At 49.2% G+C, this 67,382-nt stretch overlaps 2 protein-coding genes across 3 annotated transcripts; both read left to right on the top strand.

Annotated features, from left to right (window-relative positions):
- Positions 1-27,488: 27,488 nt before the first annotated feature.
- Chrnb4 (cholinergic receptor nicotinic beta 4 subunit) lies at positions 27,489-47,999 on the top strand. Its single transcript, XM_036191866.1, has 6 exons — positions 27,489-27,608; positions 32,403-32,551; positions 40,266-40,310; positions 40,413-40,522; positions 41,342-42,332; positions 46,813-47,999. The coding sequence occupies exons 1-6, from the start codon at positions 27,554-27,556 to the stop codon at positions 46,951-46,953; spliced, it is 1,491 nt and encodes a 496-aa protein (XP_036047759.1). The 5' UTR covers positions 27,489-27,553; the 3' UTR covers positions 46,954-47,999.
- Positions 48,000-49,685: 1,686 nt separating this feature from the next.
- Positions 49,686-62,632, top strand: Chrna3 (cholinergic receptor nicotinic alpha 3 subunit). 2 transcript variants are annotated; one of them, XM_036191864.1, is made up of 6 exons: positions 49,686-49,972; positions 52,233-52,372; positions 52,477-52,521; positions 54,604-54,713; positions 58,460-59,471; positions 61,903-62,632. In XM_036191864.1, exons 1-6 carry the CDS (start codon positions 49,915-49,917, stop codon positions 62,029-62,031), a joined length of 1,494 nt encoding a protein of 497 aa, XP_036047757.1. In that variant the 5' UTR covers positions 49,686-49,914; the 3' UTR covers positions 62,032-62,632. The 2 variants fall into 2 exon arrangements, with proteins under 2 accessions (XP_036047757.1, XP_036047758.1); XM_036191865.1 differs by lacking the exon at positions 49,686-49,972 and adding an exon at positions 50,397-50,757.
- The last annotated feature ends 4,750 nt before the right edge of the window (positions 62,633-67,382 follow it).

Raw genomic sequence — 67,382 nt, 5'->3', positions numbered from 1 at the left:
GGGCTAATTGAACAGTGACAAAACCCACCGAAAATGTTTCTCTGTAATTCAGGTGGAGCCACGCCAATACAGTACCAGAAAAAAACAGCCAACCCAAGAGCAAAAGTTCTGAACTGGAACAGAATTTCCCAGTGCTGGTTTCCTGGGGATCCACAGAGGAGGGGCTCATGTCACACACCATGCAATCCAATATCCCTCCCATCTCTTCTAAGCACTGCTGTCCCCAAGCCCAGTCCTTCCAGAAGTGTCCAGATCTTACTCTCTCTCCATTATTTTCACGGAAACTCAACACCCTGCCCATTGCTGTCTTCCTGTGCTTGCTCACCCCTCTGGGCACACCAGGAGAAAACATTCTCTCAGGCCAACCCCGGTCTTCCCAGCCATCCTTTACATCCCCTCAAATGGACGCCTTGGCCTCTCTCAGCTTCTGCTCTGCCCCCTTTCACCGGTGACACAACAATATTCAGGAGGCCAAGAACCACAACAAGGGGCCCTCCTTTTGCTGAAGGTGAGGAGGGACAATGACAGATGTTTGTGATCTGCTTTTTCCCCCACCTGTTTACACAGGCAGGACAGAGCCTCCTTCCTGGAAAGATCACAGAACCCAGTGCCATGAGCCTGGGCAAGTGGAGGCCCAGAGACTCTACAATTGATCTCAGACAAAGGCTAAGCCCCTGGTGAATTCCTCTGTCCACCCCTCAGGCACCCCTGCCCTGCCCTGCTCTCTGCACCCCTCTACCCCACAGACCACCCTGCTCTCAGCTGCCTAGGGAAGTCAGGACTTGAGGCCTTCAGGAGGCTCTCCGTGCGCAGGTCTGCTCCATGCAATTTAGAGAGACAAACCAGGAAGCTAATTGGACAGGGCGGGTCTGACCCTCACTCCAGGCACCTAATCCCGGGCCAGCCCACTCACTTCTACCATACAGGGGTCAGGAGGAGGGTTGAGGGCCACCACTGCAGCCCACATCTCCTGTTTTAAGATGGCGGTGTTGAAGACCCAAGAGAATCAGACAACTTCATGACTCTCACAGCTTCTGACAGGAGCTCCTGGAAGCCAGGCCTCCTAAGGTCTAGACAAGTGTCTCCTACATGACACAGGGATGAAATCAAACTGGAGGAGGGCAGATGGTCTGTGTTGTGGAAATGAATGAAATTGAAAATGCAGATTCTGGATCCTCTTGGTTATTTGCATTTTAAATGGAATACAAACATCAAAACACGTTTCTGACTCAGGCAAAGCCACAGAGACACAGCCTGGGGGAGGGGACTGGGGAGTGATACTTCATGGGTTGAGATTTCTGATGAAATGGTGAGAAGGTTCTGGAGCTATGGGTTGATGGTTGCTCAGCATGGAGCGTCAATGTTGTCTACACTTACAGGATTAAGATAGTAAGTTTTATGTGTATTTTACCACAACTAAAAAAAACTTTCTGGTGCCAAGCATAGTGGTGCACACCTGTAATCCTGCACTTGAGAGGCTGAGGCAGGAGGCTCGTGAGTTTGAGGTCAGTCTTGGCTATACATAAGTCCTCAGATGTTCCAGGTTAATGAAATCCCATGAGATCCTGTTTCAAACACCAACCAGCCGATCAACAAACAAACGCTGCCTGACTAAAACACGTCATCCCTCCAAACCCAAGTGAGGGGAAAGGCCAACTTGTTTTATCTTGTCCTTCCTCTCCTTCCTGCCCTCACCAGATCTACCCTGGAGCTCCAAGGAAGAAACCCCACCAGTATATAGCACAAGCACTAAACCATCCACTCAGGGGTAATGTGCTCAGAAACAACAAAGCAAAATGCCTCCAGGTTCCTGAGGGAGCCCAGGCCAAACTGCTGTCCTATGGCAATAGTTTATAAGCTGGGTGCTACCAAGTGCAAAGTCACTGTCAGTTCCTGGGAGAGGGAGTCCAGGCCTCTGAAGCTCACCTGCACTCCTCAACTACACCCCTGTCTTTCCCTGCTTCTCTGTGAAAGCACTCCGCCAACCTGCCCCCCCTCCCCCCCAAGCCTCGCTCTTCTTAGCCCTCCTTAACCTGCCTTCTCTAAAGGTTTTAACACAGGCAATTTCCCACCTGTTTAGTCTTAAAATGGTTATTATTATTATTATTATTATTATTATTATTTGCTTTAAGAAGCAGAGATGGAGTACTGGGGGCAAGCGGGTGTTTACTGGGAACAGGAGAGGACTTGGGGTGGGCAGAAGCTACCTCCCAGTTCTCTTGCAGATGTTAGCTACGTGATGTGAGGCATCGCTAGAACATGGAGCAATGTCAAGAGCTGGGTAGGAAAGTCACCATAACCAGACAGAGCTTGTCCACCCAGGGAGGACTCTTCCTGATATCTTCCTGTGCCTTCCTCCTTCTCCTCCCTCCTCCCGCAAAGCTCTGGTATTTGAACCTCTAGGGTAGTCCAGAGCTCTCAAGGAAGGCATGGGGTCTAACTTCTCTTGGCTTCTCCACATAGCATGGACCACACTGGCACACTGAGCTGTCTGGGCCTCCTCCCACAGAACACAGCCGCATCTCTTGGCAGCTTGCTGGCCACTGGTTGGTGGTCATAACTTGTCTCCCCTCTCTGAACCTGTTTTCCTGGCTGTGTGGTGGGGCTCGTGGACGAAGTGAACTCTGATTCTGTTTACAGTTTGCTGCCACTCAAGCGGCCATTCCCGTCTGTGGTCACACGAGGAGATCCGGGTGAGTGGCCTTCAGAGACTGACCACTCCCTGTTTCTCAGCGGACTCTACTGTACCACTGCTCTGCCACTGACCCTACTCATGCCCCTGGATACAAAATCCTCCAGGGACTCCAGAGGCTGCCAGGAACCAGAACCAGTGACCTGCTTGCTAATGGCACCCTCAGCGGACTACAGGGAAGCTTTTACAAGAATCCGTAGGAAGGACTTCATTGGAACTCATTCTCTGCGAGTCCATCTGGGGAGAGGCCTGACCTTTTTAGTTACATTAGCCATTAGCTCTGGAGGTCTGGACCTTGCAGGCCTGGGCAAGGCTGGGAGGGTGAAGCTGGGTAACCAACTCCCCTCTAGAGGCTCTCATTAGCTCTGTGGAGGCCTTGCTTCTGGGAACTGACTGCATTGGGTATTTCTCTCTGAAAGTGAGAGATCTACAAATGTGGGAAGTGAGGAAGGCTCAGAGACAAGGAGGAACTTTCCGAGGCCTTTGTTGTGTCAGGGATGCCAACCTCAGTACTAGCAGGTACTCAGGCCTGAGCCCTTCTAGCATTAACTTGGGGCAGTTCAGGGCAGAAGCAACCCCTCTGCCTCCCTGGGGGTGGATGGGTGTGTCAACAGGAGCATAGTGGGCATCCTGAAGGTCCTCTCTGAGGGACAGAGCAGTCACCCTGGGGCTAGAGAGGGCAAAGAACGTGGAGTTGGGGAGGGATTCTAGCCAGCTCCACTCTGCCCTCTTGTCTCACTCCTGCTGAAGCTATCACTCAGGGCCTCTGTCAATCAGCATCCCATGATCCCTCCCTGGCTCAGGAAGCCACAGCTCAAGAATACCAGCCAGTTCTTTGTTAAATTTATGCATTCCTTCATAATGTCGCACGTAAACACTTTGCTCACATTCCCCCTCAGGATGCCCTGCCCCTTCCCATCAGATCACCTCTTCCCAGGAAGTCCTCCACCTACTTTCATGGTTTTTCTCTTTTCTCTTATAAAATAATGTTTTAGGTTTATTTTATTTCACGTGTATGTTTTGTTACGTACATATGTGCAACATGCCACTGTTGCTTTTAAATAACGCGGCGCTGTTACTGTGCGAGAAAGGTCACGCGGCATGACAAAACCCAGCATCAGAGCTGTATTGGGGGGAGGGGGGACAGAAGAGGCTGACCAGGCCTGTGGAAGAGACTTGTGAGGAGCAGGGAAGGAGTGGGGAGGAGTCTGTGTCCGGCTTTTTAAGGATTTCCCTGCAAGCGTAGGTTTACGGAGCTAAGCCACACATGCGCAGATTGAGAGACCGGGTGCACATTAGTAACCATGCAGCGCACGGATGACGTAAGACCTCTTGCTTAGCTACTGAACTGCACATGTGTGGTCATGCAGCTGGAGCAGCGGCAGAACCCTAACAGCCATGCCCGCAGAAGTCAGGAGAGGGTGTCAGATTCCTGGATTTGGAGTCATGGATGGTTGTGAGCCACCATGCGGGCGCTGGGAACCAAACCTGGGTTCTCTACAAGAGCAGCAAGTGCTCTTAACCACTAAGCCACCCCTCCAGCCCTCTCCTTGTCATTTCTTTACTACCCCACCGAGCGGCCCACTGCGTTTAATTCGGGTAGCTGGCGTGCACACGGATGTGGCATTAGTTAACTTACCAGTGGGTACACCCCTGAAGAAAAATGACTTCCTCTTCCTCAGCAGCCATTATCTGCCTATGTCTCCTCAGAGAGGAGCGAGGCATGATGAAGTTCTTTCCTTCTATGATGGAAAGTTGATGGGCCCAGTCCTGTTGGTCTTGTTGTTATGAGTCCATGGGTAAGAGCCATGTCATGTCCAGGAAACAGTGCTTTCCAGCTCTCTCCCATCCTACAGCTCATACATCCTTTCTGCCCTCTCTTCTACAATGTTCTCTATTCCTCGAAGGGGTGATATAGATGCCAGAATAGGGCCACGTCCTCAACAGTGGCTTATTCTCAGCACTGACCAGTTATGAGGCTCTGCATTAACCCTGGCCCACTGCAAACAGAAGTTTCTCCAACCAAGACCAACAGCAGCACTAATATATTGTCTAAGCATAAATGTTTATAGAGAAGGCAGTTGACACCAGGTCCATGTAATAAAGCAACAGTTTTCCCTTGGTAGCTAGGACTCTTCCCGGTCATGGGGAAGACCACAGCACCAGGGAAGACGTTCCTCTGTGCAGTGGCCTCCAATTTAACCAGAAAGCAGTTGTTTATCCCCATAACGGGCACACCACTGTTGCATCAGTGGGCACATCTTGCTGCAAAGGTTAGTGTTGTTGCGCCCAGGGGCCACAGTTTGGAAAGGTCATTGATGACTTCTAAGCAGGCTGCATGGCATTTTATGACAGTATGAAAGATTGCAGGAAGCTTCCAGTTCAGCTCTGCCTCTATTTCTCTATGTCACACAATCAAAGTGTCACATTGGTTTTTAATCCTGACTGTACATTAGGATCCTCTGGGAGCTTTAAAAAATGTTTAAATTCTAGTCCACATCTCAGATCAACTATAGCAGAGTATCTGGGGATGGGATCCTGGTGCAGGCAGTCTTTAAAACTCCCCAGAAGTGTCTGCGGTGATAGTTCAGCAGGTAAAAAAAGCACTGGCTATACAAGCAATAGTGTTATATTCTAATCCACCCCTTGAAATCCCACGCCTTGGCTCTGCCCTGTGGCCTGATGGAAAGGCCTCATTCTAAGAAAAAAATCTTTCCTCTTCCTCTCTCTCTGATCCACTTTTCCTCCCTCAAGGTGTGCACCCGCACTCTCTCTCTCTCTCTCTCTCTCTCTCTCTCTCTCTCTCTCTCTCCTCTCTCTGTTCCTCTCTTTCCTGTCTTCTCTTCATCTCTATATCATAATAAACCATTTCAGAGAGGATGTAGCATTTGGGTCGTGTGAATGACTATCTGCTGCCAACCTGCATGGAGTGGGTCACTTGCCGGCCCGCCGCTGTATCTGCCCAGCATGTTTCCCTGCACACATGGGATACCCTCGCTCCCACCTCCTCCACCACCCCCACACAATAATTCATAACAAATAGAAACTGAGTTCAAATCCCTAGAGCCCACATAAAAACCGGACATGTAATGTGAGTGTCTATAATCCTGGTATTCCTGTGGGATTGAGAGGGCAATCCCCCAGGAGCTTGTGAACCAGCCAGAGTGATAAACATAGAAAAACAACAAAGCCTCTGTCTCAAACAAGGTGGGAAGCAAGGGCTGGCTGATGCCCAAGGCTGTCCTCTGAGACAGACAGACAGACAGCCACACACACACACACACACACACACACACACACACACACACACACGCTTATATACACTTTCACATACTCTCACAGACACATTCAAATCTTTAAAAGCAACGAGAATTTAAAAAGCTTTCTAGAGGATGCCAGTGTGGTCCAGGCAGAGGTCCACTAACTGGTCCATTGAGCAGTGGGTCAGGAGGAAGTTTAGGCCTGTGACACTCCTGTCCGCAAGAGCTCCTACACACCTGGGAGGATTGGTTGCTATGGTTCAGAAGGTCACCTGGGGTAGCATATGGATTGGGGTAGGGTGGGAAACTGCATGTCAGAGACCCCTGAGGTGTGTTCAGTCCCTCGAGGCTCTGTGGACCTGCTCCCAAGGAAGGAGGACCTGAAGGAATCGTGAGAGATGTTTTGGGTGACAGAGTAGGACACAGCAAAACCAAGAGACTCCCTGTACGTAATTCCTGAATGGAAAGAGGAGGAGGAGGAGGAGGAGGAGGAGAAGGAGAAGAAGAAGAAGAAGAAGAAATAAAAAAGGAAGGACCTGACTGCTCCTAGGTATGGTGGAGGAGAAGGTTTATTATAGATAAAAGGGAGAGCACATCCAGAGGCAGGGACATCTGGAAGAGTCCAGAGCAGACATGACCTTGAGCCATGTGAGGAGAGGGGGGTGGGGCAAGGAGAGAGCCAGGAGACCAGGAGGGTTGGTTAAGGTAGACAAAAGACCGGGTAACCAAATGGCCGGATTATATAGGGAAGGGCAGCCCAGTCCCTGCAACTGAAGTTTAGGGTAGGGATATGCCAGCCATATCCTGTAAGAACTGAGGGATGCTGGGAGAACCTGGCAGCCAGGTCTGCTTTGATATGTTAAATAGGTACCTCAGTTAGCTATAGGTTTGAGACCTAACAATTTCCCCACTTCCTCTGGGAGGAAGAACTAGCTGAAAGTGATGGAGGCCCAATCAGGACTAACTTTGGCTTGACATGTCAATTAGTACTGTGGGGCTAATATGCAGGCTTGGAGGCACATGTTCATCACAGTTCTGATAGGCCCAGAACGGGGCTGGCTTAGGGAGTCTTTGCCAGATGTGTCACACACGTCAAAATCTGAGACTCTGTGCCCAGGAAATAAAGTAGGAGAGGCAGGAAGACAGATTAGGAATAAGAATCCAAGAGCAAGGAAATGCAGCCGTTTCAAACCTTTATGACTCTTGATTGAGGCAGGAAGAGTCTTAAAGAACACTCCAGTCAGGAAGAGAATCTGCCTACTATGCATGAAGCTGTGGGTTCCATGCTCAGGACCCCAGGGGCAGAGGGAGGAGGCTCCAGTCACAGAGCACTCATAAAATTCCCATTTTAAAGTAATGGCTGTGCCATCCTCCTGTGCTGGGGCCTTTCCCACAGTCACCCCAACAGACCCTTCTGCTCCAGCTGTCTCCCACCATCCAGGACCTAACCTGCCTCTCCTCCGGAAGTCCCACCCACCAGTTCAAGCCCTTTCCCAGGCTCTCTTGTTTCTCTGCCTTCCTGCCTGCCTCCCTCACTTTGGACTCTCTCTTCCTCCTCTGTCTTCTCTTTCTAAGCTGCCTACAGCCTTCTTTCTGTCTTGCTGTTTAGATGTCCCCCTATGGCCCTCTCTGCTGTTTCTTCTCTGCCTGTTCCTCTGTCACCACCCTGAGGGTCTTTTTTGTACTCTGTTGAACACTGCCCATCCTTTGTCAGCCTCTCTCACCCCATTTCCTGACTATTTTTTTTATTTTCCTAATAGATTATGACAGGCCTCAGAAACATGAATGCCTGTGCTGAATGAATGCCTGTCACCCACAGCCACTCCTACAGCAAGCTATCACCCACATGGAGACTGAGGTCTTCCTAGCCCTAACGGCTCCTCACCATTGGTTGTTAGGTTGTCAATGCTCTGCTGACAGAGGCCAGGCACAGACTCCTTGAGCTGGGCCACAAGGAGGGCCCAGAGCAAGGGCCATACCCTAGGAGCCGGAGTCTCAGCTCCTCAGGCTCAGGCTCCAACCTTCCAAGTCTTGTTTCTGGGAAGCCAGATTGAATTAGCCGCTGAACCCATCTGGCCAGCTCTTGGCTTAATACCTTTTGGCAGCTCATGCCTCAATGCCAACCCCAGCCCCCTGGCCCCAGGGCCAGAAATCCAATTTTCCAGAGCTTAATTGAGCCCTGGACTCCCCAGGGCATTGGCCCTCAGGCCCTCTTCTTCAGCCAGCAGCAGATTTCCTGGTGATTAGGAGAGGAGGGGAAAGCGGCAGGAGCCAAGTTAATTTCAATTACCCTCATTTTCTCCCTGGAGCAGCGCAGCTAAGTGCATCTTTGTGTCAGCTCTTCGGACACTGATAAGTATTAAGCATTTGGAACTCTGGGTGCCCCAGACACCTTCATTTATCTGCTGGTTCCGGAGAGCAGGCTGTACCTCCCTACCACCTGTTGGCCCGCCACGGTTAGTCTTATTTTACAAAACCCACAGAAGCAGGCTGGGACGCAATGGTGCCCACAAGGGCAAAAAAAAAAAAAGAGTCATGCATTCCTTGTCCTTTCAGTGGATTGTTTTAAATCGACACCAAAACCCCCAACAAGTGGTGTGTACTTCTTCAAGATGAGTTACACTGTGGACGTAGAGGCACATTAGTAAAATCCAGGCACTCTGCTGCTTTGAGATCTTCTGTGTTTGGAAAGAAATTAGGGAACAAGTCTGGAAAAGAAATTATTAAATTTCATTTTCTTTCTTTTTTACAGTCTGGCCAAGTTGGGAAAAGACTCCCAGTTTCTCTCCACCTTTCCTGTGCCAGGTTATGGCTTTTAGAAAAGATGAACCAGGATCAGTGACGTGGTTCAGTGGGTAAAGGCATTCTCTATGAAGTCTGATGACCTGAGTTTAGTTTCTTCAAGGTAGAAGGAAAGAACAAACTTCTCCATGTTGTCTTCATATCTCTACATGCTTGCTATGGCATGCATATGTGTATACATACATACACACAGAGAGATATCAGAATAAATAAATGTAATTTTTTTTTTTTTTTTTTAGAAAAGATGAAATATGCGGATGTTAACTATGTAAGACCAACCCCAACTTGGGAAGTCACCGTCAGCTTTCTTGACAAAGGCAGCTGAAGACCTAGAAAGTGGTGTGTAGTAAGATGGGAATCTAGGAGTGTTCCATTCATGGATGTCCCTCTACACTCAAGGAAACAATGAGGCTGGAGTATAAAGGTTCCTTCCCCTCACAAACACTTTGAACATTCCAGGAATAAAGGAGCCAGAGGGCACCCCATGCAGTGGCCAGCAGGGCTGAGACTGGTAGGCTGCTAAGAAAGTATGGCTCACCGAGAAACTACAAAGAGACACAGGCAGAGGCCAGTCCTCTAATGTCATGCTAAGGGCAGCAGGGCCGACCCAGCTTGCTCTAAAGGTCAGGGAAGCACTGAGCATCTGTGCATCCCAAAGACCTCTGGCTGTCGCAGTATGTGCAGAAAGGAGTCTGGAGGTGGCAGGGCCAAGGTGGTCCTGGGCAGGAAAGTGGGGCTGATGGGATAGCAGCTGCTGGAATGGGAGGCGATGGAGGAAGAAGCCCCAGTGAGGAGCAGGAAAGAGGGTGCAGACACCTCACCTGGTGTAAAGCACCCATGATTTCACCTTTATCTGGTGCCGATCACAGCCCTGTGACTACTGGACAAGTGAGAAGGTCTCTTGGCAAGCAGATCCAAGTCAAATAATAGACCAGCGGCTTTTCCTTTAACGTTGAAGCTTAACAATAGAGAGCAGAAGGGGAATCCTTCACAATTACATGGTTTCAAAATAGCTACGAAAAACCCTTAGGAGGAGAACATGGGAGCAGAAGCCTGAAAAGGCACAGAGGGGCCTGCGGCTGCTGGCCCATTGCCAGGCAACTGCCAGGGAGTTTCTGGGCTCCGGGGCAGGTATCACAGAAGCAGAGAAAATGGATCTAGATGGAGACAGCTAGTGTCCCTCCTTCAGGTCATGGCTGCCGAGGGTCCTAATCTAAGGGAGAAATTCAGAAGCTCTCTGTAGAGAACACGTTTCCTGCCGGGTGAGAGGGGGCTCCGCTGGTGTGATACTCGCATGAAGTAAGCCCTCCTCACTGAAGCCTGTAGGGTCCCCATGATTCTGCTTTCTCTGTTCTCAGCTCCGCTCACGGGTATGTGTATAAGTTATAGATACAACCTCAAATGCAGAAGACACACCTGGTAGTCAGAGTCATTTGAAAACTCTTTCAGCATGATGGAGAAAGGACTAAAGTCCTCAGAGAAATTTCAAAAGAGGAAAAGAAAAAAGGCAATTTTTGTTCTTGGGCAATGTCAGGAAAATACCATATATCATACACTACAGGAGAATACTGCCATACCCTGCATATATCTTGCATTGTGGGGGGTCCAAAACAGCCTGATCATACAACTGCCATGACAGGCTTAGAGGCCCAGACACAGCTGCTGTGACAGGCTTACTGCCCAGAAAAAGCCATGAGCTGACACCAGCCAGGGATCCACCCAGAGATGGGCCAGCATCTAAGGGGAAGAACCTGACATCCCAAACATTCCAACCCTTAGATTAGATAAGACCACCAGATGGCCCGGAGTCTAGCACACACCTATTTCCCTTTTACAGATACCCCTAGACAAATGTCAGCCAATCAGGGTTCTGAACCCCAGAAATCTCCTCACCCCAACAACCTCTGCTATGATTAAAAAACCAAAACCAAAACAAAACCCTACCCCGCCTGGGCTGGGGGCTCTCTGCTGTCACCACTGAGTCTGACAGAGTCCGAGCTCTGAGCTTGAAAATAAAGGCTCTTTGCTTTCCCATATGGGATTGGGTCTCTGTGGTGGTCTTTTGGAGGTCCCTACGATCTGGGTATAACAGTATATGGTGGCACAGTCCTATACTCTTGAGAGGATGAAGCAGGAGGATACCTTGGGCTCAGGGGATCAAAACCAGCCTGGGCAACACACACACACACACACACACACACACACACACACACACACACACACACACAATTTTGTGGTGTATGATTCAGTGATTACATTGCTCTAACACCATCATCTCCAGAACTTTTTTAACCTTGCAAAAAAACGAATAACTTGTCACACAATGACTCTTCATTCCCTCTTTCCCTTCTCCTCCTCACTATCACCCAAGGTCATCCTGGGCAGGGAAGTAAGAAGTAAGAAGCCAGGTATTAGAAACCAAAGCAAAGCAGCCAGGTGTGGAGGTGTACACCTGTAATCCGGGCAGGGAGGATGCTGAAGGAGGATAGCAAGTTCGAGACCAGCCTGGGCAACTTCATGAGCCATTATTAAATTAAAAAGAAAGAAAGAAAGGAAGAAAGGAAGAAAGAAAGAAAGAAAGAAAGAAAGAAAGAAAGACAGACAGACAGAAATCAGTGTATCTCCTCGTGGAAACAGGAAGTGTTTTCTGTTCCTTCTAGACACCAAGGGACAAAGCACAGATGAAATCCTCGCAGCCACCCCCTTCCGGTTTTAGGAGACACAGTCTACTCTCCCCGAAAGCCTAAATCCCTTCCTGCCATTGACCCACTAGGGGGCTCTATGAGGCCCCAGGCAGAGAAGCACTGGGTTAGGGCTCTTCAGCTGAAATCAGAGCTCCTCTGGTTCTCAAATTTGATGGGAGGACTAAAGTGACCTTGGGAGAGCTGGAGGAGCTGGTTTGTGGCTACACATCTGGGCGGTCCCCACTTTCCATGCCCAGTGCCACTGTGATGGAGGCATATCGCTCCTCACGTTCCACATGCCTGGTCACCTCTATAGGAACCATTTCTAGAAGTGATATTTCGGGTCCCAGCAGATGGAAGGTTCTAGGGCTCTGACCCCACACAACAGTGACAAAGGAGCAGCAGCAGGATGAGTGCCTCTCCTTCAAACTCTCCCCTCCCTAATGTCCCTCCCTCCTGCATTATCTTCTTGACCTCTGGCAGATAAAAATGCCTATCTCACGAGTCTGGGTGCATTTTGAAAATTACTAGGACAGAACAAGTGGTTCATATACTTTCTGGTCGGTTATTGTTGTTCCGCACATCCATGCTGCATGCTCTGTCCTAACGGCTTTTTCCTATCGATTGGTGCTGCTCCAAACCATGTGTCTGATATTGTTGAATTCTCCCGATTTACTCGGGGCCTGTTGTACATGCTTTTCATGTACAAGAATGTTTCCAGTCTCATTTTCAATCTTTCCTCCATAATTTCTGATTTCCTTGTTAAACTGGAATTTGATAGAGACTATAAAACGCTCCCTAAATTTTGTTGTCTGTTGGATTGTTTTTAGTTCCTTGAGACAGGCTCCTTGCTATAAATAGTCCAGGCTAACCCTGACACTGATCTCCCTCCCTCGGCTGGCTTGCTTTATTCTATTATCTTTTTAGTATCATTTCCCACATTCAGCTCTTTATCCCATTTCAAGCTTATGTTAATAGGTGGGTTGGAGAAAAATCAAATCCTGGCTTTTTTCATATTTGTTCAGTTTCTACCCATCTTACAAATGTTGTTTTCTTACACTATTTGTATTTATTTTGTGGTGGTGAGGGATGACATGTGCATTGGTGAGGGCCTTGAGTGGAGGTCCAGAGGACAATTAATGGAACCCGGTTCTATCTGTCCACCATGTGGATTCTTGGTATCAAATTCCGGCTACATAGAAAACGTTTTTACCAGCTGAACCCTCTTGCCAGACCTGTTCCCCACCTCCATCTGTATGTGGGTTGGTAGATTTTGACCTCTACTGTTCTCCAGCCTGTATTTTGAGGCAGGGTCTCTCACTGTTCCAGTTGGTTTTCTGCTGCTGTTGATAAACACCATGAGCAAAAGCAGCTTGGAGGAAAAAGGGTTTTTTTCACCTTACAACCTGTCATATCACTGAGGGAAGCCAGGGCAGAAATCTAGAAGCAGGAACTCCAGGGGAACACTGTTACTGGCTCCCTCTCCAGCTCATGCTCAGTTAGCCTTGTTCAGCTCAGGTCTCCTACCCAGGGAAGTCCCACCGCATTGAGTTGGGTGACAGGCCGATCTGGTCTAGGCAACTCTTTGATGTAGTTGGTCTTTTTACTCTTTGGGGGGGCCTACCACCCAGCTCCCAAGTAAATACATAGAGACTTATTTTTACTTATGAATGCCAGCCTTAGCTTGGCTTGTTTCTAGCCAGCTTTTCTAACTTAAATTAGCCTGTTTCTCTTTAACTATGTTTGGCTCTGGACTTTTTACCTTTCTTTATATGTCTTCCTTTCCTTCTTACTCTGTGGCTGGCTGTGTGGCTGAGTGGCTGAGTGGCTGGCCCCTGGTGTCCTCCTCTCCTCCTTCCTTCTTCTTTTCTTGCTCCTTCCTTTCTTTCCGTTCTTCTCTTGGTCCTCTCACCTGCCAGCCCCTCCTATTTCCCTCTCCTGCCTCGCTATTGGCCGTTCAGTTCTTTATTAGACCATCAGGTGTTTCAGACAGGCACAGTAACACAGCTTCACAGAGTTAAACAAATGCAACATAAACAGAATGCAACACATCTTTGGGTCATTAAACAAATGTTCCACAGCATAAACAAATATAATACATCTCCAACTAATACTCCACAACACTTTTATTTAGGTTTCTTCTACCCAGATAACTCTAGACTGTGTCGAGTTGGCAATAAAAACTAACTGGTGTGCTTACTGAGCCTGGATTTGACCCACCCTTTGGCTAGGCTGGTTAAGCCCCAGAGATCCTCCTGTCTCCATCTTCCTAGTGCTGGGATCAGAAGCCGTGCTGCCTGGGCTGGGCTTTGAACTCAGCCTCATGCTTGTCTAGCAAGAACTTTGCTGACTAAGCCTCCTCCACAGCCCTTACACAGAGTTTTAAATGTCAGTTTGTTGTGTCCTAAAAATTAAAGTATATTTGGGATCTCTGAATTTCTATTGGACTATACTGAATGTGACCTTTTGTAAGTATTACAGCACCTAACATTATTTTTTTTTCATTTTTCAGTATTTATTTAGCTTTTCTCTCCCTCTTGCTAGTCTTTCAAAGAATGAATTTATCAAGGTGAGTGTGTGGTGTCCTTTAGCCCCAGCATTCTGGAAGCAGAGGCAGATGAATCTCTGAGTTTGAGGCCAGGCTTGTCTACATGGCTAATTCCAAGTCAGCCAGGGCTACCTAGTGAGACCTGTGTCTTTAAAATAATGATATAATAATAATAATAAACAAATAAATAAATGAAAAAGAATGAATTCCACTCTCTTCCAATTCTTTTGAGACCCTGATGAGAATTTACACACTGAAAAATATTTTATTCCCACTGGGTATATAGCTGTATCTCAGTTCACCCGAGCATGGTGAGGATGAGGGAGTGTGAAAGCAGAGTGCCCAGAGGCCTAGCCCTGCCACCAACAGGCCCTGGAAGTCCCATTAGGAAGGGGGGCTCGTCCGTCTTCATTAACTCCTACACCACACTGGGGCAGGGACGTGGTGGTGAGCAGCTGTCTCCTCTGCAGCAAAAACTGGAGAATTCTGGGAGGGAAGGGGGGAGGGAAGGGAGGGAGAGCGCAAGAGAAAATTTGACTAGGGTCCCTTCAAGGGACAAGAGCACAGGCGCCCTGAGGCTTCCTTTGAGCTGTTGCTGGGGAGCAGGGTTGAGGAAGTTTACTGCCGACAACTGACCAGGTTAGAAGGCAAAGATAAGGTCCAGCTAAAAGAGGGATGAAGAAAGCTTGTGTGCTGCCCCCAAAAGGCAGGCAGCACACACCCCTAGGCTGTGACTCAGTTGCTTCCTCTCATCTCTGCCTCCCTCCCACTGTGTGGCCCTCTGTTAGACAGGACCCAGGAGCTTGTTAGAAATTAGAAGCCGACTCCCATTCTGCTGTCAGAACCTACATTGCAGTCAGTCTTCAGGTGTGATCACTGCGCCTCTGAATGGGGAGGGGAGATGTCAGGACACCAGGCGTCTGGGTTGGATGCCTCCAACTGCTCAGCCAGAGATGGAGCCCTACTCTCGGTCCCTTCCTCTGGAGGCCCTGGCCTCAGGGGCAGAACCCTTGGGGTCAGGGGGCAGCTGACAGATGAACGTTCCCATCAGATTCCAGGGTCAGTTGGAATCTGCTCGTTTTCTGCAGAAATAGCTGTGTGGAGTATCTGTGACAAGCCTGTGGTCACTTGGACACTCTGGTTCAAGTGGAGGTACAGGAGGCAGGGGCCCTTGATGGAGCCCGGGGCTGAAGTGTCACATGGGAACAATATGCAACCCACTGTGCAGTCTGGTGGGGAAGGCAAAGGGGAGGGCCGTCAAGTGCCCAGAGAAAGCCACACTCACTGCAGTGGTTGATAGGAAGGACCGTCTTCTGAGCTGTTATAACACAGGGTTTCCTACAGCATTGTGATTTTACACCAGGCGAGAACCAGGAGGAATAGGCCACTAACACATTCATCCAGTCCATATTGCCTGAGCACACCAAGGAGCCTGAACAGTAAGTACTCTTGCTCCTAGCTTCTCGGGGTAGTTATAACTAAGTTCCAAAGTAATGTAAAGAAAAAGAGAAGTGGCCAGAGGCACATGCCTTTAATTCCAGCACTCAGGAGGCAGAGGCAGGCGGATCTCTGTGAGTTCAAAGCCAGGCAGGACCACATGGTACACTGTCAGTGAGTGTCATATCCAGTCTGATAATGCTGGTGGTCCAGGAAGAAACTTTGTTTGGGGACCTTACTTTCAGTGGGCAAGAGCTAGCCCAGGATGGGACTCACAGATAAAGGCTTTTATATCTTTCCTCCAAATCTTGGGGCTGTCTAAAGAGGCATTAGCTTCACTCAATCTCAACTCACTCTGGCACACAGGAAGCACTTAGGAACTGTTAGTTGGAAGGAAAATGAATCGAAACCTGCACTCAGTTGTCATCCCTGTCGTGATAAAGTGATGGAGTCACTGGCCGGGGGCCAAAACAGTTGCGTTTGCACCCCAGTGTTGACACGTCCTGGTTAGCTGGTCTCTGAGCCTCGGTTTCCTCTACTGTAAGAGAGAACTGGTGTTCAGTGTGTGTGGTGGTTTTGTTCTGGCTGATGTGAACTGTCCCCCACAGACTCACCAACTGAATGCTTAGCCCAGGTGGCTGCGCGATGAGGGAGAGAATGGAAACTTGAGGATGAGGGAATCTAGCTGAAGCTCGGAGATGTCAGCAGGCTAGCCTTGGGAGGTTGTGTCTGGTTCCTACTTGCTTGCTATCGCTCTGCATCCCAGCTGCCAGAGGTGAGCGACCTCTTTCTCCACACCCCCACCGCCATGACATTCTCCCTCACCAAAGCCCAGGAGCAGTGGCACCAAGGACTGTGGGTTATCCTGTGAAGCTGAGCCACCTCTGCCCCAAGCTGTGCTCTTGGGTGTTCTGGTCACATGACACAGAAGTAACTAAAATTCCTCTCTCTTCCCTCCCTCCTATTCTCCCCTCTCCCTCTCTACTCCCCCCATTTCTCCCCCCCCCTTTTTCCTTCTCTCTAACCTTCTGCTGACTGTTACTTGCATCCTACAGCTGAGCCAAGGCACTGGTGGTACAGGAATAAATAAAAGGAAGTTATTATAGGTGGGGCATGGTGGTGCACACCTTTAATCCCAGCCGGGGAGGCAGAAACAACCTGATCAGGCTTAGAATCTCACCACACTTTATCAAAACTACCCCAGCAATTTAGGAACAGACATGGAGCATTCAAGCCTGCTCAGAGGGGCCAGCTTCCCTCAGAACTTAGTGGGATCAGAAGTCTGCTTTGGACTTAGCGGCATGCATGTGCTGAGTGCTTAGAAACAATGTCTGGTCTCTGGTATGCAGTGTGTGTGTGTGTGAGGGGGGTTGATATCAGCTGTCTTCCTCTGTTCCTCCTCACCATTTAAAAATGTTTTATTACATTTATTTATGTTTTTCTGTGCTCATGTGTATGCATGTAGGCTCGTGTTAGAGGACAACTTTTTGGAATTCGTTCTCTCCTTCCACCATGTGGGTCCTAGGACTCAAACCAGGCACAGCAGCAGACATCTTTATCTGTTGAATCATCTCATTGGTCCTCTACCTTACCTTTTTGAGACAGAGTCTCTCACTAAACTTGAAGTTCCACTATCGGCCGGACTAGCTGGCCAGCAAGCACCAGGGATCCTCTGTCTGCCTTTGCTGTGGGGACACAGGCAGGCACCACACCCAGATTTCTATATAGATGGGTGCTGGGGATCTGAACTCAGATCCCACACTTTCATGAAGAAGCATTACCAACTAAGACTTCCCCCAGCCCTAATTATCCTCTTTTTATAGATGGAAAAACTTCAGAAAGGTCAGGAGACCTACCCTCTGTAACATGAACCTTAAAAGGTCTTATTAATAAAAAAATAAAAATAAAAAACCTCGGAGCCATGTATTGGGATGAATGCTGAAAGATCAGAGAGATAGAACAGGCCACAGCTGACCTCACCTTGCCAGTTCCTCGGCTGATCCTGTTTCCTCAGACTGGAAGCCTCTGAGTCCTCATCCAGAATGGATCTCAGCTGAACTGCTGCTAGAAGCCTAAAAGCTTAACCAGGGTCTAGTTCCTGGTCCTCACACCTTATATACCTTTCTGCTTCCTGCCATCACTTCCTGGGATTAAAAGTGTGTGTCACCATGCCTGGCTGTTTCCAGTGTGGCTTTGAACTCAGAGATCTAGATGGATCTCTACCTTTGGAATGCTAGGATTAAAGGTGTGTGAGTGCCACCATTTTCTGGCCTCTCTATCTAGTGGCTGTTCTGTCCTCTGACCCCAGATAAGTTTATTAGGGTGCAAAATATATTGGGGAACACAATATTACCACAACCCTCCATAGTTACTAAGTAGACACCCTGGGATTCGAACCCAAGTTGACCAAGCCAGAGTTCTTGCACTTGACCCTGCAACAGCTCCTGCCCTGTGCTGCCACCCACTCTGAGTACCTGCCAAAGGCCCAATCTCTGCACAGGCTTCATCCACGTTATCTGGCAGCTGTCTGGGTGAGGAAAGGGAAAATGACCTCCCCCAAATGGCAGAGCCAGGCTGGGTCTGTCCACCTCATAGTCTGACCTGCCACCTATAGATGGGAGGCCACATGGAGAAAGCTGCTAATCCCACTGCTGTGACAGGGAGGGTTCTCCAAGACCAAGCATGGTATTATGCTGGCAGCAGGCACTGAGCTGGCACCGATCTCAACTACCGTTGGAAATACATGGACGGAAGCAGCCACAAGGGTGGGAATGAACTGCTCTTTGTCTTGGGTCCTTCAGGTTAGGAGGCCGCACTCCTGAGGTCCTGGGTATGACTCAGCCCTGACCTGCGTCCTGGGGACACTCAGTCAGAGAGCTGCCTCCAGCCATAGTGTGTTATAGATGATTACTTCAACTAGGCAAAGATGTGTTACATGTGTTTATGCTGTATTTGTTTAATGATGTAAAGAGGTGTTACATTTGTTTATGCTGCATTTGTTTCATCATGTAAAGATGTGTTGCTGTTTCGTTTTGCCTGCCTAAGGCACCTGATTGGTCTAATAAAGAGCTGAATGGCCAATAGCTAGACAGTAGAGTGATGGGCAGGGGCTGGTGGGCAGAGAGAATAAGTAGGAGGAAGAGAGAATGAGAGGAGGAGGAGAGAGAGGGAGACAAGTGGAGAGAGAAAGAGAGGGAGAAGGGGCTGGGGAGATGGCTCAGTGGTCAAGAGCACTGCCTGCTCTTCCAGTGGTCCTGAGTTCAACTCCCGGCAACCACATGGTGGCTCACAACTATCCCTAGTGGGATCTGATGCCCTCTTCTGGCATAAAGTTGTACATGCAGATAAAGAAGTCATTTATGGTTTGGGGATTTAGCTCAGTGGTAGAGCGCTTGCCTAGCAAGCGCAAGGCCCTGGGTTCAATTCTCAGCTCCCCCCCCCAAAAAAAAGCCATTTACATAAATAAATAATAAAAATTGAGAGAGAGAGGGAGGGAGAGAGAGAGAGAGGGAGAGAGAGAGGGAGAGAGAAAGGGAGAGGGAGAGGGAGAGGGAGAGGGAGAGGGAGAGGGAGAGGAAGACACCCCTGCCAGCTCGCCAGGCAGAAACCAGACAGACAGACATGGAGTAGGACACATAAAGTGAACAAAAGGCAAAAAGCCCCAAGGCAAAATGTAGATGAGAAGGAACAGGTTAAACTAAGTTGTAAGAGCTCATGGAACAAGCAAAAGATAAGGCGGAGCATTCATAACTAACAAGAAGTCTCTGTGTCATGACTTGGGGGCTGGTGGTCCAAGAAAGCCTGTGACAGCCACCTATGCTGTGGTTCTGTGGTTCAGCTGCTGTGTGCTCCATATGTTGATAAGCTTCTCTGTGACTGAGCTAGGCAGGAGAAAGGATATACACAGAGGAAATGATGGGGAGGACAGGAGAGTGGCAGGGCCAGGGAATGAGGGCCATGGAAACAACAGAGGCCAGGTGTGGCTATGAATCACCATTGTGGGCAAGTAAGTAACTGAAGGGACCCAGGGGACTTGACATTCGGTGGTGTGGGTGCAAATGTCAGCTCACCCTCCTCTTCTGCTGTCTATGAAATGGGGACACTAACTTCTTGTAAAATACAGGAGAGAATCGATGATGGAGTTTCTAGCATCTCATAGTACCCTGAACACTATGGCTTCCTCTGCACCTGCCCGAATAGGAGAGAGAATACAGACAGGGACACTTTCACAGTCTACATTCCAAAGCCACACTTGTATACTGTATTATGGGAAGAAACGTTATTGCTAGCTTAGCATGCGCACACTAGCAATGATATGCTTGCTTTGAGTTCATCGCCTCCAAGCCCTGAGGTCCCTGGAGGAGAACAAGGTTGACACCAGCAGAAACTAACAAGACTCAGTATTTCAAGACCTGCTTGAGCCCAGAACCCACAGAGTGAGGCAAGTGGGGTGATAACAAGAGAGTCACAGACATCCAAGGTCTCAAAGGCAGTCCTGAGCTCTGGATGACTGGTCACACTTGTCTGCACCCACTTCTTCCTATATAGTCTGCTGTCTGGCAAGGGGCCGTAAGACAGATCTCTGGATGTTAGTCCACTGTCTCCTCAGACTGCTGGCTCTCTGAATAAAGTATGATTTTAATATTTGGTTCTTGCCTCAGCTTTTGCAAGTGGCCAAATTCTAGTGACACACAGAGATGAAAATCAAAGACCCTGTCTTGACCGTGGAGAGTCTCAGCTGAGCCACGGGCAGATTTAACTCTTTTTAAAGGTGAAAGGTTTATACAACCTGAAGGTAAACCTGAGCATAAGGTTAACTTATTTAACAAGTTAGTAAGTCAGGACCAGTGGGATGGTTCAGTGAGTTAAGATGTTTGATGCCAAACCTGTGACCCGAGATCAATCCCCAGGACTCACATGATGGAAGGAGAGAGCAGACTCTTGCAAGTTGCCCTCTGTGGAGTGTGTGTGTGTGTGTGTGTGTGTGTGTGTGTGTGTGTGTGTGTGTATACACATGCACAAATAAGCAAATACCACAAGTAATTTTCCCCAGAGACAGGATGAGAAAAGTCCCATGTGTAGCAGAGGTGGGAACCAGGGAAAAGCCACCTGAGGCAAGCATGTACTTTCTCTGCTGGTGCCCAGGGCCCAGCACAGTCTTGCCTTTTCACCTGCCTTAAAGAAATCACCAGTGTTCACCAAGGCAGCAAAGTGTGTGAGTTATGCACTAAAGGACCTACTGTGGGAAGCAGACTTTACACAGCTGCGGAGAGACAGGAAGCAGAGATGTGGGGAGGGAGTTAGGGGTTAAGGGAGTCAGTCTTAGAAGCCTGACTCGGCCAAGTCATTGAACTCTGGACCACGGGTGAGTCCCTAGGTCACTGGACAGCTGTGCCTCACAGGGTCTCTCATGTGGAGTGTGCTAATTAAATGTAAATACTCAGGAAAGACAACCTGAAGAAAGATTCTCTCTGGTTTACATTTTCAGAGGCTTCCTTGGACCCATTGCTTAGGCCTGAGCTTAGATGGAACATTGTGGTAGCGGGACCTTGTGGGAGAAGTTGTTCACTTCACAGCAGGCAGGGAGGAAAAGAGATTGGAGAGTGAGAACACATCCAGGAGAACACAAAGATGCTCAGTGACAAGGGCCAGCGACTGGAGGGAGCAGCCAGATACAGGGCAGAGAGTGAGACCAAGCTGGAACCCGTGGTATGGAACATGGCGCTAAAGCCATGGCAGACCGTGGTGACTATCCTTCCTCTCTGGGGCTCCTCAGGGGTATCAGCTCTGATAGGAAGGCAGGCAAAGGCAGTTTAGAATGATGGTAGAAAGCCAGACACTTTTAGGCTGGCTTCTGCTCCGCCCGTTGCCATGGTTTAAAGCTAGAGCTCAGGGCATGAGCTGCTGCAATGCCCGAGACCCCAGGGAAACAGAGCTGGGTGACTTGTTGGAGAGCACAAGGCCCCACCATTTTAATGCGTGGGTTGAGGCATCAGGCCCTTGCTCCTGCCGGATGCTGCTGCTGCTGCGGCAGACCCTAGACCAGCTGCCAGACTCTACCCTCAGCCAGCGCCCCTGCAGCCAGGGCCTCAGCTGGAGCTGCTGGCTCCTCCCACACTCAGGCAACTGAAAAAAAAAAAAAAAAAAAAAAAAAAGCACACCACTATGGGCAGAGCCCTAGGCCAGGACATCAACCCCCCATCTGGCTCTGGACAACTGCACAGCCTACAGCTGGGGTCAGGCCAGGCCAGCCAGGAACCAGGAACAAAGCTGGGAGAGGGAGGGAGCCAGTCCATCTCCTAAGTACTATCAGACAAGGAGCTCTTTCTTAGAAAAGTGTTTTAAGTATCACAAAATCTTCCAAATACATATAAATCTGTAGAAATCACAGAACCAACACCTGGGTCCCATTGTCCAGGGTTACCAGCACTTACATGCTTGCCTTGGATCTTCTTGTTTTATGGAGCCAAACATTTCAGATAGAAGTAGAACATCTCCCCTGGCTCACCCCACTTCCTGATGAATCTAGAGCAATTGCATAGTCCTGTTACTTACATGGGTATCTTTAAGGATGTTTTAACATGTCAGCTCACATGTGCATGTCTGGACGTGTAATGATGTGTGTGGGATTGGTACATCGTTTATGCTTTTTCTTGGTTTTTTTTGTTGTTGTTGTTTGTTTGTTTGTTTGTTTTTTGAGACAGGGTTTCTCTGTAGCTTTGGAGCCTGTCCTGGACTAGCTCTGTAGACCAGGCTGGCCTCGAACTCACAGAGATCCACCTGCCTCTGCCTCCCGAGTGCTGGGATTATAGGCGTGTGCCACCACTGCCCCGCTCTTGTTTTTTGTTTGTTTGTTTGTTTGTTTGTTTTTTAAGTGTGTGCATGTATACGTGTGTGTAAGCACATACAAGAGCATCTATGTAGAGGCCAACCCTGTGTCATTCTACCTTGCTTTTGAGACGGGCCTGCCACTGGGACCTGGGCCTCATCAACTAGACTAGGCTAGCTAACCAGCAAGCCCTGGGGATCTCCTGTTTTTGCTGTCCCCATGCTGGGATCGGGAGTATGCAACCCCATTGGCTTTTTACAGGAGTGCTGGGGATCTAACTTGGTCCTCCTGCTCTCGGGGCAAGAGCCTTTCCACCTGAGCCATCTCCTCCACCCATCCCTGTCTCTTAGAAAGACTAACTTGTGTTTACCAGTGACTCTAGATTAAGGGTCAGCAAACCCCGGTGTGGAAAGCCAGCATGTAAATGCTTGAGGCTTGGCAGGTCACAACGGCCTCTCTTATAGTCTTTGTTTTGTGGCTGCTGTTTGTTTTGTCCAACTATTTAATAACAGACAGCATTCTTCACAGCTCTAGGCTGCACAGAGACAGGCTGTTGGGCAGATTTGGTAGACAGGTGGGCGGTTGCCAGCCCCCACTCAAGGTCTCTCTCTACTGAGCAGATATCCCAGTGCTTAATGATGGCCATTGATGTCACTTCCCCTGGTCACTGCTACATGTACATAACATGTGCATGCTGTGTAAGGATGTAGAACCTATGGGTAGAGTGGGTGAGCACTGGGCATGTACATAACAGTGTGCATGCTGTGTAAGGATGTAGAACCTATGGGTAGAGTGGGTGAGCACTGGGCACGAGCAGATTGAGCAGAAGTTTCAATAGTTAAAGATGTCAAGGTTTAAAACAAGTGGAAGCCAACATCATTTTTCTTTTGAGTGTATCCTTTTGGTATGTCCTTTTGGGTGTTTCCTTTTGTTTAAGAAATTTCTTTGAGGGCTGGTGAGGTGGTTCAGAGGTTGAGAGCACTGACTGCTCTTCCAGAGGTCCTGAGTTCAATCCCCAGTTACATGGTGGCTCACAATCATCCATAATGAGATCTGACACCCTCTTCTGGCCTGCAGGTAACATGCAGGAGGAATATTGTATACATAATAAATAAATAAATAAATAAATAAATAAATAAATAAATAAATAGATAAATAAATAAATAAATAAATTTCTTTGAGAGGCTAGGAATTTAGCTCAGTTGGTAGAATGCTTGCCTAGCTTGCATGAAGCCCTGGGTTCCATTTCCTAGCATGGCACAAACTGGGCATGATGGAGTCATCTGTAATCCAGCTCTTGGAATATAGAGGCAAGAGAATCAAAAATCAGTCATTCTCAGTTACATAGAGAATTCCAGGTCCTCCTCTGGAGGACTCAAATGGTGGAACAGACAGAGGCATCCCTACCCAAGCACACCCAAAGTGCTTGTCACATCTATGAGAGATCTGCCCTCACAATTTTATCCTTTCCAAAAGGCTCATATCTGAATTTTCACGCTGGTGACTAAGCTCCAGGACATGAATTTGAGGAGCACATTCAGGCCATAGCGATATTGGTCATGAAAAGTCCAGGATATTTTTTCTAAATATATTCTAAGGTTTTTATTGTTATTATAAATAGAATCTATTTTCTGTCCTATTTTCCAGATGTTTTGTTTTGGAGACAGGGCCTCATGCATCCCAAGCTGCCTCTATGTAAAGGATAACCTTTAACTTCTGATTCTCCTGTCTCCACCTCCCCATGCTGGTCTTACAGTCTTATGCTAAGTTTATGCATCACTGGGATCTAACCCAGGGCTTCACGCATGTTAGGCAAATGCTCTACCAACAGAGCTGCGCTCCCAGCCTTCCACTATGTTTTCTATTGTTATTACAGGGGTACAGGAATATGAATAATTTTTAAAAGATTTTATATTTTTGTGTCTGGATGTATGCATATGCACATGTGTGTGGGAATCAGTGGAGGCTAGAATAGGTTGTTGGATCCCCTGGAGCTGGAGTTTCAGGCAGTTGTGAGGTGCCTGGTTTGGGTGCTGGGAACCATACTCTGGTCCTCTGCAAAAGTAGCAAGTGTTCTTAACTACTAAGCCATCTCTCCAGACCCCTGGGGGATGTGGATCGTTTTTTAAGTTGATCTTGGATATAGCAACCTTCCTAGCTCTCTCACTAGTCCTAATAATTTATCTGTTTGATAATTTAGCTCTTGCATCTTCTACAGAGCATTCATATTGTCTGCAACTACGGGTAGTTTTTCCTCTCCAGTTCTTACAATTTATTACCTTTATCTGCTTCTATTATAGATTGGATCATATAAATTGCTGATTTGGGGAGCTTGTGACCTAAAAAAAAAAAAATTGGCAATTTCATTTACTTAACACATTGCCTAAGACCTCCGGTGCAGGGCTAAATAAAAACAGTGATGGAAGACAGCCTCGACTAAGGCTGACTCGAAGGAAAATTGCTTGTAAAGTTTTTCCGTCTACCAGACTTCAGGTTTATTAAGTTAGGCAGCGGTGTGTAAGGGTTGCATCAGGTGAATATTTAATTTGTTAAGGTTGCATATTACATGAATGAATTACCTGACTGAACCTGTCCATGTATTCTTGGGAGAAAGCCCACATTTCTATGAAGCATTATTTTCCCTATGGGCACTGCTGCGCTCGACTTGGTATTATCTTATTTAGAATTTTAGAATCTATATTCATAATAGACAATAACAGCTAACATTTATTAAGTTTTATGTGTTCCGGGCCTATTAAACAGCATTAAGGTACTTTCCATGACTTATTTCCTTTCATCCTTAGAAGGCCTACTGGGAGGTTAGTTCCTCTTTTTAAACATGAAGGAATGAAGGCCGAGAGGAGGCAATCACTTCCTCAAGGTCACATAGGAGATTAGTATGTAGCTAAAATCCCAATTATCAGACTCAGGAGGTCATGTAGTCCCCTGTGTTAGAGACCTATCAGGCAGACTGGCCTACTGTGCACTTTCCTTATACATTATCGTTCCAACTTAATGCCAAGATATACTATTTCCTGGAAAGTAACTGGCTAATTCTACTTCTTTTTCTCTTTAAAAAAAAAAAAAATCTGAGTCCGAGGAAATGGCTTACTTGCTGCATAAGCTCGAGGACCTGAGTTTGAATCTTCAGCACCATGTAAAAAAGGTGGTGTGGTCACATGATCTTATAATCTCAGTTCTGTGCTGCTTGCTGGCCTTCAGCCAGCTCCAAGTACAGAGAGAGACCCTGCCTCAAAGGAACACAATGGAGAGTTACAGAGAAGGACCTGATGGCCTCCACACTGAGGCATGGTAGTTTGTGCATGCAACTGCACACATATATCTGCATGTACCACACAGGAGGATTGACTCTTTGTCAGGTTTCTGTAGAAATAGTTTGCCTGGAGTGAATTCACTGGTTCTTATTTTATTGTCTGTCTGATTGCTTAATTTGTTTGCAGCTTTTTGTAGGCACATTTTGCTGTTTTATATATCAGATTTATAGGAAAAGAACAAGTATAACACAAAGACCTTATTTCTTTGTGCCATCAAAAAAATCATTCCAAGTTTTTTTTAATAGTTTATTTGATTAGCAAATTGAAAATCAGCTGCTTAACCACATATGTAAAAAATCCTATCACAGTAAAATGGATGTTTCTTGACTAGAGGTTTTTTTTCATTTAAGAAAGTTTACATTTTGTGTCTTTTAAACCTTTTATATTGGTATATATTACTTCTTAAATGGGTTTGAGCTGGGTATAGTGGCCTATGCCTTTAACCCCAGCACTCAGGAGGCAGAGGCAGGGGGATCTCTGAGTTTGAGGCCACCCTGGTCTACATAACAAGTTCCAGGATGGCCAGGACTGCAGAGTGAAACCCTGTCTCCAAAAAGAAAAAAAAAAAAAGTGTTCTCTATGACATTGTTGCAGATATGTAATACATGTGTATAATGTGCTTTGGTCATTGGTCACACCCTCCCAAGTACTCTCTCTTGTCTCCTTCCCCATCCCTCTGGTCCTTTTTCATTTCCAGAACACCCCCATAAGCTCTCTCCACTCCTCTACCGTCCCATCCTGTGGCACATCAGAGATAATACAAACCCTAGACAGCCAGGGCTGCAGACAACTACCAGCAAGCAGGCTCCCCGCTCCCAGCATCCTCTCAAGGACTGGGGAGCACTCTAGCTTTAACCAAGAGTCTGCTAATTCCCCTTCAAGTGAAAAGACCTGCTACCACCCTTAGCTTCCAAAACCGCACAGGTCACAGGCTTCAGCCCTCTGCATCTCTTTCCTGGGTTTGGTTCAGGGAGATCATGGACTTCTTTTCAGTCTGGTTATGTCTTTGGATTCACTTTGTGAGTCTGACCTATGATTGCTGCAGTTTAAAGAGCAGAGGATTGCGAATTCCAGGAAAGGCACAAAGCTACACAGAGAAACCCTGTCTCGAAAAACCAAAAAAACAAAAACAAAAAAGAGCAGAGAGTTCACTCAGACCTAAATCCTCCCAACCATCCCTAAGGAGGAGGTTCATTCAATGGACGTTGTTTTGCCTTTGTTTTTGTTTTAAAACCCCGGGCGGACTTGTCAAGTTATAGCAGACATTGGTGAATGCCACTGGACCTCTGTCTTCTTTAGGCCGTCGCTCCTCTGGCTGTCCCTGAAGCAGCTGGCTGCCTCTTGGGAGAAGGTGGCAGGGCTGGGAGAGCCAGCTTTGGCTTTAGCAAGCCTCCCTTCCTGAGAGGCCCTCTGGATTGGAGCTCGAGGTCCTCTTGCATGTGTAGGGGTGGGGGAGGTTCCCTCTGGCGCTGACACCTGTTTTGTCTTGTCCTCTAACTCTAGATTCTGAAACTTAGCTGTGGGTCACCTAGGAGGGTGGAGATTGCTGTTTGCTCCTTTCAGCCACTCAAGTTGCTCTGGTAAGAAGCTAAGAAGGTGAGGGGGAACGCAGCCAGCCCACCCTGACCCTCCCTCACCCTATAACTCCACCCTTCCCCAGTCTCCAAGACAAATAAGGAGACAAGAGCTAGTCTACCCTCTCGAATGCCATGCACTCCCCGCTCCTGAGTGTGGGAAAGTCTCAGGACCATCCTCCTTAGCCACAGGTCCCCATGGACATACCCGGCCCCCAGGTCTCCCCTTAACTCCAGTTCAGTCCCCTGAGTGGGCGGGACCCACAGCTGCTTCCCAGGCGGGGCGCACGGGCTCCGCTGGGTCCTAGTGCAGCCGTCAGACAGACTGCCAACCGGGACAGTCGCTCACTCTCAGCTCCAGGGCCGGGGGACCAGCAGCCACCTGACCGGCCATGAGGGGCACGCCCCTGCTCCTCATCTCTCTGCTCGCCCTGCTTCGGAGGCACGGTGAGTTCTTTTCAGGGAAGGAGGGAGGGACAAGGGTCGCGGGGTGGGAGGAGTGGCCGGACCGTCTGGCGCGTGGGCGGGGCGAGCCCTGTGGGTTGCAGACTGGCCTGGGTGGTGGCCGGGTGAGGTTTGGGGTCCCCTCCACCTTCCTCTGCGCTGCCGGGTCACTATCGGTGGTTGAGAGCCTTCAGGCTGGGCAGTCCAGCTCAGTCCCGGCGCTAAGAGGTCCCCACCAGGCCCTCAGAGGATCTTTTCCTCTCTACTGAAGGGACGAACTTGTCAAGCTGTAAATGTGTGGGAACAAACCTGCTGTTTGGCGAGAGAGGTCACCCTAACACCACCACCCCACGGGTGGAAAGTATTTTTGCACTTTGGGGATGAGTTTTCCAGAAATTACATCTCTGGCAGGCACTGCCTCATCTGTTCCCCTAACCCTACTTAGCTTCTGAAAGCAGTTTAGTGAACTGGGGTCTGCAATTCTCAGACCTGCCATTGACATCGGAAAAGAGATCCACTCAGCCCTCATCCCCAGGTTCAGTTCAGACATAGTGAGGGTTGTTTCTTTCGGACTTAGTTGTCCCAACTAAATTCCAAGGTCCTGTGTAGCTTCTACATGCCCCACCACTTCCTTCCTCCCTCCCTCCCTCCCTCCCCCCCCCCACACATCTGCATCTGGACCAGCTTGTCCTCTGAGCCCCAGTGGACCCTGAAGACCCCAGAGGCCACCTCCAGAAGGTGCTAGAACTGGAAGTGGTAGGACTTTCAAGGTCGCCCCCTCTTATCACAGATAACATTGGCAGAGTATGCATTGTGGCTTTGGGTCCCTGCTGGGCACCCTATTCCATTACCCCTTCAATTTCCCTGTCTGTTCCATAGCAACAATCTGCCTCGCCTGTCATCTGGCAAACATTTGCAGTGTTTCTGAAGTGTGGTCCCACTAGGCTGTCTGCATCTTCCTGTACAGACTCCTGGTCTCTGGGCTCAAGGGATCTGAATCTCGGGAAATGGAGCTTGGGACTCTGCTTTTGTATAGCCAGGTGATGCTTACCTGTGACTGGAGATGCACTGATAGTTCACAGCAAGTCCCTTCTAAGACAGCATTTGGAGTTTCTTATTTATTTATTATATGTACAGTGTTGTTCCTGTATGTATGACAGCACACCAGAAAAAAAAGCACCAGATCTCATTATAAGTGGTCATGAGCCACCATGTGGTTGCTGGGAATTGAACTCAGAACCTCTGAAAGGGCAGACAGTACTCTTAACCTCTGAGCCATCTCTCCAGCCCTCGTGTTTGGAGTTTCTAAGATGCTCACAGCTATCCTTTAATACGCCCACACCCTCACCTGACAAGCTTTTCAGATACACACTTGCCAGTGAGATTCTGTTAACCATGACATCCTAGACAGTGAGATAGCTTTCCCCTTCTTGATTGGATACGCGTTCTCAGACTGGGCACGCCACAAATGTTCACAAGTCCACTACAGTCTCTATCAGACCCTTAACCCCTTTCTTCAAGGGAGCCCTCTTGGCACGGGAAATCTATGAAGATAAGACCCAGGGCAGAGAGAGGCCAACGGGGCCACCTTCTATTACTATCACTGTATCATGATGACCTCTAGCGGTGGCTTCTGTGCTTAACTGTTTAAAAGTTGGATCCAAAAGCTTCTAGTCCCTCAGAAGCTGGGGGCGAACCAGCCTGCCTGTTCCTGTCTTTTGTCTGACAGGCTCTGGAAAGCATTAGGAATAGATGGCAAATCCCAAGCCTGTGCTATTGGGGTACCCTTCCACTTTGCAGGTGAAAGGGGGGTGCATTCCAGCGGTAACAGCCCTGCTGGTAGTCGTTCAACCCCGTGGCCCATTCACAGACATATTAATAAGCACACACACCAATGATAGCCTTAGCAGGGCAGCCTCCCTCTGGGGCAAGTTAACGGGGGTACTAAACAAGTACAGGGGTCAGGAAGGGCCTGTGTGTGAAAGAAGCCCCTTGGCATGGATGGCTCTGTCTAACTTGCTAGGAGTCCTGGATGGCCTAGGGCCATGGTTCTCAACCTTCCTAAGGCTGAGACCCTTCAGTGCAGTTTCTCATGTTGGGGTGACCCCCACCATAAAATTATTTCATTTCTACTTCATGACCGTAATTTTGCTAGTTATGATTCATAATGTAAGTATCTTATATGCAGGACATCTGATGTGTCCTGCATTTCATGACCCACAAGTTGAGACCTGCTGGTCTGGAGGAACGTTTAACTCTGGAGTCCATAGTTGGTCCATGAGATGGAAGAGTCCTTGGGTCAGCTGAATACTGAAGAGGTCAAGTTGAAGGTGACAAAGCTCAGTACCCCAGGTGGGCTCAGAGCTCAAGCATAAGCCCCCATCAGCCTGCTGAGCAGCCTGGAACCTTTGCACCTGCCTCCTGGGGCAGCAGAGATGGATCCAACATCCCCTGGCATTGCAGGACTGGAGGCTGGAAACTGCAGAACCTACCCCAGTGCTGCCAGAGAATGCCAGGTAGATCTGGTCACATCAGATTTCTCTCTATGAAAGGAGAGGTCATCCCAAATGAACCAAAGACTGTGAGAGAGACCCAGGTATATCCTGTGGCTACAGATTGGCCCCAAGGGTATTAAAGCCGGTGGCCTGTGGAGAGGGAATTCAAGATGTTGTAGAGAAGCCAAGTTCAGACTCTAGTCTAGACATCCGCTGGACAGCCCTCCCACCCTCCCACCCTACCCACAGCCCAGCCTGGGGGAGGGGCAGCAGGCAGCAGGTGTGCCAGGAGCATCTTTCTCAAGGCACTAAATATTGCATCTGTTCTAGATAGGCAACGAATTGGAAAGTGCATGGAGTAGGCAGGGCGGCGGCTGCTCACCATAGCATGTGGCTAGCCCTGCACCCACCCAGAAGTCCACCTCATATTTGTTAGACTGGAGTGATTCGTGTTCTAAGTTCTCTGGCTCCATCCAAGCCGGGGGCACGGGGGGGGGGGGGGGGGGGGAGGGTGGGGAGTGGGAGGGGAGGATTTTGGGAAGATGTGAAGGCTCTGCCCTCTCTCATCTCCTGGGCATCCTGTTCATGTGCCCTCAACCTTCCTTTGCATCTCCTTCTTTCCATGCCCCATCCCCCACCCTACCTGACATAGTCTCCTTAATGACACCACAGTACACAATCAAGTCCTTAAACATCACCTTCACTCCCAGACATGACAGGTGGATGAAACAAAGGCCCAGACCCCGCTTGGCAAGAGCTCTAGGGTGCACAGGAAGGTCAGCTCTTGGGCTGTAAGTGCTCAGAGGGATGATGCTGTCTGGGGCTCCCTGCAAGAGGCTCGCTTGGAGCTGGGCCTGAATGTGGCTTAGAGCCAAGAACTCTGTCTTACCGAAAAAGAGCTGCCAGCTAGACCACTCCATTTGGTGTCTCAGAGAGACCTTGTGTTCTGTAGGTCAAAGTCTGGGTCCAAGAAAGCCTCCCTGTTTTCTTTCTTATTTTCTTATTCATGTGTGTGTGTGTGTGTGTGTGTGTGTGTGTGTGTGTGTGTGTGTGTTGTTGTTGTTGTTGTTGTTGTTGTTGTTGTTGTTGCAGACACACATCGGTGTCTTCTCAAGCACACTGCACCTTTATGTTTTTGAGACAGGCTCTCCCATTGAACCGTAAGCTCGCTAGTTTGGGCTAGACTGCCCAGCCAGTAAGATGCAGGGATCTGCCTATCTCTGCCCCACCCCAAGGCTATTTTGTGTGGGTTTGGGACTCCAACCTGGGTCCTCCTGCTTGCATGGCAGGCATGTTACCAACAGAGCCATCTTTTCCAGCCCCCATTTGACTCCCCCCCCCTCCGGGAAAACACTTCCACACTCCCAGCTCTGCAGACAAGCCACATCTTAGGAAGTGCTCCTGGTACGAGGTACCCACACGCCTCCCTTGGGTCAGGAACTGCTGGGGTTGGGGCTGTTCTCAGCACACAGCACAGCACTGGGCACGAGCTCCACTCAGACGTTTGTCAGGTGGTAGGCTGGGCACAACCCTCAGAAGACAGAGGATGCCCAAAGACCCGGAAATGAGATGGCAAAGAGGCTAGCAGGGGGTGTGGCCAGAGAGTAGCGTCTGGGGTCAGCTGAGATAGAAAAGTGAGAGAAAAATAGAAGGTGAAAAAAAGAAGCCATTGCTAAGGGCCAAAGGCCTCAGAGGTCAAGCCAAAGCATTCTTGGTTTAACTGCCTTCAGCTCAGAGAGGCTGTGGGTGGGGAAGAGCCCCCACCCAGCGTTCTGTAGGAAGACTGCCTGACTATGTAGGGGTAGCTAGGGCAGGTGGGTGAGTGGGAAGAGCCCCCACCCAGGGTTCTGTAGGAAGACTACCTGGCCATGTAGGGTAGCTGGGGCAGGTGGGTGTGGGATGAACAAGGAGATGCCGGGACAGTCCAGCACAGGAGACGTAAAGGAAGACAGCCAAGAGGTGGAAATGGAGGACAAACTAGGTGAGCTGGCAAGTCGAACAGACAGATCTCAGTGGCCTGGGGGGAGGGGAGGGCAGGAAGGAACAGATGTCCGAGCTTGGGACTGGATGTCTGGAACATAGAACACCAATCCCTGCCAGGAAGGAACACCATTCCCTGAGCAGGAGGAAGCTGCCTGGCCCAGAGGAAAGAATGGCCCAGCCAGGTCTGCTGGCACCTATGCCCCCACCACAGCCCCAGGGTCCCTGTGTTCTGCTTCTCACAACCCCCTCTTCACTGCCACAGCTGCAGTGGGGTTCCTCCGGACAAGGGCCCAGCAGGTCTGACTGTACGATTTCCCAGGGGACTGCCGCCTGGCCAACGCAGAGGAGAAACTGATGGATGACCTCCTGAACAAAACCCGCTACAACAACCTGATCCGCCCAGCCACCAGCTCCTCTCAGCTCATCTCCATCCGCCTGGAGCTATTACTGTCCCAGCTCATCAGCGTGGTAGGTGCCCGGGCAACTGAGGCTTGAGGCCTAGGAGAAGAGGCAGGGCTTGTTTCCAGTTGCCCTAGGGGCCTTGGGGAAAGCAGTGGATGTCCGTTCAGGGTGCAGGGCTGGGAGTTAGGTGACTACAATGTTACTTCTGACCTTTCCAGATGGGTAACATTCCTGATTGCCAATTTTTTCCTCTACTATTTCTTAAAACATCCATTACTATATTTGGTAGACCCATAGTAAGTTTCTTTTGTGGGATGCAGTGTGACATGCATTCATATTTGTAAGGATCATGTCAAGGTCATTGGCATACCTAGAACTTGAGAAATTTATCATTTCTCTGTGTTGGGCATAGTCAAAATTCTCTCTATTGCTATTTTGAAATATCCACTTAATTGTTACCAACCACTGATACCAACTGTGTGTCTTGCTGTCCAGCTCCACCCCATGCCCATCTCTCCATTCCCCCTCCCTGGCACACACAGCCTTTTGTAAATGAACATTCAACACTACTTTTCAGATAGTCTGACCTTTCCCGCATAGCTGTGAGTTAAACAATTTACCTAAACTATGAGGGTGCTGAGCATCCTTCCAGGGTAGGATTCTTTCATCCGAAAAAAAATATTGCCTATACACATGCTGTTCTTTCTGCCTGGGGTGTCCTGCCTCTCTGTGCACCTCTGACTCATAGTTGAAGCCATCTGAAAACCTACACTCTCAATAGCAATTAAAATGCCTTGGCATTCAGTAATAGGGCATCCAATGGAGAGAGGCTACAGCAGAAAGGGCATCTATCATATCACGTAACTAGGAGCTGGCCAATCAATGCTGGCAGTGTTGGCTAACTTAATAACCCAAGAATGCCAGGGCTTTGGGGTATTGCCAGTGATGTCAATAACTGTGGGAAATCTTTTGGGTCCTTTTGGGGCAACAACAAGCACAACAAAAACTCCCACAGTCCTGCTTTCTTGATAGACACTTTTATCTCATTGGCCAGGGATAGTAACTCTCATCCAAGCCTAACCAATTATTGGCCAGAGGAATAGAATTACTCTGGCTGGTTTAGAACTGTCAGCAGGTGGCAAGGAGACTGGAGAAGGTCCATGGTGTTTAGTTGTCCTAGAGGAAAGGATCAGGGAAAACTACTGGGCAGACATCACCAACTCTACTCACTGCGTCTCCAACACTCATAGCTCCCAGTTTGCTGGGATGGCCTCCCATATCACTAATTTTGTGGGGGAATAGGAACAAGGCCAGGAGAGATGCTGGGTACGGAGGCTCAAGTGTGGATGAGTCATGCGGATGAAGGTCTGGATCAGCACAGGAGGTGACAGCATTCCAGGTATTGAAAACTGGAGTGAGGCAAGAGCGGGTACTGAGGAAGGTTGAAAGAGATTGGAATTTCCTCCACAGCTGTCTCAGAGTAGGGGTGTCTGAAGGAACCATGATCCCTTGTTAACCTTCCCATTGTCCACCCGAGGGTTAGAACCCTTGCCTCTGGAAGCAGCTCCGAGGAAGTGATCACATAGGCACCAGGTCCAGCCATCAGGAGCTAGCTGAAGGAAATGGACCTCCTCTGGGCAATGCCATCTTCTCTCTCTCCCCCCTCTCTGCAGCCCATGAGCCCTACATGCTCAGATTCTCCCATCCATAGTGCTTAAGGAGGTTTTGCCCAAATTGGTAGCTGTCTCTATCTGTTGGGAGGAAGCCTAGCCCCAGAATGGGGAGGGGCATACGCCCTGCCCTCGCCCTGCCCTTTTCCTGACATAGGAAACTGAAAGCAGAGAGGGCTTCTGGCCGGGCCAGGCCAAGACTGCTGCCTGAGCATCCGTGTGTGACCTGCAAAGAAAGGCCTGTGCTTCATCAGGCAAGCCAGATGCCTGCTCTGGCAAGGGCGGAGGCAGGCAGTTCTGGCCACACTGCTGGACTCCCGGGGCCCCTGCCAGATCTGAGCTGTGGACCCTGTGGAGTAATAGAGGCTTCCAGAAGCCGGAGAGAACACAGCCTCCAGCTTTGCTTCTGCAAGCACCCATGTGGGCTGCCATAGTCCCAAAAGCCATGTCCAAAGAAAATACTTGGTTGTAGGAGGGAGGATTCCTTTCTGGTTTTTTGGAAGGTATTTGGTTTTGAGGAGGGAGTTTAAAGAGATGGAATGTCTAGGGAACAGACAAGGAGTTTGTGCTGGAGGGGCAAGCAGACTTTCTCCACTCTTCTCTTTGTGGAGTGACAGCCAGGGTCCTCTACCAATATTCTTCCACATTCAGCAGACATTCCTAGAGAAAGGTAAGGGGCAGAAGAAATGCACAGGAGAAGTTTCTGGAAGATAGAAAAGTCCCGTATCTTAAAATGAGGTAAGAGGCTGAGGAGACAGCTCAGGGGACAGAGCTCTTTGCTATACAGTAGAAGGACCAGAATCTGGATGCCCAGAACCCACTTAAAAGCTAGGCAGACATGGTGTTTCCCTGCAAACCAAGGATGCAGGGGGCAGAGACAGAGGGCCCCATGGCAAGCTAGTTAGGTAGAATAGCTAGAATCAGTGAGCTCCCAGTTCAGCAAGAGATCCTGCCTCATAAGTAGAGACAACTTCAGTTTAGAAGGCTGCATATTCACCTGTCCATGTGGGCACCCACATGTGCACACATAAAAACAAAAATTGTATTTGCAAAAACTGGTCAGGCATACTCCTGATATCAGTGCACTCAACATGGAAACCATGCCCCCACATAGAACAATGTCTTATTTAGAGACAAGTCCTGTCTATGTGGCCCTGTCTGGACTTTAACTCAAGAGCCTCCTGCCTCAGCTCCCCAGATGCCAGGATTATAGATATGCACTATCATGCCTCACTTAAAAATATTTTTAAAAGAAAAATCAAGGTTTTCAGCTTTCATTGATGGTAGAGATGTTGGAAGATTAGGTTTTCTGGAAAACAATTAAAGGGGTTGGACAAAATGCTGGAGGGCTGGGAAGAATCTGTTTTAAGATAATTGGAGTTTTCAGCCAGGACTTGAGTGGCCAGGCTCCAGGAGGCGACCCTGACAGTCTATGGTACTTTTCTCCACCCTTGATGACTGGCCAACAGTATCTGGCCGAGAAGCTAAGACCTGGAACAGAGAGTGGCAGCTGAGGAACTGGGGAGCTGGGCAGATGCAGGGGCCGTCCCAGGGCTGAAAGGATGCACAATGGCAGTCTGGATCTGACCAAGGTCATGGGACCCTGATGGGACTCAGTGAAGGCTCACCCCAGTACTGAAAATGAACAACAACAGTAGAAGATCAGCCTTCACAAAAAACAGTGTTCCTTCCAAACAGGCTCAGCCCAGACTAGATTAAGATGGTCCCTTTGCTACCAATTGTAGAGCCTTTGGAGGTAGGTGTGAGCGGATGACACGTGGTAGGCGTGGGGGCTGGGAGATAGTTCAGTCACACAGCATGAGGTCCTCAGTTCAGATCCGCAGCATCCTGCAAGTTGTCCTCTGACTTCCACTCTCATGTCATGGCATGTGCATGTATGAGCAGACACACAAATAAATGAATGTAACAAAAGATTTTAAACATTTAAGTTTTATGCTAACTGTATTTTGCCATAATTTAAAATAAAAAGACTTTTTCTTACAATGAAAATAGCTGTCATTAATGTGTTCAAGGAAGGATAATGGGAAATTTCTTCAGAGAGCGAGGAATTATTAAAAAGAACCAAAGGTGATTTCTAGAACTCATACAAGAACTTTAAAACTCACTGGAAAAAACATTGATCAAAACAAGACAACTAACATGCATCTTTCTTCCCGCTCCTCTCCTCATGAAGCTGGAATATGGGTGTGATGGCTGGAGTCCCACTGGCCACCTTGAACTTGTAGGTGAGGGCCACACTCTAGTGTGACAGCAGAGAGAGCCGGAAGGAAGCGAGATGGTTTTGTAGAGCAAACATCCGCATGTATGACAGACGATATAATTACCTAGGTGAATTGCTTGAGGAAGTAAGAACCATGCTAGGATAAGAACGCCGGAAGTTAGTTAATGAAGAGGGAGCGGGGAAAGGGGTACAGACAGAGAGCAGAGGGCTGGGAGGGCTGAGGCACAGAAGGAAGGAGCCCAGGGCCGTGAAATAAGACTGGAGGAGTTACTGACCTAACGCTGTAGAAGAAAAGAGACCTAGATACACTAAATAGAGGTAAGACTGAAGAGGAAACAGAGAGCTTCAGCCAACTCATTCTTGCTGCAGAAGAAAGTGAATAGGGGTAGGGGTGTGTGTGTGTGTGTGTGTGTGTGTGTGTGTGTGTGTGGTGTGCGCACGAGCACGCGCACGCACAGAAAGGATTTAGACCAATTAGATTGTTCAGTGGTCCAGGTAAGGGACTGGATTATAATAATAGGATTAATTTATTCATCAAAAAATATTCATCAGATATCCAACATATTCATGTTGCTCCAAGTTTTAGTTTTTTGTTTGTTTTGTTTTGTTTTCTCCTTGGGGTCATTGGATCCTAGTGAGAGGTAGGGACAATACACAAAGTGACAGAATGTGTCCAGGTAGAGGGTTGTGAAGACAGTACAGGGTGTGTGTGGTGAGGGGAGGCAGGGTGCTAGTTTATATAGGAAGGCTGGAGATTTGTCTGATAAGGTGACATTTTTGAGACCTGAAAAAAGTTCAGTCAAAACTGCCTGAGCCTCCAGGGAAGGGAGAGAGTGTATGCAAAGTCAGAGGTAAAGAAACAGGCATGCCCGCCATGGGGGTTGCAAATGCAGAAGCAGGTGTTTCATTAAGGCCCGCTAGGCCCTGGGTAGGACTTGGCTTTTACTCTGAGTGAGCTTGGAAATAGTGGATTTCCCAAACACAGAACCATGGTCTGAGGAACTACCAGATTCAAAAGACTACCAGAGTGTCAGCCGGGAAGCTTCTGCAATTGTCCAAGCAACAGGTAATAGTAGCAACAGAGATGGGGAGAAGTGGACAATTTTGAGATGGGGGTGGTGTGTGTGCGGGGTAGGTCATGAGCTTTGTCTCTGATGTGCTGGGTATGACATTTCTTTGAGTTATCTATGTGGTTGGGATGTGAAATGGTCTCCACAGACAGACTCATGTGTAAGAACACTTGGCCTCTAGCTTGTGACGCTCATTTGAGAACCTGAGGCACATTGAAAGAGTAAGGCCTGGCTGGCAGACACAGGCCACTGAGGGTGGACTTAGAGATGTTAGCCTGGCTCCTGTGGTGGGTGTGAACGCCTGTCATCCATTTACCACCACACTACGACCAGCCAAGTTTCCACGCCAAAGCCAAGCCCCAGCTGCTCTGCCTCCCATGACACTGTGGGCTAGAATCTGCTCTCCTCCCTACTTGGTCGCATGTCCTGCATTTGGGTGCCGGGATGACCAAAATACCTAATACAGAGAGAGAATTGGAACTGAGAAGCAGGGTTGTTGCTGAGATAAACCTGACCAGGTTGTTCATAAGCCCTTGGAACAGTTACATAGGGATCCGGGGGGCAGGGGAGTGTTAATATAGCTACAGAATGAGAGAAGCCCTCTAGCATGCTGGAACTGGAACTTAGTGGATCATTTGGGTGAGCTGTGATAGACCAGAATGCCGAGAGAGAGAGAGAGAGAGAGAGAGAGAGAGAGAGAGAGAGAGAGAGAGAGAAGAGCAAGCTGACAGGAAAAAGCAGGCTCATGAGATTTCAGAAGGGAACAAAGACTCAATTAGAAGCTAGACTACAGGCTGTTTTGCTACATTCTGGCAAAAAACAAAAAAAAATCTGGGCCCATTTTGCCCATGTCTTAGCTATATCAAAATTGCTTGGCAGAGGAAATATTAAGGCAGTATAGCTTTCATGTTGTGGCATGGTTATTGCTCACTGTTTTTAGTGGGCTTTTTTTTTTTTTTTTTTTTTTTTGAGACAGAGTTTCTCCATGTAGTTTTGGTGTCTGTCCTGGATCTCGCTCTGTGGACCAGGCTGGCCTTGAACTCACAGAGATCCGCCTGGCTCTGCCTCCTGAGTGCTGGGATTAAAGGTGTGTGCCACCACCGCCCAGCCTTAGTGGGCTTTATAATTTACAATTCAAACCAGGAGGATCTGAAAACATCCTTTGGAAGGAAATGTGAATGTGGCTAAGTTGAAGGTGGATGGGTGGCAGGCAAATTGGCTGTCACTGCTAGAGCAGACTGGTGTCGTTAGAGAGGAACCAGGCTCTGTGCACTGGAGTACAGTGAAAGATGCCTTGGGAGCAAGGCTCCACCCACCAAAGGCAAGAGCAGGAAGTAAAAATGCCACTGCAGGGGTTTCCTGCTCAAAACCCACTATCCAGGGAAGGGTCTTCCCAGAGTCACCCCCAAAAGGACACAGTCTAGAGCAGCTGTGTTCGGGGTGAGGGGGGGGGGACCTTCTTAAGCTGGCAGCAGAATTTAGCCTTGTCCACTTGGCCCTGGTTTGCCAGGTATGGAAGATGTGAGAGTAGCAGGGTTATGAATCCTTTTGCAAGGTTTCAGAAAGCTGCAGAGGCAGGCAGTGTGTGGCGTGGCTGGACTTTCTGCGAGGCGCCCCTGAGGAGCCATTGCATGAAGCTGTGAAGGTAAAGATTATGTTGCAATGGGACCCCTGGGATTTAGGAAATGGAGAAAACACGGAACATTCACCAAGGAAAACTGCAGGCAACTGAGTGGAGTCAATCTGGGCAGCCCAGCTGGAGAGATGGGGCTATCTCCCACCTTTGGAACCCAGATGATAACGCCAAGAGCCCCTACATGCTGGACATAGAGCTACACGATTTTGGGTTTTCCATGTAAGGTTTCAGTCTTGCTTTGGTCCAGTCTTTGAAGATTTATTTTTATCTTGTGCATATGGGTATTTTGCCTGAATGTTTGTACATGCACCAAATGCATGCAGTACACGTAGAGGCCAAAAGAGGGCGTGGAATCCCCTGGAAGTGGAGTTACAGGTGGTTGTGAGTTATCTTGTAGGTGCTGGGAATCTAACCCGGGTCCTCTAAAAGAGCAGCCACTGCTCTCAACAACTGACCCATCTCTCCAGCCCCTTGGTCCATCTCTCCGGTCCATCTGTCCTTACCATGTTTCTATCCTTTGCTCTTTGAAATGGAATGTTCTATGTTGGAAGTAACTTACCTTTGGATTTTACAGGGACTAACAGTTAAGAGAGCATCTGGAAGCTTAGAAAAGACCTCAGGCTTTTACAGTGTTGGGACCGTAAGACTATGCAGCCTTTTGAAGTATTAAATGCATCATTGCACTATAAAAACGGCCAGGAGCCTGCCTGAATATGGAATGTCCCACGCAGGCTCAGGTCTTTAAGCACTCGGTCCCCAGGTGGTTATGGTGAGAGGTCACACACTCTTTAAGAGGTGAGGAAACAGGCTGTCATGAGCAAGCTTGTGGGTCAAAGCCTAGCCCCAGTTCTAGCTCCTCTGTCCCTGCTTCCCACCGGCCCCTACAGTACCAACAGGCACAAGCTCCACATGAAGGCCAGAGCCCTGACCGCCATGCCTCCCTCACATGAAACTGTAAGCTAAGATCACCTCCTCTTCCCCTAAGCTTCTCGTCAGCATGGCACTGTAGCAATGCAAAAAATAACGAATGCACCCCCTAAGAGACAGTTAAGGAGCAGCTGGTCACACAGGCCAAGGCTCAGAGCCTTTCTGAGATAAAGTATCATCCATTTGTGGGGGCCCCTCCATCCAGATGAACTGATACCCTCATTTCCCTCCCCAGAATGAGCGAGAACAGATCATGACCACCAACATCTGGCTAAAACAGGTAAGTGCCTTGGAGGGTCTCCAGCCTAGGTGATGTTTCCTCTGGGGCTGCTCGTTGGTAACAGTGGACCTCCAGGTGACATGGCCTTGTCTGTGTACTCAGGAGTGGACTGATTACCGCCTGGCCTGGAACAGCTCCTACTATGAAGGAGTGAACATTCTGAGGATCCCGGCAAAGCGTGTCTGGTTGCCTGACATCGTGTTGTACAACAAGTGAGTGGGAGGTGGCTGATGTTAGTGAGGCCAGAGCACCAAGCCAGCCTTCAGGGCCATCCATACCTGACCCAACCCCATCCCTCCTCTTCTACGCTTCACTCAGACTTCTAGGCCACAGAGCTAGAGAAATAGAGATGGTGGGCTCAGAGACTTCCGTGTGGGAGGGTGGGAAGGGAAGTCTGGAGAGGGGAAGGGCCTTGTCCTGCTCAGCACAGCAGGGTCTGGGCCAGCCTTCAGACCCTCAGGGGAGTGCCCTTAACCATTCCTGCCTCACCGCCATTCTGTCTTCTTGTGACTTGGTGGCTCTGTTAGTGTTGGGGGCTGCAACATTGACTTGTCACATGTCAATGCCTCGGGTGTATTAGTGTGATAGCAGCTATTTGGGAGGCTGAGGCAGGAGGATCAGGAACCCAGGAGTCTGAGATCAGCCTGGGCAAAGAGAATGAGCATGAGAGAGAAAGAATAGACAGCCGAGAATCGAGCTAGATGAGGGTCCATATCTCATCTCTGCCACTTACTGGTCTAAGGAGCTTGATAATGTCCTCCAGCTTCTCCAAGCCTCCATTTCCAAGCTATAAAATGAGGAACATAATAAAAATGTTGCTTCCTTGGACTCTTGTAAGGCTTAACTGAGCTAATTCTATGAAAGGCTTCAGTGCATCATGGTAGGGAGTTGCTGAGAAAAACAGGCCTGTTTCAGTCAGGAAGGCAGATGACTCCCAAGGGCTCTTGGGGTGGGGGAGGGAGGCTCTGAGAACAAGCCGGGCTTCCTCTGTACATGCGTGATGTTCTCCTCTATGCCCTGCCCCACCCCAGTGCTGATGGGATCTACGAGGTGTCCGTCTACACCAACGTCATCGTGCGTTCCAATGGCAGCATCGAGTGGCTGCCCCCTGCCATCTACAAGAGCGCCTGCAAGATTGAGGTGAAGCACTTTCCATTCGACCAACAGAACTGCACTCTCAAATTCCGCTCCTGGACCTATGACCACACAGAGATCGACATGGTCCTCAAATCACCCACAGCCGTCATGGATGACTTTACCCCCAGTGGCGAGTGGGACATCGTGGCCCTCCCGGGACGAAGGACAGTGAACCCACAGGACCCCAGCTATGTGGATGTGACCTACGACTTCATCATCAAGCGCAAGCCGCTCTTCTACACCATCAACCTCATCATCCCCTGCGTGCTCATCACCTCGCTGGCCATCCTGGTCTTCTACCTGCCCTCCGACTGCGGGGAGAAGATGACGCTCTGCATCTCCGTGCTGCTGGCGCTCACGTTCTTCTTGCTGCTCATCTCCAAGATTGTGCCTCCCACCTCTCTGGACGTTCCACTCATTGGCAAGTACCTCTTGTTTACCATGGTGCTGGTCACCTTTTCCATCGTCACCACGGTATGCGTCCTCAACGTTCACCACCGCTCACCCAGCACTCACACCATGGCAGCCTGGGTCAAGGAGTGCTTCCTACACAAGCTGCCTGTCTTCCTCTTCATGAAGCGCCCAGGTCTAGAAGTGAACCCGGCCGAGATCCCTTACCCCGGCCAGTTGCACCTGACCACAGCTGATGCAGCAACCACTTCTGCCTTAGACCCCGCCAGCCCATCTAACGTCTATGGGCATTCCATGTACTTTGTGAACCCCGTCCTCACCGCTCCCAAGTCTGCAGTCAGCTCCCACACCGCAGGCAACCCCAGGGATGTCCGGCTGAGGTCCTCTGGGAGGTTCCGGCAGGACCTACAGGAAGCTTTAGAGGGCGTCGGCTTCATCGCCCAGCATCTGAAAAGTGATGACCAAGATCAGAGTGTAAGTCACCAGCCCTTCCCCCAACACCTGAGTAAGACATTCAAAATGGAAGTGTTTTATTATAGCTCCATAGGTGAGGAAGAAACCATGATCTTCCTGTGTTAGTTCCCCCAAAGCAGTCTGAGATGGGGTTTGGATACAGGTAGCTCACTTGTGATGTCACCCTAGGAAATACAATGAGGATGTAGAGAAAGCAAAACAGAGGGAAAGAGGAGCCTGCTGTTGTGGGTACAGTATAGAGACCCCCAAGGACCCAGACAACTAGCCTCAGAAACATCTCCTGGAGGGAGGGAGGCTGGAGTGTTTATCGACAGCTCCCATCCCCCTTCAGTGGACAGTAGCCCTGGGATATGATCTTCCCTGTACTTCCATTTATGCCCAGTTGCCAGAGCCAACACCCTCTATGGTAGAGAAAACCCAGAGGCAGAGCAGAGGAGAGCTGCATGTCCTGGGAGGAAGGTTCTCGGTGGATCTGAAGGTGGTTCAGCCATCCACAGAGAGCACAGCCTGGGCTGTGTTGCATGGGGCATCTGCTCCTATCTTTTCAGACTTGCAAAGAAGCCCTGTGAGGAGTTATACACTTCAGGAGCACAGCAACATCAGTTAAAGTGGTTTTGCTACCAGGCTAATATGTTTTTATGTAGGGTGACAAGGATGGCAGATTTTCTAAAATGAGGTTAGGTTTTCCTTCACAGGACACCATGAGTTCTAGAGCCTGTGCATCTCAGACTCCTCTGAACAAACGGCACGTGTGTTTTAGTGTCATTCTGTTGCTGTGACAAACGCTACCATCAGCAGCCACTTCAGAGAGAAAAAGAATTCATTTGGCTTATTCTTACAAGTCACAGGAACTCAAGGCAGGAACTTGAAGCAGGCCTGCTTCCTATTCCAACAGAATTACCTCTGGCTCACCCCGGCCAGGAAGACTAGCAGAAACGCTTGGAGGAAGGTTCATTGCTAGCTTCCTATCCATCCCAGGCCACCTGCCCAGGGAATGGTGCTGCCCAAAGTGGGCTGGGCCCGCCGGCATCCACTAACAATCAAGACAATCTCCGAGGATATGCCCACAATTCACTCTGATCAGGGTAGGCCCTCCGTTGAGGCTCCCTTCTCAGGAGATTCTTGTCTGTGTCAAGTTGATAGTGGAAACTAAGTAGGATAATGTGGGAGGGAGATTTTATAATGAATAGGTACATGGAGACCTTCATGGTTAGATCCTCCTGTGCGTTTCTCTACCTGAAAGAGCATGTGTCGTGTATGAGAATGTTCCCATTTCAAGGCAGATGCTCTCAGATTCTTTAAACAGCATTTTATGTTGTAACATTGTGTCTCCCCGCTGGCCACTGCATGAACAGAAGAGGAATTCTTCCTTCTTACCTTTTTGCAATTCCTTCCCACAACTAGATTCCCAGGAGAGAACTCTGGCATTCCATTAGTTAGCCTCAACTGTAGAGCACTAGCTTCAAAGTCTCAGAATCACGCCGTGAGGAAAGAAGAAAATTGCTAAGAGAGGATGTCAGGCCATCAGCCTGCTGCTCAGAGAGTAGCTCCCATCCTGTAGCGTCAGCCCACCTAGAGCTTGTTAAGACACCAAGGTTCCTCTCGGGCCTCCAACTCAGAATTTTAACCAGATCTCGGAGGCCTCCTAGGCCCATTGCCATCAGAAGTACAGCTCCGTTGTATTTAATAATGCTAGTCTTTCTTTAATTCCCCTCCCCCATCTCCTTGTAGCCTAGGCTGGGCTTGAACTCACTACATACCTGAAGGTGACCTAGAACTTTAAAAAAAAATTATCAACTCTTTACCCTTAAAGCCAGCCTCATTGTGAACACCGTATCACTCCGAGCTGTCCTGTGCATCCATTCCTTCTTGTGTGTATCAAAATTCATACTGAATCATGATTCTGGGTTGCAGGTTTTCACCCATCTTTGTGGTCCTATGCCACTCCAGTCAAAAGCACACAGAGCGCTAATGGATTTTTTCTTTCTTTCTTTCTTTTTCTTTTTCTTTTTTTTAGGCAGTGTTTCATGTAGCCCAGGATGGCCTCAAACTCTATGTAGTTGAGGATGACCTTGAATTTACTTCTACTCCTCCTCCGGTGTCTTCCTGGTGCTGGGATTTCAGGCGTGCACCCCACCCAGGGCTTTGTGCATGTGAAGCAAACGCCTATCACTAGGCCACATCCCCAGGACTGACCCTGGACTTGATCTTCCTGCCTCCACTGAGTTGGGATTTCTGGAGGAAGCTTTAGGGGCCATCTCTTAAACTCCTGTGGGTTCCTGTGCACGTCCCGCTTGAGAAGCACTGGTCTCCTGCACCCCTGCTTGAGCTAGCCCCATCCTGTGCTTTTTCTCCTAAGGCCCTCGCTGCCCCCTTGGCACTTGCAGGCCTCATCAGTTAATAACAAGCCCCAAGAGGGAAGGAGCAGGGGGACTCAGTGGGATTACAACCACCTGTGTGCCGGTAGTGCCAAACCTGTGTCAGGTGCTCTGGTACAAGTCGGCAGACAATCCTAACTCTCCCGGGAATCCTGGGAAGTGGCTTTTACATGAGCCCTTATTTCACAATGGGAAACCGAGGCACAGAATAACCCTCTGACTTGTCTCGAGACACACAGCTGGCTCATAGCTGCAATCCTTAAACTCTGGGCCCCCTCTGAGGGTCTTACCCTGCCCTGAGCATATGATGAGCTTGTTACTAAGTGATTTTCTTATATGTAGTCAGAGAAGTCTGTTTTCCCTCTCACGGCAGGCCCACCACTAAGCCATCCCATGAGCTGTTTCTCATCCACAGCACTTTTGCCCTCCATAATGACTAACTGGTCACTGTAAGTAGCACAAAAAGATGGGAATGTGCTCGAAATTAAGGCCGTCAAAATGAATTCCTCCATCCCTACTATCGCTCTGTGTGGCGAGGCCCACTTGCCTGCCCGATCTCAGGAACAGGACCAATCTGTGTTTGAGGGAGTGGAGTTTGATCTGACATAGGATTATCCTGGAGTGTGACACACACCGTGGATGGGGCCCTGGCAAACTGGGTCGCTGACGTCAGCAGGCTTGTGGGTTGCTGCCTGCTTTTCTAACTGCAGAGCCTTCCCAGACAGGGAGTGGAGGAGGGAGGCCGGGATGCTGGGCACATGACCACTCTCTGAGGGCCTCTCAAAGCACCAAGGAGGCAGGCACATCTATGGTGGTACCTCTGGAAGCCAGCCAGGTTTCTGCTGGTGTCCCAGCCCATGGTTGGGTCTCAGAAGACAAAATGTGTGCAGAGCAAGAAAGTGAGATTGCCAGAGAGCCAGATGAGGAGGCCAGGGGAGGTGGAGCCTTGATTATAGGAAACAGCAGGCGCTGTGAGTAAGTGGAACTGGTTAGACTGTGGGGTTTCCAGGTGTTCTGTAAGCTCTTGTCAAGCAGACGGGCCCTGCATCTTCCGCTCTCCAGAGCCAACTAAGACAGAGGATTTAGGGTAAAAATGAGAAGGAACCAGTAATCCCTAAGCCACAACCTCCTTTGCCCATAACCAGATTTGCCTTTAAAATCACCATGTATGCTTTATTTGGGTCTCTATTTCTTCATCCATGGATTCATCTGACTGTGGATAAAATATTGGGTAGAAAAGGTCTCTGCACTAACATGTGTACCCCCTCCTGGTCATTAGTCCCCAGACACAGATCAATGACTGCTTATATAGCATTTACATTATGTTAGGAATGCACATGGTCTATAGGCACTGTAAATTCAGGGGAGGGTTTCATGATGTCTTCCGTTTCAATTGCTGGGATGAACTCTATGACCAAAAGCAACTTGGTAGAGAACATTTGGCTTACATATCCTGAGTCATAGTTCACTGAGGGAAGCCACAGTTGGAGCTCGAGGCGAGAACTGAGGCAGAGCCGTAGAGAAAGGAACACTGTTCACTTGCTTGCTCCTCGTGACTAACTCAGTCTGCTTTCTTCTGTGGCCCAGGACCACCTGCCCAGGAGTGAGCCAGACCCTCCCACACCCATCATTAACAAGAAAACACCCTACAGACGAACAGGATAGAGGTGTTTTTTTCCCAATTGAGGCTTCCTCTTCCCAGAGGACTCTAGCTTGTATCAAGTTGACCAGATCTAATGAGGATGCATAAGCTGTATGCAAATAGTGCACCCATTGAGGCTGTGAGGTCTGGAGTGGCATCAGGGTTTGTGTGTTCATAGGGGGACCCCGAGAAGACTGAGAAACAACTGTACAGCCCAAGCTCCCCTGACTCTGTTCCTTCCTCCTCCAACCCTGGTCAGGTCAGGTGGGATTGAAGGACACCAAGAGAAGCACCAGAATTGCCCAGTGGAGGCCAGCCTGGGATTCAGAACCTGCCACACCAATGTATAGTTCTAAGCCCCCGTGTGGCCTGTGGGGTCCTGGTCAGCAGGTGAAGGGGGGTTCAGAGGGAGGAAGTACTCTGTGCTTGGCACCTGTAACCAGACCCTGTCTGTCCGCAGGTCATCGAGGACTGGAAATTTGTAGCCATGGTCGTCGACCGCCTGTTCCTGTGGGTGTTCGTGTTTGTGTGCATCCTGGGCACTGTGGGGCTCTTCCTACCTCCCCTCTTCCAGACCCATGCACCTTCTAAGGGCACCTAGGCTACCCAGCATGCCAAAGGCCCCTGGGTTATAGCGAGATGATAGGAGAAGCCAAGTGGGTAGCTCACTGCTTCCTCTGGGCACAGCTAAAGAGGCCCTAAGTAAAGATGTGACCACCGGCAGTCAACCCCATCAAACCCGCCACAATGAGAAGGACAAAGGTGGGTGGCTTGCACTGTTCCCTCTGAATGCCTCAATTAAGTCCCCGAAGGAGGGGTTTAGGCTGCCCAAGTCCAGCCTGCCTTCCTTCCTTCCCTGTGCCAGGCACTGGAGTCAGACAGTCATACAAGCAGCACCTGCTGTGCCATGTATCACGCCCTCAAACCCCAGGCCGCCATCACACCCCAGGCTGCCCTCACACCCCAGGCCGCCATCACACCCCAGCCTGCCTTTCCGTCCATCTCCCTCCACTCCCAGCTACCCACGAGATTCCTGGGTCTTCCATTTCCTCACACTTGCAGATTCTCCCAGGTCAGAATCTTTATTTATCTGCTGTAGCTCCTCCCAAATCCTCAAACTCTTACTTCCCAAGCTTTTCACATGGCTGCACTAGTCAGGGCTGGACTCCCATGATCCTCTGCGCCAATGTCATTTCTTGTAGAAGCCTTCCCTAGTCAGTCAGTCATGCATTCCAAAGCACTGTCTCCCATAACTGCATTAAGCCTCCTTGAGTGTCCCGCACACCAGTCACCTGTCCCTTGCTCCGAGAGTGTATGCTCCACAAGGGCAAGGGACAGAGCTGTGTACACAGAAGGTGACAAATAAATGTTTGCTGAGTGAAGAATTGGCTCCCGCTTTCCTTCAAACTCACATGCTCCCTCGGAGCAGCTGCTCTTGGCCCCCACCTCTAGAAAGAGTGGCCAGCCTTCTCTGGGACATCACAGCTCTGGCTGCTTTCTGCCTTCACATCACGGTTGGTTCAGGCCTGTCTCTCTCTCAGGCACACACTCACCCATTTCTCACACTACTTCCCCCATTGATGGCACTCAAGATATTTCTGGAGTTAAGGAGAATATTTTAAAATTTAAAAAAATATTATTTTATGTGCATGGATGTTTTGTCTTCATGTATTTGTGTGCACCATGTGCATGCTTGGTGCCCCTGGGGGCCAGAAAAGGGCACTGGAGTCCCTGGAACTGGACTTACAGACATGAGCCACCATGTCAGCGCTGGGAATCAGAGCCGGATCCCTCTGAAAGGGGAGCCAGTGTTCTTCACTGCTGAGTCTCCAGCCGCTGAAGGAGAATATTTTAAAGAGTGTTGTTTTTAGAATTACCATACAATAAAGTTGACTTCTTTGTGTGTAATCCTTTAAATTTTAACGTGAGTATACATTTGTATAACCATCACTAGGACAAATGAAACTCTGCTACTATTCTGTATAGTGCCATGCCCTGCACACTTAGCCCTGGCACCCCTGGCACCCCTGGCAACCCCTTACCTTTTCTCCATCACTCTAGTTCAGAATCTTCTAGCCTGCGGCTTACATGGAATCCTACAGGGTGTAACCATCAGAGACTGGCTTTTTTCTGCTGCATCTTTAAAAGTGCTGGGAGGTGGTGGCACACGCCTTTAATCCCAGCACTCTGGAGGCAGAGCCAGGTGGATCTCTGTGAGTTCGAGGCCAGCCTGGGCTACCAAGTGAGTTCCAGGAAAGGCGCAAAGCTACACACAGAAACCCTGTCTCGAAAAACCAGGAAAAAAAAAAAAAAGTAACATCACTGGACCAGTAACACCGCTTAGTGAGTGAAGGTACTTACTTCTCAGGCGAGGTGACCTGAATTTCATCCCTAGAATCCGTATATGGAAGGAAGGAGAGAACTGACTCCACAGGGTTGTCCTCTGGCTTCCATGTGTATGCACACCCACACAGTAAATAAAAATCTTTTTAAAACAAACACTTTTATTGAAGCATAATTTACACACCATAAAATTCGCTCATTTCAGTGGACAATTCTGTGAGTTTTAGTATGATCCAGCCTAGTGCCTCTCCTTCACCCTAACAAGCTCCCTAATAACCATCAAGGAAGCCTCCAAAGTGCCAAGCCATCCCTGGTCGGTGGCCAGAGAGGCCAAGAGACCACAGGTCACCTACCCTGTCACTGCCTATTCCTGGGACATCCAGGCTAGCAAGTGGCAGTGAGACAAAGCAGGATCTACAAGGGTCAGGGTGGAAAGCCAGATACTCTCTCTATTTCAACCTTACTTATAAAAGTATTGTTTGCCATGCTGGGGATCCAAACCTGGGCTTCGGGTATGTCAGGTAAACCCTCTCCTGCGGAGCTGTAACCTCCAGCATTGTTCTGTGGCTTATTAAGGAGCATTTCTAGCATAGTCTAAATAAAGAGAATAATATAAAACCTCCCGGATGTCTTCACCGGGCCATGATAAACTCATCGCCAAAATTATTTCGACTCCAACCCATCTATTCTCCCTTAACTGTATGCTGCATGCACGCACGTATGTGTGTGTTCACACCAGTATGGTGTTGAAAATAGTTACTTTAAGAGCATCAACTTCCATGGCCTCGTTTTGAGTTGCACCAGAGCTGGCACAGCCTTGCGGTGGTCCCCCAGCCCTCCTCGGAGCTGCACGCGCCGGGCAAGCCCTGGCCAAAGACTTGGGCCCTTTTTTTCCTGCTCTGCTGACAGTGCCTGCGCCCGGGTCTGGTCTTTAGCCTAGAGGTTTCCAGACTCCAGGGCTGCTCAGGGCGAGGCAGGGACCCGACGCCCCTCCCACGGCGGGTGCAGCTCCCGCCTCGCCTCAGCCTCCCCGCCCCGCAGCTGCTCGCGGCGCTCGGCTGCCCCGGGGTTCGTGCATTTCGGGCGCGCAGGTGCGCGGGAGCTCGGCGACGGGAAGCCGGGAGGAGCCCCGCGGTCCCCGCGGCCCCCGCGCCCGCATAGCGGGGCGTCGGCGGTCAGCACCGGTGTGGATCCCGCCCTGTCCACTCGGTCTCCAGACATGGACGCCGCGCCGCTCCAGTCGCCGCTGTCGATGCTGCTGCTGCTGCTACTGCCAGGTACGCGCCGGGAGCGGTCGGGTCCGGAGGCCGGGCGGGTGGCGGGCGGTGGCCGGGGGCGGGGGGGGGGGGGGGGGGGGCTTTCCGCCAGCCCCATAGAAGTCTAGGCGCCCACCCGCCCTGGATCTCAGCGTGGTCCCACGGTTCTGACAGTGCGCGCGCATCCCAGTGCCTGCCTCGCTGAGCCCCTTGGGCACTCCTTTGTTCCCAAGCCTCCCAGTTAGCGGAGGCTCGTGGGGAGCTCAGAGCCGGCCCTCTGGGTCTGCGCGGGAGTTAGAAGTTCGAGTCCCGCTCCCGAACGTCGCCCTGCTGCAGGGACCCGCAGCCCCGCTTCCAGTATCTATGCCTTCTGCCCACCGTTTGGTTTTGGGGACTGTGGGAGACCTGTGGTTAAAGAAGGCTGAAGACTTATCCAAAGCCCCCTGGAGGAGTACCGAGTGGTTTGGAGCTGGGCTTGGACCAAGTCTCTGGTCCTGGTCCTCCGGTCTCCGCACAATGACCGCGTTGCCTAGAGACTTTCGACGTGATTGTTCCTCCCAGGCCATCGCGGAGACTTTAGAGGAGTCTGTTAGGAGGAAGCCCTTCCAGAGACCCGAGATGGCTGCTGGCTGAGGCAGAACCGCAGCTTCCTGAAGGCGGGAAGAGCTGCGGTTCACTGGGGGTGGGGGGTGGCTTGCATCTTTACAGTCTGCACTGCTGCACCCCTCAGCCCGCAGAAATCACGGCCTGAAGAAGTTGGGTTACCACTTCCCCCCAAAGACTGTCCCTCGACTGACCCCAGTACTGTAAGTAGGAAGCAGCCAACACTTAAGCCAAGATGTCTCGCTTAGCTGGGGTTGTGAACAAAGAGGGTGCCCAGGGGCCTCCGAGGTAAGGAGTTGGGGTGAAGGCAGCACTGGCAGGAACCCGTGGGCACCTTGGCTCCTAAGACGTCCATATCCAAAGCCCTGCAGACTGCAGGAGGATGGAGGAAGGGGCTGCAGTCTCCCACAAGGTGGGAAACAGGTCTCCTGGCCTGGGGGAACCCTGAATGTCCCCGCCCCCGCCCCAGGATTGGGTGAGTCATCTTTCCACCTGGGCAACAGGGGTACCTTCCTTGGAGTAACAATAAAAGTCTGAGCCTCTAGTACTTCTTTCATTATTATTATTATTATTATTATTATTATTATTATTATTATTATATTATAAAAAGCAAAGTTGGGTGGCTTATGTAAAGAAAGGTTAGAGTTTTATTAAGAAAAGGTATCTGGTTCAGCTGGTAAAGACACTCACCACCCAGCCTGACGACCTGAGTTTTATTCCCAGGACCCCCACGGTGGAAGGAGAGAACTGAGTTTTGAAGGTTAGGTTTTGAACCCCATACACATGCTACGGTCTGCACCCTTCCCCCATAATGTAATAAAAAAAAATTAAAGAAGAAAAAAAGGTAGTTTTTGCTTAAATTGAAGAGAGAGAAGGCGAGAGGGAGAGAGGAAGCTAAGAAAATGGCAGTAACACACAGAAGTACGGATGTCTGAAGAGTGTCCCATCAAGCTAACAGTTCCTGAGAGCCTGCCACAGGCCACCTTTCACTCTCATTTTTGAGATGCATTGATGCATACTCTATTGGGATTAATCCACAGAGTCTATTTAATGATCAGAGGAATTTATTTGGGGGTAAAGTCACAACCATGGCAGGTTTATCGTAGGGTCCGGGAAAGCTGAGCTAGGCCCCACACTGAATGGCTTGGTCCAAGACCTCAGCATCCAGAACCACGAGGTAGCCAAGAGGAGGAGGTGTAGGTGCATCCCAGGCCTTAAGGGTCCCTGGTGGCCACGCCCCAGAGGCCGCTACCTCAAGGTCATAGGCAGTTGTAACTGCTACAACTGCCTCACTAGGGGCGATGCTTCAGGGCATGCCTCAAACAGCTACCCACTACAATATTCTTTATTTTAATAGATTAAAAACAAACAAACAAAAAGGTTCAGAGAGTTTAAGCTACTAGCCAAGCTTACACAGCTTCCCACGCTTTGCTGGGATATATTCCAGATGTACCCAGCTTCAGAACTCAGGCTTCTAAACCACTGAATGTGAGTGACCTGGTAGAATTCTTGTCCTTCCTGAGCCCCCGGGTTCCAGCTTCTAACAAAGGGAGCGTTATTAGCCTGGAAGCCTGGGTTTGCCGAGTACACTGGCAGATGGACATCTGTAGACCGGATGTCCTTGCGGAGAGAGGTAAGCGACCGTTTCCCCAGGAACTGACAAGGATGCCTCCCTCAGTGGCCAGTGCCTCAGAAGCTGAGCACCGCCTGTTCCAGTACCTGTTCCAAGATTACAACGAGATTATCCGGCCTGTGGCCAACGTGTCCCACCCAGTCACCATCCAGTTCGAGGTGTCCATGTCTCAGCTGGTGAAGGTGGTAAGTGCTGGAGCCACCAGGTGTGGCCCTGGGGTTCTAGGGGAGCCTTCTGGAGTCAACCTTATTTTTATACTTCACCTGTCAACTTTAATCTCACTTTCTAGGACGAGGTAAACCAGATCATGGAGACCAACCTGTGGCTGAAGCAAGTATGTGCGCAGGCTCTGTGTGCTGCTGCCCCCTGGTGGTAATCTCTTTCTCTGCCGCTGGGAAACAAAAGGGGCTACAGACTGTACGCTATTCCTGAGGACACCCACCCACAGACCCCCCACTCCCTACCACCCACTCCCACCCACACCCTGTCAGGGGCACCTCTGTGCTCTTAAGGACTGACTCCTCACATTGCAGATAGGCAAGCTACAGCCTGGAGAGAGAATTCTCTCTCCATATCCCCAGTACAGAATTGGACAGGCTGGGTGTGGTGGCTCACATCGTTGATCCCAGCACTCAGAAGGCAGAGGCACGGGGATTACTGTGAGTTCAAAGCCAGCCTGGTCTACATGGAAAGTCTCAGGATAGCCAGGACTATGGAGAGGGACCCTGTCTCAAACGAACCAACAAAAAAAACAACCAAACAAAGCCAGCTTGGTCTACAAAGTGAGTTCCAGGCCAGTCAGGACCACACAGCGAGGCCCTGACTCAAACACCCCCCCCCCCGCCCCACACTGGAACCCCAACCTCTAATTCTGGTGACACTTGAGATCTCATTCTCCCTTTCTCTTGCAAAGCCAGAAGTGGGTTCTGGTGCATCGTGGGTAGGATGGGGAGTAGGGACACTGGTGTCCTTCAGATGAGGCAATGACATTGGTTCCCACAAGTCCTCCTCAGGGAGGCTCTGACCAGATCTGTAGAGGGACATCATGGCCCTCCAGCCTAATGGTGACCCATCTTCCGGCTCAGCCAGCCTCAAACTCAGCTCCTTCGGCCTTTGTTTCAAGAGGCTGGCAAGCCAAGTGTCCCCCTGTGCTCCCACAGGCCCCCTCTGTGGCCATGGTCCCACCCTGCTTCCTTCTGGAGCTCTGCACCCAACACTTTCAGGGTCCTGTGGGATCATGGCTCCACTCCAAAAGAAACTCTTTAGTTGGAAAACACTAGTTTACTTTTTGAGATGGGGGGCAGATGTCTCATGCATCTCAGACCAGCCTCAAGCTCACTGTGTTGTTGGGGATGACCTTGAACTTGTGATCCTTCTACCTTTATCTCCCTAGAGATTGGATTACAGGACTATGCCCCCATGCCTGCTGTGGGGTTAGGACTGAGCCCGGGGAACTGTGCTTACTAAGTAAGCATTCTACCAAGTGAGCTCCTTCTCTAGCCCCACATATTTGGTGTGTATGTGCATATGTAAAGGCACATGTGTGGGGGTGTGCATGCATGGGTGTGCATGAATTTGGAGGCCAGAGGTTGATAAAGGATGTCTTCCCTGATCAGTCATCACATCATTTATTGAAGCAAAGTGTCTGGCTAAACATAGAGCTCAATGATTCTGCTGGTCTAGGGAACCAGGGTACCACAGGGATTCTTTGTCTGCCTCCCTGGGATTATGAAATGAGAAGATTGTGTAGGTGCTGGGGATCCAAACTCCAGTCCTCACACTTATACAACCAATAATTTATTCATGGAGCAACCCCCTCTTTTCCCATTTGTAGCCTAGGATGGCTTTGAACTCCCTGTATAGCTTAAACTGGCCTTGAACTCACAACCCTCTTGCCTCAGCCCCTGCCCCTACCCCTGGCCTGGAGAGTGAGCTCAAGGTATGTAAAGAATAGGAGTTTAGGGGTTGGGGAATTAGCTCAGTGGTAGAGCACTTGCCTAGCAAGTGCAAGGCCCTGGGTTCGATCCTCAGCTCTGGGGGGAAAAAAGGAATAGGAGTTTAATGTATGGACCTGGTAGAAGTTCAGAAGGCTGAACCCTGGCTAATGTGATCAGAGAAGGCACTGATTACTAGCTCCTGATTGGCTGACAAAGGCTGAGCTCCCTAGTCACGAGGGCTGGCTTCCTAGAGCAGGGGTAACCTGCAGGCTTAGCCTATGCTGTCTGCCCTGCTGCCCCTAAGTTGCTCCTTTGGGCCAACATAGTTTGCAGCAGGGAAATGGCTTAGTGACCCAATGGCTCAGTGACCCAAAGCTGGTGGCCAGCCTGTCACCATAATGACTGTGATGTAGTGTCCGGAGAAAGAACGCCTGGCTGGTCCTTGCACTGTCTTCTACCTCCCTACCTCCTTCCACCAGATCTGGAATGACTACAAGCTGAAATGGAAACCCTCCGACTACCAAGGGGTGGAGTTCATGCGTGTCCCTGCAGAGAAGATCTGGAAACCAGACATCGTGCTTTATAACAAGTAAGGAGCTGGCTGTTCCACACTCTTTGGTCTGGCAGATTGTGCTCTGGGTCCTCCAGCCACTCACCAGCCTTCTCTGGCCCTTTCCAAGAGGGGTCTGTTTGCTTGCTCACTCTGCAGGCTCTGGATATCAGTTATATACTGGATACCCTAGATGCCAGTGAGCCACAGAGTGGTGGGATGCTGAGTGACTCCTAAGAGAGTGACATGTGGCCGTAGGAGGAGGGGAAAGGTCACCAGGGAAAGCTGCTGGGAGGAAATGTCATTGAAGTGGGCCTTGAAGGTCACATGGGAACAGGGGAACTGATTCAGGGAAGGTCCAGGGAGGCAGGAGGGTATGTCATGGATATCGGAAGTGACCTTATTAGCTGCACTTTAGGGTAGAAGGCTGGAGGATCAGGGAGGGGCCCCAGTGTATGGTACTGGGATCTGGCCTTGCATGTGACACCAGTTACTAGCTCTGTGGCAGGGGATGGGACGATGGCTGTAATGACCTCTTGGAGAGAGAATATTCGTGGGAGAAGAGCAGGGCTGAGCCAGACTCGGAGATTGTCCCAGGTTCCTAAGTTAGAGAACAGCATAGCCAGAGGAGCCACTATACACACCGCTGCCCTGGGGTTCAACTATTTTCTCTTTTGCTCTGCAGTGTCTTTTCTAAAGGTAGTATGTATAATTGTCTTCTTCATACGTGCCTTGTTCTTTAGCATAGCTACCCAGAGGATTTTACCTGTCTCAATTCATCCCATTTCCTGCCATGGGCAACTTTTTCTGCATGGTTCTGAAGGACAGTTGTGTGTGTGGGGGGGGTACGTGTTGAGAGTTCTGAGATTCCCTACAAAACTGCCCAGCCTTCACTCATTTCTCTGCAACCCTGTGTATGTTCTGACTGTAAAGTTTTACTGTTTTGTTACATTTATTTGTTCGTGTGGGGGTAGAGGGAGGTAAAGAGGGAGTGAGGGACAGAGAGAGAGAGAGAGAGAGAGAGAGAGAGAGAGAGAGAGGGAGGGAGGGAGAGAGAATATGTGGAGGTGAGAAGAAATTGCAAGAGCGAGTTCCCTGGTTCCACCATGTAGGTTCAGGGACCCGAGAGCAGAACTCAGGTCACCAGACTTGGTGACATCTTTACCAGCTGAACCACATTACCAGCCCTCTGCCATGTTTTTAAACTCTCAAATACCAGCCTGGGAACCCCATTTTTCCTCCCTAGGTTACCTCCATTCAGCAGCCACCCCAGCTGGCCTGCAGGTCTCATGACACTCTGGCCCTATGCTCTCAAATGCAGACATTCATGGGCACTGAAACCGTCACTGAAGGTGTAGACAGTGGCTTGTTCTGCAGTCTCAGGTGCCCTATTTTTCTGAAGGAATCTATAGCTTTCATGCATTTCTGATGTTGTGACTTTTTTTCCCGACCCTTGCTCCGTTTCCACACATAATCTTCTCTTGTATGTAAGGACCTTTGCTCATCCGTTATGTTCACACCTTCACTGTCAACCTTATCATCACTCTGGGTTTGATTGAGCAACTCTGGGTAAGCTCTGGGTTTGATTGAGAGAGCCTGCCTCAGTGAATAAGGATCAAAGAACAATCAGAGATGATTCCTAACATTGCTTTCTGGCCAGCTTGCTCAGGAGAGCTCCTGTCTTTGCCTTCCAAGGCTGCCACACCTAGCTGGCACTTACATGGGTTCTGGGGAATCCAAACTCTGGTCCTCATGATTGTGTGGCAAATGCTTCAACCACTGGGCTGTCTTCCCAGCCACCATTCCCACAAATTCCTACTGGAAACCCGTAGGGAAAGCCAGCCCGCAGACATGGGCAGGGGCTCAGGCATTGGCTTGTCACACGCAACAGCTGGCCTGCTGGCCTGCTCAGTGGAGACAGCGTGGGTGGGAAGGACAGAGACCGGCAGTGGTGCTGCACCAGAGCACTATTGGCTTTCCAATAGCAATTCCAGGTCATCCCTCAATGTTCGGATTTTGACTGTTTCAGATTTTCACAGGGCAGCCAAAAGGGGCATGGAAACCGTGAATGACCCCACTGCTGCAAGCTAAGAGACCCAGGTGTAGTAGAGTGTTATTGTAAGGTGTGCTACTTTTGTTTATGTTGAATTTGTTTAACTCTGTGAGGCTGTGTTACTGTGCCTGTCTAAAACACCTGATGGGCTAATACAGAGCTGGACGGCCAATGGTGAGGCCGGGAGAGAAATAGGCATGGCTGGCAGGCAGAGAGGATAAATGGAAGGAGAAATCTGGGAGAAAGAAGGAGGAGCTAGCAGCCGGAAGAGGAGCCAGAGAAAGGGAGGACATCAGGAATCAGCTATCCAGCTACACAACCAGCAAGCCACAGAGTAAGAGTAAGATTTATGGAAGTAAGAGAATGGGAAAAGCCCAGAGGCCAAAAATAGACAGGATAATTTAAAGTTAAGGAAAGCTGGCTAGAAACAAGCCAAGCTAAGGCTGGGCAGTCATAATTAAGAAAAGCCTCTGTGTGTGATGTATTTGGGAGCTGGGTGGCGGGCCCCCCCAAAAGGAGTAAAATGCTGACAACACCCAAGGAGCTGGCTCCAGCTGTCGAGCATCTCCAATGAGCCAGGCATGGTGGTGCACATCTGTAATCCCAGCATTCAGGAGGCTAAGGGAGAAGGATAGTGAGTTTGAGTCCTTATCTACAAAGGAAGAAATCCTTCGGTGAGAACTAAGTGGCCTTGCTGTCAGATGGCTTCTGCTGGCCACAGAGAGGAGTGCTGAGTGCAAGTCCTACAGGGAACTGAGTGCCATCAGTGCTGCTAAGACCTCAGTTTATAAACACTAACGGGATGCGTCTCAGAAAACTGAGTTATCTGTATAGAAAGAAAGCTGGGTGCTCATGGCCAACAGAGTAGAAACATGGGAGTGAGTGGAGGCAGGGAAGGAAAGAGATGAGTTTGCTGAGTTCCATTTGAAAGTGTGTTCAGTGATATCAGAAAACATGGCTTTTTATTGGAGAACAGTGATAGGAGGGGGGCTGTCGGTGGTAGAACTGGAGGAGGGGGTAGACCGGGACCGGAGTGGGGCGGGATGACCTTCCTGGCAAGGGTTTGTTTCACAGCATCTGCACGTGGCTGACCCATGAAGCCATGTCTGGTCTGCTGTGGGCTTTCACACATGTATCAGGCACCCAGTGGAGAGTGAATAAAGGGATGCTAACAAGGTCCTTCCTGCTAACATCCCCAAAGGCTGCTAAACACCTACCTCCAGGACAACATTCATCTCGTTATTGTAAATTCAGAGCAGCACTGGGGCCCATTTTTGGCACTTAGGAGTCCCTATAAACATCAACCCAGGAATTGTACACTGTGGAATGTACTGGTGATATGACCAGCATGGCAGGTGTGCTGGGGAGGTTCTAGAGGTGGTGAGAAGGTACTGGTGATATGACCAGCATGGCAGGTGTGCTGGGGAGGTTCTAGAGGTGGTGAGAAGGTACTGGGAGAAGCTGGAGTGGCAAGGGTGGCAAAGCTGTGTTAGGGGAGGAGGGAGGGTGGCTAACCAGTGTGGCAGAGCATGCACTGGGGAGGCCTAGGCCTCAGTGTCTCCACTGGAGAATGGAGCAGTTTGCCCAGTGACCTCTTAGGGTCCTTTGACCTCCCATATCCCACTGTTTTACAAATCATCACTTGTTATTGTCCTGGTGGCCACGGGGGAAGCCTGGCTGGGTGGCCGTATGGTGGTGATCACGAGTTGTGTGCCCCACTGTGTCTTCACAGCGCTGACGGGGATTTCCAGGTGGATGACAAGACCAAAGCTCTACTCAAGTACACAGGAGAAGTGACTTGGATCCCTCCCGCCATCTTTAAGAGCTCATGCAAAATTGATGTGACCTACTTCCCATTCGACTACCAAAATTGCACCATGAAGTTCGGCTCCTGGTCCTATGACAAGGCGAAGATTGACCTGGTCCTCATCGGCTCCTCCATGAACCTCAAGGACTACTGGGAAAGTGGCGAGTGGGCCATCATCAAAGCCCCAGGCTACAAACATGAGATCAAGTACAACTGCTGTGAGGAGATCTACCAAGACATCACGTACTCGCTGTACATCCGCCGGCTGCCACTGTTCTACACCATCAACCTCATCATCCCCTGCCTGCTCATCTCCTTCCTCACAGTGCTTGTCTTCTACCTGCCCTCCGACTGTGGAGAGAAGGTGACGCTCTGCATCTCCGTGCTCCTCTCTCTGACCGTCTTTCTCCTCGTGATCACCGAGACCATCCCTTCCACCTCGCTGGTCATCCCCCTGATCGGGGAGTACCTCCTCTTCACCATGATTTTCGTCACCTTGTCCATTGTCATCACAGTCTTCGTGCTCAATGTGCACTACAGAACTCCAACCACACACACGATGCCCACGTGGGTCAAGGCTGTATTCCTGAACCTGCTCCCCAGGGTCATGTTCATGACGAGGCCGACCAGCAGCGAGGGAGATGCTCAGAAGCCGAGGACCCTCTACAGTGCTGAGCTCTCAAACCTGAACTGCTTCAACCGTGCAGACTCCAAAAGCTGCAAGGAAGGCTACCCGTGCCAAGATGGGACGTGCGGCTACTGCCACCACCGCAGGGTAAAAATCTCGAATTTCAGTGCTAATCTCACGAGGAGCTCCAGTTCTGAGTCTGTCGATGCCGTGCTGTCCCTCTCCACTCTGTCACCGGAAATCAAAGAAGCCATCCAAAGTGTGAAGTATATTGCTGAAAATATGAAAGCACAGAATGTAGCCAAAGAGGTAAATATATGGTTTTGATTATGGCTTCCCTGGGCGGTGATACACAGGACAGAGTTAGGAAATTCGACTCTTGGGGGCCGGAGAGATGGCCTAGCAGGGAAGAGCACTTGCAGCTCTTGGGAAGGATACAAACTTGGTTCCTAGCGCCCATATCAGATGGCTCACAGTGCCCATAACTCTAACTCCAGGGAATCCAACACCCTCCTTTGGCCTCCTCAGATAAACACACACACACACACACACACACACACACACACACACACACACACACACAATCATTTACAATTTAAGTTTTTAGCCTCTTGAGTCAACAGCTTGTTCAGGCCAGTTAGATGTCCTTGGATATCTTAGTTACCTCACTTGTAGTCCAAGCCGTCCTTGAACTCACAATTGTACTGTCTCAGCTCCTCCAGTAGTGGGATTCCAGGCCTTGTCGTCATTGTATCCAGTCTCAGATTTATACAGGGAGGAGGGCACTTCTTAAGTCAACATTAATATTAAAAGTATCATTCGCTAAGGATTTGCAGAAGCAACCCCTGAGGTTGCGCTATCTTTATCCCCATTTTTCAGATGGGGACATTGAGACCGAGGGAGATGAAATGACTCATCCTTTTTTTTTTTTTTTAAAGATTTTTTTTTTAAATGTACAATGGTGTTTTGCCTGCATGTATGTCTGTGTGAGGGTGTTAGATCTCTTGGAACTGTAGTTATAGATAGTTGTGAGCTGCCGCCATGTGGGTGCCGGGAATTGAACCCAGGTCCTCTGGAAGAGCAGCCAATTGCCGAGTCATCTCTCCAGCCCCTTCCCCAGATTCTTATACCTAGAAAGGAGCAGAGCTGGATTAAAACCAAAGTTTGTCTCCACCCATTTTCTCCCCGCTGCCTCGCAGAGCCTTGGGAGTGGCGTTGTGTATCCTCTGGAGGGGTGGCTGATGCTCAGATTGTGGACTTGAAGTGCTTACAGACAAGTCTTGGGTATTCCAATACAGTACTGTGTCAAACAGGGCATTATGATTCTAACTTTGCCACAACTGTGACTTTGATGGTGTCATTGAAAGGACACATTTACTCAAGCTCATAATGGTGAAATAAGAACCACATCTCCCAGCCCCATTTCAGTGTGTTTAATTGAATTATAAAATTACACACTGCTTCTTCATGATGTGATTATTACTTCAAGATCAGTTGACTCATGGGCGCTCTCTCAACTCAATTGTGGTTTCTTTGCTTTCTGAATTGTCTGCGAGTTTAATTACCATAGATTCTCCTTCCTGTTTCAAGCTTAAATTGAAGCTCATTATCTGTAATTATGCATGCTCTTTCTCCCATCCTTTATGCTATTACCAGCCATTATGTCTGCAGTTTAGCCTCTTGGCCTTACAGATGAAGATGACATTTGGTCAGGTGGGCATTTTGAAGGGGCGTGGTGAGAGAGAAATGTCAGGCTCACCCTATTTCACTTTGGAACAGATGTTAAACAGAAATTAGTATCCCATACTAGAAATGACAAGTACTTTGAAACGAACAAGTACAATGTCAAATGATGTTGGACTGTAGCCTCCATTCTAACAAAGGCTCCGGACCCTCCTGTAGAGGCATGCAAGCTTTAATATTGGAATTCAATTTAGAAAAAAAATAGGACACACACACACACACACACACACACACACACACACACACACACACACACACACACACACACTCACTCACTCACATTCTGAGTGATGGTATAGATCTATAATCACAGCCCTCGGGAGGCTGTGAAGGATGAGAAATAATTTGAGGCCAACCTAATCTGTTTAGACATGAAGCCCAGACCTTGCCTCAAAAGGAAAAAAGTTTCCCATTTGAACTAACCTGGCCCTTATTTTACACCTGTTTCCCCACGACATGAAATCTGAGGTTGGTTGCTGTCTCAGTACTGCTGTGGCCATCTGCCTGATGAGAAGCATCTTGAGGTTGTTTATTTGGGCTTACCGCTCCAGGGAAAATGGTCCATTGTGTGGAGAAGGCATGGCGCCAGGCGCGTGAGGCAGCTGGTTGGTCACCCTGCATCCACAGTCAGGAAGCCGAGAGATGAACGCCACAGGTCAATTTGATTTCTGTCTAGGACCCTAGCACATGGAGTGATGCCACCCACAGCTGAGCTGGGCCTTTCCATCTTCATCAATCTAGATCGTCCCTCGTAGTCACCTCCAGAGGCTAGCCTAATTTCGATAACCCTTCATAAGCATGCTCAGTGGCTTGTCTCCTAGGGGATTCTGGATCCTGTTGACAATCACTTTTGGCCATCACCATAGATTCCTCAGATCACATCAGTAAGAAAAGATTCCCTGTATATGAAATAAAATGGCGTCTCTACCATAACATGACAACGCTGAAAACTGATCTTTCCTTCATGTTGTTTTCTTTCATTGTTTTTGTTTTTCAGATTCAAGATGATTGGAAGTATGTTGCCATGGTGATTGACCGAATCTTCCTCTGGGTTTTCATCCTGGTGTGCATTTTAGGGACGGCGGGATTATTTCTACAGCCCCTGATGGCCAGAGATGACACATAAATTGGGAACTCTGTTCAGCGAGGCTCCCCCGTGCTGACGCGGGGCACCTTCTCAATAGCATCACACTATCCAGTCACCAGCTTTAAGTTTGCTATTTCAAGGGTTAGTTATTTTCAACTCATCTTGACTTTTTGGGAAAAAAAAACGTAGAAGAAAAATGTCTAGTTATTTACTATGGATAAATGAACATTTAACTAGCCTTGCTGATAGAACATGTCAACAGGCTCCTTTTCTTGTGGTGGAACCTAACTAGATAGAAAAACTTCCCATTCACAAATACTAAATCCATTAGCTCAGTATCTCTATAGATTTCCTCATTTCTTTAGCCCATAATCTCCTGGAAATTGTAGACTATTTCAGCAGTGCCCCGCCAACTCTTGTTTCTTACTGTCTTTCCAAAGTCAAGGGCTGGTCGTCCATCCCAGTATTTGTGTTACTGCTAGATCGCACATTACCATCCCTGAGTAATTACACCCGCTCTCACACTCACTGTTAATAAACTACCCTAGTCTGTTTACGTTGCTGATTTAGGAAAACGTCTTGTTGAGCCCTGCATGGCTTTAATCCCAGCACTCAGGAGGCAGAGACAGAGACCAGTGGGATCTCTTGAGAATTTGAGGCCAGCCTGGTCTAGATCGTGAGTTCCCCACCAGCCAGGACTGCATAGTGAAATGCTATCTCAAAATAACAAAAATCCCACAAACTGGACAACTTAGACACAAAGTTATTTCTCATAGTTTAGAAGCCTGAGAAGCCTAAGATCAAGGTACCAGCAAGACTGTCTAGGGAGGAGTCTTCCTCATAAAACAGACCTTCCAGTGCGTCTTCACGTGGCTGGAAGGGCTAGTCTTTTTGGAGTCTTTTACACGAGCACTAATTCCATTCAGGAGGGCATGACCCCAAGACCTAAGACCCTCCCAAACAGCACTGTACATGTGAGCTGTAGGGAGCCAGGCAGAGCACAGGAGGAGGAGCCGTCAGAGCAGGCTTTGGGCTCCAGTTCTGCTGGGGAGATGAGACACGTGGACTTCAGCAGCCCTGTGGCTTCTGCCCACTGGATGCCAACGGCAAGCCTCCCACCTCAGCTGTGGGGATGCCCGGAATGTAGGACGTCATCAGAATTAAGGAGCTGATCTGAACAAACCGAGTTCCCCGTGTTACACTTCTGGACCTGAACCACAACGGATAAGAGATAATTCACAGAGACCATTTGAGTAGTCTCACTAGTTGTGTTTTTTCTCTATGCAAAATAAAATAAAACCTGACAGTTGCAATTCACTGTGGCTCATATTTTAATAAGTCAAAAGGAAGAGTTCTATGAGATTTCTTGGCCTAAAAATATCCTAACAGTAATGGCGATATAAGAGATGAGCAATCTATACAAACTAAGATAGCTAACAAGCAATTTACATCAAACCAGATTTGATTGCCACTCCCTCACTAAGAAACATAGCTGGGTGGTGGCAGCGCACACCTTTAACACTCAGGAGGCAGAGGCGACCTGATCTCCGAGTTCGAGGCCAGCCTAGTCTACAGAGTAAGTTCCAGGACAGCCAGGGCTACACAGAGAAACTCTGTCTTGAAGAGAAAAAAAAAAAAAAAAAGGAAACATGTATTTGGACTCATGGTTTCAGTGCAGACACTGGTCACTCAGCCTGTTGTTTTGGGGCTTGTGATGAGACTACATCATGGCGGGGAGCATATGATTCATCAATGGCATTCCCCTAAAGGCAGCCTGGAAGCAAAGAGAATGGGGAAGAAGCTGGCTCCATGCTTTGTGAAGGACACTGTCCCAAGGACCCGGCTCCTCCCCTCCCTCAAGGTTCCACCTCCTCCCTGCAGCTCCAACAGGCTGGTGACCCAGCCTTCAGTACACTGGCCTTTGGCACTTATTCAAAGTGTGGCATTCTGTCCCTGGCCCCAAAGGCTTATTTCCATTTCGTGAGGTTTCTGCGAGAGTTTCCAAAGTTTTAACTGCTTCAGAACCATTCACCAGTCCATGTCAAAAGTTTTCTGTGAGACTCGTGGCACATCCAGCTGAGGAGCTGCAAAAAGTAAAAAGATTACTTATGTTCAGGATACAATAACACAAGGCAAACTCTCCTGTTCCAAAAGGAGGCAGAGATGTGTAGAAAGGATCAGATCAAAGCAAGATTCAAACGAAGCAGGGCAAACATTAAACCCCACGTCTGCACATCTGGTGCACACCAGGGCAGCGAAAGGCTCAGGTGTCCTGCTCCTACAGATTCGCTGACTGCAGCCCACGTGCCCACACTCTCTGGATGCTGTACCCACCTCGTGAAGTCTCCCTTGGCAGTTCCATCACCTCTTGCTGGGGTCTCCATTATGGGCTCAGCTTCTCTCTCATATTTACAACACACTGCCAGCTTGAGAGCTGCTGATGGGGATGCCTACTCCACCACACAGTGTTTACATCCCAGGCTGACTTCTGAAATCATTGTGGAAATCTCCAGGACTCCATAACTCTTGCATTTTGAATGTCTGTAAAGCCAGCGTGATGTGGATGATGCCAAGATCTGTCACTGGCACAAGCTGACCGGGACACACCTGCCGCTGTAGTCACCGAATGTCTGGATGTGAGGAAGGGGTTTCAGGACAATGTTTTCCAGATTGCCCCGTGGAAGGTGGCTGTCCTGGGTCTCTCTAAGAAAAATGTCAGAGTCCTTTGAGGTGGTAGTCTGAACAATTCTTAAATGTGCCTTCAAGGTATTCTATTACCTTGGTGCCAGGTATTTAGTTTTACTTTTTAAATATATTTTTATTCATTCTTTGAGAATTTCATACACATTTTGATCATATTCACCCCTCTTCTAACTCTTCCCAAATCCACCCTTCCTTCTTGTGACCAACTTTGTGTCCTTTAAGAAAATAATAATACATACACATATCAAGACCAATTTGTGTTGCCCAAACTTCCTTGGATATGTGGCCTCCCACTCGAGTGTGGTCAACTTAACAGGGGCTACAGTCTTAGAGAACTAGGACTCTCCTCCCAGCAGCTAACAGCTGCCAACAGTAGCTCAGCTAGGAGTGGAAAGGACTTCATGCCCACCATTCCTGTCATGAGACTTGATCTGCCTTGGGCTGGCACAGGTCTTGTACATGCTAGCACAAATGCTGGGAGCGCATCCGCGCAGCTGCCCTGCCTTCCGAACAGACTTCCTTGTTGTCAACCTCTGGACCTTACACTCTGTCCACTCCTGAGTGATCCCTGAGCCCCTGGCCCACGTAGGCCTGAGCAGTCTACAGTCTCGTAGTCTCTGCCCCATGACCAAATGGTAGCCACCATCTACTACACATAGAAGCCTCTCTGATGAGAGCTGAGAGATGCATTCATCTATGGGTATAACAATAAGTCCTTAGGAGTTAGTTTAATATTGTGTCCGTTCAGCAGAGTAGTAGTAATAGGTTCTCCCCGTCTAGCCATAGGTTCTTGGTCTGCTGGTAATGCCAGACATGGGTTTTATCTTGTGGAGCAGGATTTAAATTCAATCAAAAGGGGTTGGCTGCTCCCACGATGTTCAAATACTATTGTCCCAGAGGGCATGTCTTGCCAGGCCCTCATTATTGTAGCTCATCAGGCTGGCAGCCAGCTAAGACTGGTGACTACTTTTCTCCTCTGGTAGTGTGCTCAGCACCATCCAACACTATGAAAGCTGGCTAGTAGGGATGAGGCTTCCAGGTCAGTACCAGCTTGACTTTTCCATGTTCTATGACTCAAGTATGTGGTGCTTTAAAAATAGGGTCTTGCCCTCATGTTCTAGAGGGTGGCCAGAGCATTGGTAGTAGCCTGGGATGTCTGGCCTTGAGTCCTTACAGAAGCAACTGTTAATCCATATTTATACATCCTAGGTTTTCTCTAGCCTGTTTCTTCAGACTTTTCCAGATTCCTTCTACAAATCAATTTCAAAGGCTTGGGAGCTACACCATCAATTGTCATTACAATAACTACGCTGTTGTGTGGCTGTTCATCCAAATTGAAACATTCCCTCCTGGAGGGAAGAGGGAAGCTCACCCAATTCATGAAACTAACAAGACTTAGACTCCCAGGGTTCATTCCTGAGTTTATAAAAACAGCACACAATTGCCTGGGAAGAGGACACCTCCTGGTGTCCTCCTGCGAGTTGCACAGGGAAGCCCAGGGACGCAGCTTTTAGAAGTCATTGCCCAGGCTAGAGTGGGCTTTCCACACGTAGCTTCCCAAGTCACCCATGTTCCTGTAAGAACCCCCCACCATCACCACCTATAAGTAGCCACAGTATAAGCCCTTTGGTTCTCCAAGCTGGATTCCAGCAGAATTGCTCCTTTGTTCTATTCTTACCCTTTTTATCTAGGGTGACTAGAAGACAACTCCCCAGGAAAAGTCACACAACAGATTCCACTTTGGGGCATGATACTCTATTAGCTCTCTGTTACTATGGGGAATACTTGAGATAATCAACTTAATCAAGAGCAAGGTTTGTTGCAGCTCGAGGTTTCAGAGGCCGTGAGTGGGTGGGTGGCCCACTGCTTTGAGGTCGGTAGCCAAACAGTAAATAATTCCAGGGAACACACAGTAAGCAAAGCTGTCTACCTCGTGGTGGCTGGGAAGCATAAGGAAGGGCTAGATTACCAATATCCTCCTCAAGGGCATACCTCTAGGGACTAACTTCCTCCCGCTAGAGCCTTACTCCTAAAGATTCCACTGCTTCCCAAAGGCACTGCAACCAAGCTTTCAACAGATGAGCCTGGGGGGCATTTATCCAAACTACAGTATGGACTTTCACTCACTCTAACACAACAAAATGCAAACTTGACAGGGCCCATCCTGTCTTCCAGAGAGGTCTTACTTGAATTTAAGCAGTTCATATATCATCAGTAAATGAGGATTTTGCTAACTCCACCAGCTAAGAGTTCTAAATCAAACACAAGGTTTTGGGTTACAGGTGAGTTGGGGCACCTGGGACGAAGCTTAACTGCTTTATCCATGATACAGTATACTGTACTGACTGATATCATACCTGGTAATAGGCTAAAACTAGATTACATCTAAAGCATCTATCTGGCTCTAAGATTTTACGAGTCTAATTGTTGGGGTGAAAGATAAGATTTGACAATGTGCTTACCCCAACTCAGAAGAGCAATTTTTGTTTGGTTAGCTTTTGAGACAGGGTCTCACAATGTAACCCAGGCTGACCTAGAACTCACAGCAATTCCCCTGCCTCTGCCTCTGCCTCCTGAAAGTAGAGACGACAGGTGTGAGACACCATATCCAGCTCAGAATACACCTTTAAGCTTGGAAGATGGTTCTTTCTGCAGAATTATCAAAACAAAGACATGCTATCCCATTT

Source organism: Onychomys torridus, chromosome 7, assembly GCF_903995425.1.
Source record: "Onychomys torridus chromosome 7, mOncTor1.1, whole genome shotgun sequence".
Taxonomy (NCBI): Eukaryota; Metazoa; Chordata; class Mammalia; order Rodentia; family Cricetidae; genus Onychomys; species Onychomys torridus.
Note: the sequence above shows the minus strand (reverse complement) of the source record. Positions and strands in the feature narration are given on the sequence as shown.

Coding starts and splice junctions, on each gene's coding strand:
- Chrna3 (XM_036191864.1), top strand. CDS start 49,915: ATGGACGCCGCGCCGCTCCAGTCGCCGCTGTCGATGCTGCTGCTGCTG. Junction 52,522..54,603: donor CCAACCTGTGGCTGAAGCAA/GTATGTGCGCAG, acceptor TCCTTCCACCAG/ATCTGGAATGACTACAAGCT. Junction 59,472..61,902: donor CACAGAATGTAGCCAAAGAG/GTAAATATATGG, acceptor TTTGTTTTTCAG/ATTCAAGATGATTGGAAGTA.
- Chrnb4 (XM_036191866.1), top strand. CDS start 27,554: ATGAGGGGCACGCCCCTGCTCCTCATCTCTCTGCTCGCCCTGCTTCGG. Junction 27,609..32,402: donor CGCCCTGCTTCGGAGGCACG/GTGAGTTCTTTT, acceptor ACGATTTCCCAG/GGGACTGCCGCCTGGCCAAC. Junction 40,523..41,341: donor GACATCGTGTTGTACAACAA/GTGAGTGGGAGG, acceptor GCCCCACCCCAG/TGCTGATGGGATCTACGAGG.